This window comes from Magnolia sinica, chromosome 3 (assembly GCF_029962835.1).
Source record: "Magnolia sinica isolate HGM2019 chromosome 3, MsV1, whole genome shotgun sequence".
Classification (NCBI taxonomy): Eukaryota; Viridiplantae; Streptophyta; class Magnoliopsida; order Magnoliales; family Magnoliaceae; genus Magnolia; species Magnolia sinica.
In genome coordinates this window covers 107,838,802-107,910,890 of record NC_080575.1, presented here as the reverse complement: position 1 = coordinate 107,910,890, position 72,089 = coordinate 107,838,802, and the positions used below count along the sequence as shown (strand labels likewise).

At 39.6% G+C, this 72,089-nt stretch overlaps 3 protein-coding genes across 15 annotated transcripts; 1 reads left to right on the top strand and 2 right to left on the bottom strand.

Annotated features, from left to right (window-relative positions):
* Positions 1-12,778: 12,778 nt before the first annotated feature.
* LOC131240614 (uncharacterized) lies at positions 12,779-39,156 on the bottom strand. 12 transcript variants are annotated; one of them, XR_009168829.1, is made up of 18 exons: positions 38,793-39,154; positions 34,793-34,854; positions 34,261-34,316; positions 33,984-34,107; positions 32,995-33,150; positions 32,598-32,714; positions 32,423-32,507; positions 29,681-29,789; positions 29,483-29,550; positions 29,217-29,342; positions 27,943-29,132; positions 23,468-23,671; positions 23,289-23,349; positions 18,544-18,657; positions 16,052-16,165; positions 15,865-15,954; positions 14,731-14,821; positions 12,779-12,956 (listed from the first exon to the last, which is right to left on the bottom strand). XR_009168829.1 is itself a non-coding variant. In XM_058238930.1 (18 exons), exons 4-17 carry the CDS (start codon positions 34,079-34,081, stop codon positions 14,795-14,797), a joined length of 2,559 nt encoding a protein of 852 aa, XP_058094913.1. In that variant the 5' UTR covers positions 34,082-34,137; positions 34,261-34,316; positions 34,793-34,854; positions 38,793-39,154; the 3' UTR covers positions 12,779-12,956; positions 14,767-14,794. The 12 variants fall into 12 exon arrangements, 11 of the variants coding, with proteins under 11 accessions (XP_058094913.1, XP_058094914.1, XP_058094920.1 ...); XM_058238930.1 differs by having other exon boundaries at positions 14,767-14,821; positions 33,984-34,137; XM_058238931.1 differs by having other exon boundaries at positions 14,767-14,821; positions 33,984-34,130.
* Positions 39,157-51,239: 12,083 nt separating this feature from the next.
* On the top strand, positions 51,240-56,325 carry LOC131240613 (uncharacterized). The gene is made up of 2 exons (XM_058238928.1): positions 51,240-51,736; positions 55,436-56,325. Exons 1-2 carry the CDS (start codon positions 51,350-51,352, stop codon positions 55,970-55,972), a joined length of 924 nt encoding a protein of 307 aa, XP_058094911.1. The 5' UTR covers positions 51,240-51,349; the 3' UTR covers positions 55,973-56,325.
* A 1,203-nt stretch (positions 56,326-57,528) lies between these two features.
* LOC131240612 (carboxyl-terminal-processing peptidase 2, chloroplastic) lies at positions 57,529-71,016 on the bottom strand. 2 transcript variants are annotated; one of them, XM_058238927.1, is made up of 13 exons: positions 70,867-71,016; positions 68,942-69,308; positions 68,661-68,810; positions 67,688-67,770; positions 67,306-67,514; positions 65,704-65,772; positions 65,184-65,302; positions 64,731-64,806; positions 64,612-64,653; positions 60,066-60,174; positions 58,657-58,754; positions 58,480-58,573; positions 57,529-57,873 (listed from the first exon to the last, which is right to left on the bottom strand). In XM_058238927.1, the coding sequence occupies exons 1-13, from the start codon at positions 70,951-70,953 to the stop codon at positions 57,748-57,750; spliced, it is 1,629 nt and encodes a 542-aa protein (XP_058094910.1). In that variant the 5' UTR covers positions 70,954-71,016; the 3' UTR covers positions 57,529-57,747. The 2 variants fall into 2 exon arrangements, 1 of the variants encoding a protein (XP_058094910.1); XR_009168828.1 differs by lacking the exon at positions 58,657-58,754 and having other exon boundaries at positions 57,778-57,873.
* Positions 71,017-72,089: the final 1,073 nt, after the last annotated feature.

The following is a 72,089-nucleotide window of genomic DNA, read 5'->3' as shown; positions in this document are numbered from 1 at the left end:
CTTAATAGAATAAAAGGAGAGTATGATTTATTTAATTTTAGGAGATAACCAGTGCGACAAGCATAACCCTATGAGATAGATAATTGATGCTCACAGTTGAAAGTCTCATCATTTTAAGCATAAAATCATGTTAAACTTATGCAATTAATTTATGTGGCAATCAATTAGATTATCTAGGATGACGGACCTAAACACCAAACATGGAGGTGAAGCCTAATGCATTCTTACAATCATTTTACAAGGCCCGAGATCACAATTTGCAAGTGGGAACGAGGCTAGTTGAATGCCAATAACGCATGCTCAAATGGTTTAACACCTTTGTAGCAAGATTGATCCTTTGATCTCATGTCATTAATATCATCTACCTTATTCTGTTTTATTCCCACCCAACAATGAACTCATTTGGGTCCGAGATTGCCTGTTTGAAGACAAACACCACCTTACCTTACCTTACCTATCCTCAATCCACAACGCGTATATCATGCCATTCAATTCTTGGAACCAATGAGCCCTTTCCACAAATCCTTAAAAACTAGGATTCCACTCAATCCATTACTTCCAATGAATATTCTAACTACCCCTAGGCAAATATATGGGTAACATGCCATACAGATCACTAACCTGTAATAGTCTAGCTATTTTATTATACTCTAACCCTTAGAAATAGGCATGATACCAAACATTGTATACTATACCTTTGGGTGGCTGAGATGGACATTAATCACCATCCATGAGTGACACAACAATTAGGGCCCAAGGTATATATAACTGCCACATCATCAACTATTATCAGAGCTCATAAAAGTTGGAAGCCTAATGACTAAAGGCAGCACCAATTTTAAAAGCCTAGAAGTAGCCCTTCCTCCCTTAATTCAGATAATGCATGCATCCTCACCAGCCATGGCAAACAGCGATCATTTCATTTCTTATACATTTAAAAAGCTGTTATGCGTATCGACAATCAAAGCTTGACAACAAAGGGCACTTCTGAGTCCAAATAAAATGTAGGAATATCTATGAAGAACGGCCCTTTTTAGTGGGTATACTAAAAAAAAAAACATCAATTCTGAGATAATGGGCTATGGCCATTGCCACAACTATATATATTAAAAGAAGAGCTAGGGAGATCAGATAAGGGCTAAAAAAATCAATTTGACATCATTGAAAGCCTTGATATCAAACATTATCTTGAGGAATTTTGATTCGTCATGTTGAATAGCAGACACAGTCATACCTGTAGATTCTGACATTAATGCCACGACAAAGCTGTGGAAAAGAAATGCCGTGTCTGATCTTCCAATCCAATCTCACTCTTATGAGCTCGGTCAATAGGGCATCCTTTAACTCCGTTTTGAGTGGAGAGGGGATCAAACCTACTTCTATATATGATGAATCGACGGTCGAATCCCTCCCACCTCAGCATTGAACTACGTCAGATAAATGCCATTTACAACTCTAACATAAGAGTCGGTATGGTATTACTCCACACCTTTGTGGGCCCCACCTAATGCCCATTGAAGCAATCCAAACCATCCATTTCATTGCACTAAAGGTTGATGCCATGTGTAGCCCATAAAAAAAAAAATTCATCGGATGTTTTTCATCTGTTATGATTCCATATACAGATGATCAAATAAGCTTAATCTTTCGTTCATGATAGATCTAACTAGGGACCATAACATGGACAGTTTAGTTTGAATTGTATAATGCCACGCAAGAAATTTCTAATTATTTGCACTTTCTAAGTGCCTGCATATCAACCATCCCATTTTGCTGAGTATCAAAGTTTTTCTCATTTTCATCCATCACACCCTCCCATAGCTAGTATAAAAAAAAAATAGATTTAAAAAAATAAAAAAAATAAAAAAATCTCCTTTTCTAAAGCCACTAATTTTCTTGCTTACATGTGATCTCATTTACCATGTGGCCTTCCTGATGAAAAGTCCTGATCTCGCACGCATTCGTGTATAGATCCACGAGTCTCCTAGGAGCATTGTGGAAAATTCAGATGCCGTGATCATGCTCTCTGCCACATGGCTCTTTGGGGTTTGAAGGCTAGTATTGTCAGTTGAGATTGTCAATTTGCCATCATGTTTCTTACAAGAATGCGAATTCAGATCATGGATTGCCGGCACGTCCGAGTCGACTAAGACCAGTACATGGCTGAGTCACGACTCAGCTCAAAGACGAACGAGTTGGGACGAGTCACTGAGTGGGGGCAAAACACCTCAATGGTCATGCCACGTCAGTACTCTTGCTCTGTAGCCACAGTCAAAGTCCAAGTGATTCCTAACACATCCTGAGCTCAGCCGTGACGTCGCACCCTAATCTGTTTCATTGAAATAGACAAAACTATATGCACACGTCATCTTTGGAGAAAAGTTTTGATACTCGGGTAGGGTGTGATGGATGATACGCGGGTACTTAGAAAATACATACAAGGTCTGTAGTTAATTCAAAGTAAACGGTCCAAATAAGGGTTCTGATTTTAGATGAATCATTAGCCAAAAGTTTCTTGTTTGATTATCTACCTATCGTGTTATTGGATGTTTATTGGACGGCTAAAAATGGAAATTTTCAGATGGTCTTATTTAACAAAAAAAAAAACAAGTGTCAATGGATTAGAGGTTAGGTTTGTTCGATTAACCTGAATTTAGAACTCTGACTTAGTACATTGTATTACAATATTTGGTCAGTTTAGTTTGAGTTAGTCTGCATATATAATTTCAAAGTGCCTGCGTATCAAGCTTCCTGCTCTCCCAGAGTATCGGTTAACACCCTACCATTGATTAGGAAGAGAAAATGTCCTATGCTAGGGACCCTATTATTGAACAGGGAAAGGAAGTGTCCTATGCTAAGGGGCCAGTGTTCCTCCCTATGGGACGCGGGTTGCCTCCTGCCAGGAAGTTACTGCTGGGAAGCTAGCTGAGTGACACTGATGTTTGTGAGAATTCACATATATGATCTGTTTTGCTGGCTTATTTTAGGAAACGAGGCCAAAAACGAGAATCCCAAACTCAAGGAGGCGGATACGAAGGAAACACCTAGTGTTGAAACCTTTGGTCCACTTTCATGTTTATACGCCATCCAAACCATTTAAAGATCATTCACGTTGGGATGGGCCGAAAATACAAAAAGTTTAGCTTGGTACAAAACTTCTATTGCCGTACGAATGTTTCAACAGTAGTCACTGTTTCTCCATGTGTGGGCCACTTGAGTTTTGGATATGTGCCCACAAATGAGCTGGCAAAACAGATGAAAACCATGGATTTCTCACAAACAACATGGTGGGACCTACCTAACTTCCCAGTAGAGGTGTCTGCGTCACCGGGACGCAGGTTGCATGGTGACCCAACACAACGTGGCCAAGTCGTACCAGGATTCCTTAGGGCCCACCGTGATGCATGTGTTTATTCATGCCATCCATCCATTTTGCCACGTCAATTTAGATTTACCTGATTTTGGAGGGTCCAAATTTCATAATCCGAAAACCTTTGTACAAGTCAATTATCCCACAGGTAATTGTAGCAAACCCCAAGGACTTGGTAATTGTACAGGTGGTAAACATGTACAAGATGGGATTGTCCATCATCGTATTTATGTAACCAACTTTTATTAGTTGCGATAAGTTATTAGATGATGATGGTGATGGGTCCTCCAAACGGTGGACATATTTATTGCAACGTTGAAAATTGGGTCCAATGGATGATAGGTTTTGATCTTGTAAACGTTTATCGCGTGCACAAATATTGATTATTATTATTATTATTATTATTTTTAAATGGTAGAATTTTGTCTGCCCTCAATCCCAGTTAATTTCAGATGGACCCTTGGCATAGTGGAGCACACAGCACTGACATATGTAGTGTGTACTACCAGAAAAGTTCTGGGGGCCTCACCATGATGCATGTGTTTTATCCATGTTGTTCATCCATTTTGGAAGTTCATTTTTAAGGCATTAGACCAAAATTGAGGCAGATAAAAATCTCAAGTGGACCACACCACAAGAAACAGTGGTGATGGAATGCACACTGTTAATAACTTCTTGGGAGTTAAAAAAGTTTTGGATCAAGCTGATATCTGTGATTTCCCTTCATTCAGATCTGTCTGACCTAATCACCGGGTGAATGGCAAATAAACATTACAGTGGGTATTGGAAGTTTTTAACAGTAGTGTGTGTTCAATCAACATTGTTTCCAATAGTGTGGTCCACCTGTGATTTTGATCTACCTCATTATGGGCTCATGCCATAAGTTGAAAAAATGAATGGACAGTGTAGATAAAACAAAATACATCATGGTGGGCCCACAGCTTTTCCAGTAGCACATGGTATAAGTCGTTGCTGTGTGATACACTATACAATCCGAGTCCCTATTAGTCTACTGAGAAGTGAATATTCCTTTTTCTGTGTTGTTGAAGAAGAACTACTGGATAGCATACCTCTTTCAGCCTCTGGTATTGGTCATATAATGGCCTTAATTCCCTTTGCAACTTACCTAGGTTAGTGACCATGCATGCCTCTTACCTAAATGTCCGATTGTCTAACGTCTCCCAGGAGGAGGAGGGAGGGAGAGAGAGAGAGAGAGAGAGAGAGATTATTCATCCTTAGGAGTCATTTGGCAGCATGGATTCCAAATGAATTTGATCAATTCACACGTGGTTGACCATAATATTTAAGTGAAATCTACTCTGATCATCAAGTGGGTCTTTCGTTTTAGTTATAGGGCCCAAAAATAAGCTCAGTTTGTGATTCGGGTGGACCATATGATTGGAAACAATATACAACCATCCATCTCCCGATCGATTCCCTTCGTACGGCTCACCTGAATCAAGAAATGTGCTGATTTTTCTTATGATTAAAATAAGATAACGCACCTGACAATAGGGGTGGATTTCACTTAAAATCACAAATCCACCCAAATCACTAAATGTGTAACCCCATTTTAACTGTAGTTCCAAAAAATAAGTCTGGTATGTTATTCAAGTGGACCATACAAGGGTCCTTATTCTTACCCGGGTGGTAGAGTCCCAGGAGTATCAACACCGGGTCAAGGGTTTGAGTACCCACCAGTGGTGAAATCCCACGGCGTGCTTGTGGACCATACAAAGGGAAACTGTAATCCAAATTGTTTCCTTTCGTGTGGCCTGCCTGAATCAAGAATAGGCCTGATTTTTAGTCCAAAGGCTTTATATTTTAACTTTGAATCTAACAATTTGAGTGAATTTTATGTAATCATCAAAGTGAGCCTTGAAATGATCGAGGGTGGGTATCCTTCTCCCAATTGTTTTCTTTTGTATGACTCACATGAGTCATGGACATGGCTGATTTTTTTACCCTATAACTAAAATCAAATGGCCCACAAGGTGATTGGGTGTATTTCACTTAAATATCATGGTGGGGCCCACCAATTGTTAAAGTTGGACTGTAATTCATGCTGACGTAATACATAATAATTCACAATAATTGAAATCCATTTACCACCATCTACCATCTATCCAAACACACTTGCATTTTTCTTTTATCACCTATTACCACAGTTTTATGGCACCAAATTACCTCTTAGTATATATGGTACATGCAATGCACGTGGAGAAATAGAAAGAAGTCTAATAAAAGTGGGAGACAAGCTGTTGTAAAAGGGAAGTTATTCGATGATGTTGTCAACTGTGATGATTGAAACTCTGACACTCTTCAATTGTACATGCGGCATGCATCAATTCGATTAAGCTGTCCAAGATAGTGGGATTAGATAGGCTATTATTCAAAATTCAGATTGATCTAATGATCTAATTAGAATTCAGACCAATTTTGGGGTCTATTAACTGTCCACCAATCAGCCATGTTGGAAAACTATATCAATTTAATTTCAAAGAGCCATCTAAATTAGGGTCTACATTACAGTTTATGCCACATAAACAATTTCTTACTGCCACATATGAACCTTCTTGTATGTTTTCAGCCGGATCATTAAAATTTTCTCATGGTAAAAACTAGGTCTTGCTGATGGAGAGACTGCCCCACCAGACGACTCCATCCAGTAAATTACCTAAATGTTCTTTATTTTAGTTTAAAACCCTTCTCATGTCCTTTGATAATACGTAACTTTTAGCAATTGAATAAGTTTTCTTTATTTTAGTTTAAAACCCTTCTCATGTACTTTAATTATACATTTTTGCAATTCTGGCCCGGCCCAATACCATTTCCTACTCAAGATACTTCAATGCCACCTATAAAATACATTTCATGCGAGCATTCACTGTAGTGAAAAGCATGGGCTCTTAGATTTTATTTATTTATTTATTTATTTCAGAAAGCCCATTTTTGTGAAACAAGTGTGATCTTCCCTACAACATTTTTTTTAATCTTTTTTTTTTTTTTTCTGGACCAGAGCATGATCACAATGTGAACTACCTGATGAATGGTCTGGATCCCCGACATGTGTGCCATCTGCATGGTAACTGTGATGACGTGGCCCTGCATTCTATCAAAACCGGTGGAGAAGATAGACTACCACTTGAAGCATGTTAAACTTATTTTATTAGAAGATGTCATTAATTACAGATCTATGACAGAGGTTTACTAGAATACGTCTTGACCTATTGCAATAGTACACACCAGGAATTCAGCCATTGGATCAAAGTCACTTTCAATTACTCAAATCGTTTATACGATGGGCCTCACCATGGATGGGGAAATTTCAACCCTTTGATTGAAACATTATTCTAAGATTTAACTAGACCAGATATTTCAAAAAGAAAAAATGTCAAATGATCAAAGGGTTCTACTATTCCAATCTAAGACTTTTGATCTTTTGACCACTCCCAGACTGAGGTAAGGCCCATGATAACAACAATATCCATAGTTGAAAGATGACCCCAAATCCAAAGCCATAAAAAAGTCCCTGACATATGCATGTATTCTAGCAAACCTCTCCATGATAATACTATCATCATGATATCTACGTACAGTTTGAAATTATTGTTTGAGGAAAACATTGATACTGTTGGTGGGACAATTCTAGAAATTGTACACGTGGCATACAGTTAAATTAAACCGTTCAAATTGTGGCCCAAAATCTGGTTGTAAACAATGCTCAGATCTCAGGCCGTTTCATCTTTCAGATGGCCACCACGCATCAAATAAACTGAATGTTCGAACAAAAAATTTTGGCCATTGATTTGTTGTGTGTGATATGGCCCACTTCAGATAAAAAGGGCCCATGTTTTTGTTTGGAAGTCTATGAGTGTAGTCCACAAGAAAGTTGGGTCCTAGAATGAAGATCTCCTGGTGTGAAATTCAGGCTAACCAACTCGTTATGTGGGCCAAGCATGTATGATAGGTCTGATCATTGGCTGAATTACAGCATGAATGGAGCGAGGTTTCTCCTTTATGAGGCCAACGTTAGCAGTGGCTCAAATGTGTTATGTATGCAAGAGCCGCGATCCCTAACACGTGATGTAGGCATGCATGTCTGACATGCAACCTCCTATTAATGCTAATACATTTTTTGGTTATTGCTGATTTTAGAGAGGTTCTTTAGGAAGCCATTTGGATTGCATCAAGCGAAGCCGTGTGCGTATTAAGCATGGGACCAATAATGAAAAAGGTAAATTTGCCATTTGATATTAACAAAAATAAATAAATAAATTTTCACTATGAGTATTTTCATTGACATTGGATGAGATAATTCACCTATGCTAACAAGGCTCTCCCCTTCTACGCCACCATTTGATGATCCACTTCATCTACGACCTCTCACAGTATGGATGGTCAATATGAAAAGTGTTGTTACCAATTTAATCAAAGTGGGCCACTCGTGTGATCGAAGGCTTATATTCAATTTTCGTGTGTGGGTAAGATGCTCAGGTATACCAAAGTCTACTCGACTTGAGGTTTGACTGAATCGTTAGTGTTCCTCTACATTGAGACAAACAGATTGGAGATCAAACACAATATCCTGTTATCCTCTCAACTACCAATTGTGCTTAAGCAATTTGTAAAATGATAAGGGTTAGCCCTTCCAAATGGATTCTTTTTGCTTTGTGATAATAAACGTGAGTCTACATACTTGAGAATTTTTTCTTTCACCAATACTTCCAGCTCAATATTTTTCAAATGATCAATAATTTACAGATTAAAAAGAAGAAAAAGAAGAAGCTAACAACATCAGATTTATTAATATTAAAATGTATTGTCCTTTACAATCGATAAAATGTTATTCAACCAAATGAAATAAACAAAAGATAAGATAAATACATGAATTGTTTATCAGAATAGATGATCGAGTTGGGTGGTCAACAGGATGTGACTGAATGGGTATAATAAGCTAAATCAAAACTTAGTTGATTATAGTCCTACAACTAAAGATTGATTAGTGGTGCACATGGTTCGGTTTGGTCCAGTTTTGGGGTGAAACCGGAACCGAACCGTTACTAACGGTTCTAGGAAATTTGGAACCGGAACCGAACCGTTGGCACCCTAGAACCGAACCGGAACCGAACCGTTAAAACCAGTTCAGTTACGGATCGGTTCCACGGTTCTTGGCTTTTTATAATCCAGCCCAATTGCAAGCTCATGTCCATCCATGTTGTGGTCCATTTGATGAATGGTTTAGATATTTTATAAAGTATTCAAAAATACATTTATGACAATAATTATTCTAGAGAAAATAATTATAAGGTATGCAAAAATACATCGGTTCAGTTCAAGGTTCGGTTCCACGGTTCAGTTCTACGGATCGGATCCACAGTTTGGTTCTACGGATCGGTTCACAGTTTGGTTCGGTTCTACATACCCCCAAACCGAGAACCGAACCGATGTCACCGGTTCTTTGATTTTTGGAACCGGAAACGGAACCGGTGCACTCTAGAACCGGACCAAACCGGACCGTTTGGTCGGTTCCGGTCCGGTTCTACGGTTCTACCGGTTAAATGTGCACCCCTAAGATTGATGATAGATAAATTTACTCCTAAGATACTGTAGTGGAAGCTACTAGACAGTAGCAATATATGCTAGAAATATGTTAGGATATGCTAAGATAAATTGAAAAGATACATGTAAAGTAGATACATGTATTTGGTGTAAGACCCCGAGGTCTTCTTCGTGTGCTCTTTTTATACCTCGTCGATGTGGCAAAACTCTTGTTGGGTTTCCTTAGTAATTCTAGATCTTCCGCGCTTTCTAGATATAGAAATCTCCTAGATATATCCAGAACTACTGACTTCTCATATCTTCTTTTCATAGTTGGTCCTGCTCCGAAGATTTTCATGGCCCACTAAAAACTAGGCTTGGGAACATCAAGATCCCTTAAACAAAGATGACTAGGCCAAGATCAGGGATTCTCAAGGACTAATCCTAGACTCGAAATCAATCAAGGCCACTCATCTGGTGGCCCACTTCCTGCTCTTCCCCTTTGAAGTGTTGGATGGTTTTGTCAAACCACCTCTTGCATTTTCATCATTCACATCAAGATGGTTTGGAGTGTTGGGGAGGATAAATGAACAAGATCCATCACATCTTGATCCCCCAAACTCATGATCCTGATTGGACCATGGCTTGGGACCTAATTTGACTGATGTGTCTGTCTATCTTGACTTGGGCCCAGATCAAAACCGGATTCGCGAGGATATCGGTTTGATTTTTCAATATTTAGAACCTTCTCAAACGCTATATCGTCTCCGAACGTCTCTGGGAAGATCTCCCATTTTGAAAGGGTTGTGGGAGATAGCTTCGCTGAAAATGTCATTGCCAGAGACGTGATAAGATCCATTCTCTCAGTTGGTCTCTGATAGTAGTGATGGGCATGTTGTCTTATTAATTGACAAGATAAACATGGCCACATGGCATCTATTGTTTCGTTCTCCTAGCAATAGGCATAAGGGTCTTGTGCCTTCGCATTTATAACAGAATGCATAACACCGAAGGAAGATCAGACGAAGATACCATCGAGTGAGAGTAGAATTTTTGCCTGTATTAGCCTCATAATATCAACACGCAGCAGCCTTTCATTGACCCACTCGGGGCCATCAAATATGAGTGTAAACAAAAAGAATCTCACTAATTGAAGATCACTGCAGTTGGTGCGAAGATGGTCACAAAATGCTTTCGTGGATTTGTGCTTCCGAGTCACTTTCTGTGGATAATGAGATTCTGATTACTAAGATCTTTCCAGCTGAATCATCCGCGATGGATACTTCAACATAAACCAGCTGAATCATCATAGGTGGGGCAGACGGGCTGAGCCTTTAAGAGAAGCGGCTAAGCTCTGCCCTTGGAATACCACACTTTTTGTATGGCTCTAATGCCAAAAGATTTTAGATAAAATAAATAAATAAATAAAAAGATGAGCAAACGTAATTTAGTAGTGTGTGGCCATGGGCTGTTCGGTGCTTCTTTTCTCCTTTCAATAAGGAAAACTTTGATACACTGCAGAGTATGGTAGTTGATACGCAGGCACAATAAATTTGTAAATATGACAGATAATAAATGAAATGAAGATAAAACGTATAAATCATGACTTGGCTAAAGCAAAAATTGCATTGATTTAATTTCTAAACTGGCTGATCGATGGATTTTTAATGGATGGTCAAGGTAAAAATAATAAATGATATAAATTCAAGAGCAAATGCTTAAAATCAGAGCTTCAAGTACTTAAATCAAATTAAAAATTTTAATAAAGAGCTATCGAAAGTGAGCATGACTTCTGGCGGTTTAATTGAGTTTCCACGAGTACAATTTTGAAGTGCACATTCTGCTGAAGTATGTAACGACTACCTTCTAAAGAGGACTCACACTTCGTCTCCCACGCCTTTTTGGGAAAAATCACATTATATTCCAAGGTATGCTAATCATCAAAACCTTTCATCTGTTGAACCTCCTTGCATTTAAGGTTGTCAACGGGCACCAGGACAAGCAGTTACCCCATGGACCCGACTCGACCCATTTACTGAACGCATTAAGAAATCGGGTCGGGTTGGGGCCTCACCTTTCTGGACCCCATCAAAAACTGGGTCTAGTTGGGTTCGGTTGGGTGCATCTGATGGATCCAATTAAAGTCAGGTGGGGTCAGGTCTTCTCTGGTCCAGGTCGGTCCAGTTAGTTTTGATAATATATTTACACATGATTAATATATATTTAATTATTCTAGTAAAAATGAGGTTTCTCAAGCCACACGTGGGAGAACCTGTTTACACTATGCACATGTCAAAGTGGCACTTGTATGCAATCCAAGCTATCCTCTGGGTGGACCCAACCATCTTAATGCTCTTATGTCCTGAAACCAGCTTGAAACCCAGATCCAAATACCCGATCGGTTGATCAGATCCAGGTCCAGGTCTTCACACGTCTGGATCTTCAAGAAATAGACCCAGACCCGATCCAAACCGGACCCACTGACAACCCAACTCACGTTCACCACACATATCAAGGCTAGTTCTAATCCAAAACTCAGATGGGACACCACAGGAAGCAACTTACAATCAAGCCTAGAACCTATATAAATTCACATGGTTGGCAACATGAAGTGATTTTTGGGTTGTCCCTTCATCCTGATTAGGCTCTCCTGATGTAGGGGTTGGATGATATACACATAACACAGCGGACTCCACATTCCATCTAAAATTTTACTGTGGATTTCACCCACTGTTCCCTTTGGTTCGGCTCACTTGATTTGTGGATCAATCTGGGTTTTGGGCTATTAGCATGATAATGAGCATACACCCGAACTTACTTTGGCCATTCCCCCCTTTTGGGGATTCACTCCTCTCTTTCCCACGACAAGGCATTGCACGTGCCAGTTAGCATGCATAAAGAGCTTGGAGAATAAATATAATTTCATATCATGTTGTGGTGAATATTAAGTAAAATATCATCAGGCGACTGCGGAATCTAGAATAGAATGAATTGGCTGACTCTCATCTTTTACTAGTACTCTTTTTTAATTCAAGGCATCGATATTTGAAGTGGCTTTTTCAAGACTATTACAAGCTCATTTGGTGGGATTCCCTAAAAAGAGGTTCGCAAACCTCACCGGGCCCTCCAGCAGGCAAAAACACAAACAAATAAGAGTTTGAAATTCAACTACTTGTGTTTCACGCGAGACAATCCCGCAAGAGCAATGCTAATTTCATATGCCCCATCTTCATGTGCCAAACACAAATGCACCACACAACCCAGTGTTGTGCATGCATGAGCGATCTGGGACAACTAATAGGGTGGTTCCCCCTTTGACCAAAAATCCATTCGGTCCATTTAATCCATGAACCACATGCACGAGGAACTGGGTCGCTAGAAAAAATGACAATGAATCCAAATTCAACTTGTATGCATCATCTACGAGTCGAGTGGGCCAGCCTGATTTGGATGGGACATTCAACTAAAAGAATATGCGACGAACATCATGGATGCCGCACATGCCATGACAGCATGTGCAGTGCTATCGTCTTTGGCACTTGAATGGTGACCGTACGGAATTAGCACTCCCCATCCTACAAATGACAAGGGTTGGGGGAGCTGGTGACATGCTGGCCCTACAATGTTCTTGAACCTTATTTGTGGGATTCTCCATCAAAATCAGCCCTAAGTGAAAAGAAAATTTGTTGGTTGGATAATACCGTTTCTGCAACTAGGGTTTTTTGTTTAATCTCAGATAAAAAGAAAAATAAAGATTTCTTATCCTTAAGTCGGTGAAACCATGTGGGTGATCGCTTTCAAAGCTAACTCGAAGAAAACCCCATAATAGGAGCAGGTAGTCACTGATTTGATTTTGCACGACATCAATGGCATGTGAATAACTTATATTGAAACACGTAACTGAGTATACATTTCAAGGAACAAAAAGCAAAAAAGGGTTTTGGTTTTACAGGTGATGAAGATGAAAAACGAAGAACAACGCCTCTTAAAGTAGCGTCCCAGAATTGCTAGGCAAGCACTCTCTGCCACAAATGCAGGCCCATCCCTGAAGCATGACACGACAACAACTATTAGAATGCAGGTTCTAATAGCAGGTTGAGTATCATGAAATACATAAATCTCAATGTAACAGAGCATGCTGAGACAGAAGAAAAAAATCGAGAAATTAAACAGACATGATTCCTCTCCATGATATATTTAGCTGATCTAGGTAACCATAGTGAAATTGAGACACATTCAAGAGGGATCAATGGCATTTCAATGCGACTGAATTGTGTTTTCACAGGGAGAATTACGCTCATCTTAAAGAGGAATCATATAATGCTCTCAAATGTATGTAGAGTACTGTTCAGACTTTCAGTTTGTACAAGTGGGGATCATGATTCAGGGAACCAAACCATTGATATGATGGACACCATTGTAGATGGCCCATGCACCAAAAAATCTCATAGATGCAACAGAAACATAAAGTTATAAAAAAAAAAAAAAAAAAAAAAAAACCCAAACCCTTCAATAAGTGGGACCAACATATAGACGTCAAGAAAGAAATACAGCAACAGTTCACATTCATCCAAGAAAAGGCAAATATTCAGTACATAGAGTCTTCCAATATAGGAGATTTTGGGTGCATTGAAACTCATCATATCAATGGTTTGGATCATTTCACCATGGGCCCCACTTGTACAAACTGACAATATGAACATACCGTACAAACTCTCAATCCGAGCTGATAATACCTCTGTTGAAAGAACCCATTTATCAAGGAAAAATCTAAGCCAGGCACAGTGCAAAAATTTCCTTGTTTGATGTAGTGCACCCAAACTAAACTAGTGGGACAATGGATCATGAACCGAATTGTTCATTAGGTTAGCACCACCATTGTCCTCAAACCACACATAATTGATGATCCTACCCATTCAATGCATGGGCATTTGCTGGTTTAATACTGACCATTGCTAATATTTCTTTCTACCATAAATTTGTAGTCTAGTCACCGATTGGATGGCAAAGATTGTCAGTTAAGTATTTACTGCAGCCATGGTGGCACCCACCTTGTAGTCAGTGCAGATCATGGCTGGTTCTGCCAATGGCCAATTTGTGTGCAACCAGACGAGAAAATTGGTGTGATCTGCTCAGGTTAGCTTCCCTATATCAAGACCTAATAGTGAATGAGATCATAAAATATATTAAAATGGTGACAAAGCATGCTTTAGGAATCAACTTCTCATGATAACACTTTTTGGGTAGCACATAATAGGTGTGGTAAGGTGTGATGTTGGGCCTGACCGTGTTGGCGTGTGAGTTGTGTTGGTAATCATGTAGTAGTGGGTTCCCTGCTATTTTGTGCAGCCAACTGATCAAGCATGACCTTTCGTGTGGGCGGCTGCTTTGTGCTTTAACAGTTTTGCTTGGCAACTGCCCTCCATGATGCTACTTTGCCTGTTTGCCCTTTATGATCTGCATGTAATAGTTGGGCTGGGGCTAAATGCTGGGTGGGACAGTGTTGGCATATGACTAGTGTCAATGTGAGCCTCTGCAATGGCCAGCTCCAAGAACCCATGTAAAAGAGGATGGTTGATGTCTGGTGGGCAGCTGATTGTAGAATTTTTTTTGCCAATATACCATTTAAGCCCAACCCCAAATTGTTGGGAGAAAAGCTAAGATTATTATGACAATGACGATGTACATGATGCATCGTCAGGCAGCAAAACATGGGAGCATAATACCATTCAAGATGAGTAATACACCTCAACATGGGAGAAAAACTAAGATTATGATGACAATGACGATGTAAATGATGCATCGGAACGCAGCAAAACATGGGAGCATAATACCATTCAAGATCAGTAATACACCTCGTAGATGGATACTGAACACTCTTTTTTAGCATTCCAAAGCATATGTCTGGACCTATTACACAAGAAGAACATAATACAGTTAATCATCCTATCACTATGAAAATAAACAAACAAGTTTCAATCTGCAATAGCTTTATTGTTGAGGAAAGCCGCAAAGAATGGACAAAGTTGTGTACAAGGAATACCCATATCCATTAATGATAACACCCAAATCAAATTTATTTGAGCCAAAAGGTAAAATTCAACTTGAAAGCAGACTCAAGAATATGCCTTACCTTCAAAAAAGGGGATGGGCAATACAAGGACGGTGGAAATTTCAAATGACAGAAAGGTATGTTGCACCATACAGTGGTAATAATGGCCGTAACAGTAATGGTGGAACCCATTAAGCAATATAGGGTTGTAAAAGCCATTCTGGTATTTTTTATTTTGTTTTTTTAAAGGCCCATAATGGGCCTGTAACAGCCAATGCAGTTTCTGCCACTTTGACCATTACAGCCCAAATTGTAACAACAGTAAGGCTGGCCACTACGGCCATTACCATTATTGAATACCTTGACAGTCAGGTTGACTTTGTTAAGAGCTTTGAACACAAGTTATAGGCCTGATTTCTATCTCTAACTCCCGCTTCTAACCATTCATTACAAAGTGCTGCTGGACACCATAAGGTGGCAAATCCAAATCAAAGGTTCAATTTTAGTGAGGCACACCAACAGCATGGCAGTGTCTATACTATAAACCATTTCCCCATGTGGCCTTTTTTTTCAATAGAAGTGCATCTTGAAGGGAGTTAATTATAACAATAGATGGTGCAAATAGATGCCAAATGCATGATGATCATGGATTCAATATATCACCATGCAAGTAAATTATTAATCCACAACATGTGGAAAGCACCTATTAACAGTTTATTAAAATAAACAAAAGCATACAAATGACAACCATATATTTTAGGAAATCCTTGGAACTAAAAATCCACCGTTAAGAGAAATACCTGGAGAGAGAGAGAGAGAGCTTTGTAACAAAAATCAACTGTAATTCAAATAAGGTTGAGCTTTGTAACAAAAATCAACTGTAATTCAAATAAGGTTTTACCTCGAGCATATTTTCCTCCAAAAAGAAATTTGGTCCTGTGCAATTTGTGCCATGAGAACCATCGTACTGAAGGATTCTAAGCTTCCCCTCCTGCCATTTACAGACAAGAATAATTTTTATACACTAAAGTTGGTAGATGACACATGAAATTTTTTAAACAAATGCCTGTCCATTCTCCAATTCTCACCTTAGTTCCATAAACAAGCCCTCCTCCAACTAAAGGGTGAAAGCATGCAACATTAACCTCATCTTCCGCACTAGGAAGAACTCTCACAAGCTCCATATCTGAAACTCTATAAACCTGGAAATCATATAACACAAAACATGCTTTCATATGAGGCTATAACCAAAAAGTATTTAACAAGGCTGTTTGATTATCCAAGAAAGTAACTAAAAAATAAAAAAAAAACAATTGTGTCCTTCTCTTTCTTCTCTTTTTGGAATAGTTCATCTCAACCAAAATAAAGTAGAAAGCCAAAATTGAAGAAGTACTCAATAGATAAGAAAATATGTATGCCAAAGAGGACAAATAGAGAGACAGAAGCTTCAATTGTATCGTCCATTTTGGGATCCTCAAAAGTTACAAGTAATATAGGAGATCTTTCCCCTCTGCGTCAGGCAATCAAAGCTCTTTGAGATCTCCCACCTTAAGCAGTTATCCCCTTGAGGATTTTCTTTCCTCTTGGTTGCTCGCCCGTGCTGTGGGGCCTCTTTCATCTTTTTGTTTGCCCTGATGTGGTTTTACATGTAGGTTTGCTTCCTCCCTTTGGTTCCGAATAAATTATTTTCGCTTGCCTTCTCTTCATACACTGCATTCTCTTTGGATATCTGGAATAGAGTCTTTCAACGTGCTGGTTTAGCCTGGGTAATGCCGGAGTCCATTGATAGCCTCTTCTGCACTTGGCATGCTGATTCAGGAGGTCTGGTTGGAAAGAAGAAATGGAGAACTGTCCCTCTCGCAGTGTAGAATGAGAGAAACTATCACTGTTTCTGGAACAAGAGTGTTTCCTCGGCTGGGGTTTTCAATAGGGTGATCCTATTCTTCAGAGATTGGGCTCCTTACCTATCTGGGTTTTTGGTTTGTTGGGCTCTCGGTTGCTCCAGGCATGGGCCTGGTTTTGTTGTATTCTTTTTCTTGTTTTCTGTCTTTTATTTTCTGTTTCTTTTTTCTTTGTTTGTTTTTATGTGGTTTTTGTCTTGTTTCTGTTTCCCTTCGCTTTGTTTCTTTTGTTGTCTCTGCTTCTTTTTTAATAAATTATTCACCTTTCAACAAATAAATAAATAAATAAAAAGAAAAAAAGGAAAGAAAAAGAAAAGAAGCGGAAAGTGACATTTATGGACCTTTTTTCTGTTTCAAACAATGACACCAGATGTGTGAATCAAGTGACTTCAATTAAACTTGACTGGTTATGTACTTTGTTATGACTGTGATGTCATTTCCGTACTTCATAGTAGTTGCACATTTAACTGATGGATATAGATGGAAAATAAATCATTGATCGATATCTTACTCCCCTTATTATCCACTCCAAAAAAAAAAAAAAAATGCACTAAGCTTACAATTAACACACTATGATTCAAATCCTAACACAATTTATGACAACTCTATTTTTCAAAACACTGCAATTAATAATAAGTTTCACACATCTTGCTTCTCTGTTGCCATGAGCAATCTATGCCATATTGATTGCACATGAAAATTTTGCAAAAATATCGCCTGTTACACCAGGGATAACATTTAAATGAAACAGCATCCACTCTAGTTCATCACAGGGAATTTTTCTTGAACAACGAGGCATCAGATTGCATCAGTCTAAACCACAGAATTAACAGTTCGGCCTTCAAAGTTCATCTCTTTCCACCACAGGCTTCTAGTGCAGAAACAAAAAGGTTTCTTGAAACTAAATGGACCCTGATAAATACGAGCAGGCATAAATGAAGTAACTGTTTCATACAACTAGTTACACACAATCTCATGCATCCAACAAGTAAGAGCATCAATTTTTAGATTGTCCAAAAAACCATCACAAAAATGGAGCAAAATCAGAAGTCTCACACCATCATCCAACAGACAATGCATACCTCGACTGGCAAAGGATCGAGTCGACCCGCCAACCAACAAACCCGGCCTGCTTAAAAGTCGCGATCGAGCAGAATTGATCAGGATTAGGGTTGGGCTCAGGTCAGAAAACGTCACCCACTGCAGTACACAGATCACCTCAGGTTGACAGTGGCCTGACCCAACCAACCCATATATCATATTTATATAAACAAATAATTATTGTAGACTGCATGACTGCAGTAGTGCTAGAGTTGTGTTGATAAGCAAGAGAGGTCTTAGATTCGAGCTTTCCTCAATTCTTGTTTCTTTATACGAAGGTTGGATCAGGCCAGGCTTAAACTTAAGAATCAGCTCGCAGGTCAGGCCTGGTAATCTCATTCCAGGTTACTGGTTGGGTTGGGCTTGGATTCTAGGCCCATTTGGTAACAGGTTGGGTTTGGGCTGATCCTAGGCTCCCTCAGGTAAAAGAAAGAAATGGCTCAATTTATAATTTTTGTTACAGTAATATTTCAAATTATAACACTATTGTACATTTACATGAGAAAATTTTCATAATTCCAAGTCCTAAACAAGGTGGATAAAAAGCATGCCCATGATGGCCTGAGTGCAACATCTACCTCCAAAATTGTGTAAATAGGTATTGTTGTCTCCCCATCAACAACAATGCTTCTAAGAAGAGAACTATGGCGGCGACCATATGCCAATAATATGTGCTCAGATGTGGGTGAGAACTGCAAAATAAAAGCACAAGGTCAACAAAGGGCCCTTTGTGGATCTTCATATTGCATTGAGTTTCAGCAGTTAGCCAACAACCATCAATAATTCACATGAGAATCAACATGCAAACATAAAATATGCCAATAACCAGGCCAACATGAGCTCTGCCAATAGCTCTGCTATTGTTCCTTTTTTTTTTTTTTTTAAATCAAGCTTTGTCCAAGGAAGGCCCTGATTTTGCCACTTGAAATTAGTCAATGTCACACAGATTTTAATGTACAAAAAACCATAATCTTTTTCAAGGATAAATACCTAAAATCAGTAGCAAAACTCAGACAGAAGAAAATATATTAACGCATGGCCAAAGATGACAAATCAAGTGTTATAGCCAGAAAATATGAGTATGGAAGAAAATGTCGCTTTGCAAGGGGGCACCAAGATTGCTACAGTGAATGTGTTCAGTGTTGCATAGTGTTTGCTTTAATAGTGATCTATGATGGTTGCTTCCAGTCTCAGAATGGTACTTGATGGCAGTGTTCGAAATATCTCCGATATTATCTTTATCTCCAGCTCAGCGATATCGATAACACTAGTAGCGATATCGATAACGCTGGTAGTATCAGAAATTTCAAGTATTAGCAATGTATCGCTAAGTATCGCCAACGTACCAATATCGCTAATGTAATCGCCAATATTTTCAACTATATAAATTCTAGGTGTCGCTTGTATTGCCAATGCATCAATATCACCAATGTATCACCAATATTTTCAACTATGTAAATTCTAATTAATGCTTGTATCATATGTGTATCGACGATATTTCAACAATATCACCAACGTATTGATATCATCAAAATTTTGTTTATTAGAAAAAAAATTATTTCAAATTTTTTTCATAAGTACATGGTTGTATGTAGTGTTCAATTTGCCATTGATAATATTGATAATATCTCGATATTATCGATATCAAAACATCCGCGATATTGAGACAACAATCTTTCGTTTCCTTTACCATTGTTCACGATTTCTTGGTGAAACATCATGTGTTGTTGATATTTTACAATATCAATGGATGTTTGGACTGATTTCTTACAACAGCACATGCTTTCAAGGCCCCATTAAATGGAAACTTGTTATGTATGCATTCTTTTTGCAATTTTTTTTTTTTTTTTAATTTCTAAATATGCAAATATGTACATTTTAACATCTCCTAAAGTTTCACTAAAAATCCCACCATTTTCCCCGCATTTCCGGTTATTAGAGATATTAGCAGCAATATCGATATTGTTTTTGAATCCTTGGCCAGTGAAACTTGTACCGATACCGATACTTTGAACACTGCTTGATGGTAATGCAAAAACAGTGCTTTAATGGCATCATGAGGATGTTTTGTGATGATGTCTTGTAGCTATGCCAGTTAGAAGTGCTATGGACTATAGGTCCTGCAGAAAGGTATACAAACATCGAAAGAGAGCATGCCTTTTGTATATCCTCGTTTAAACCAGCACCAGCAGAGGTATTCCACAAGTCAAACTGGATGTGAGTGCTTGGACGCTACATGTCACAGCTCAAAAAAGAGGAACTCTAGGAGAAACTGTGGCTGAATGATCCAGATTCATTTCATCAGTGTGGATTCACAATGTTTATGTTGAAAATTAAGATCTCACTGCAGATGAAAGAGATGATAAAAGGAATATTTGATACATGCACCTTCACATGCAATAACCTGATCAGACGAGAAGGTTTAAGCATAGGATTCTGTAAGTTTTAGCAACATGGGTAAGCATAGGGGCCGTTTGGATAGGAGTAAATAGAGGTAAATGGGGGGGAATTAGGAGTAAATGGTATTTGAGGTGTGTTTGGATGGAAGTAAATGCATGTGGATGAAATGAAATGGGAGTAAATGGACATGTAAATGAAATCCTCTCTACAAGAGAGGATTTGGAAGTAAATGGGGTGAAATGCCTTTTTGAGCTCCCTTGGAGAGTCGCACAAGTAAACACAGGTGGTGCTATGCACATGTCCGCCATACACATGGCATGCTAATGATACTCCAAAACAATTCAATTATCGGCTACATCACTAATATCGCATCAATAGAATATCCAAACCGTCCAAAGGTTGGCCATCTAAATGGACAGTTAAAAAGAGTTGGCAAGTTGCTTGTTTGTCATCCTTACGTTGTGAACCACCCGAGGCTAAAAATTTTCTCATTCTTGGCTAAAGTATATATTTCAATGGGCTTTATAACAATCATTTTGTTAAATATCATATATGTACACTATTTTGAGATGTTAAAACTGTTTTGGTATACCACATGTTCCTGTGAATATATTGAAAAATTCCAATGCATTCTAATTCCTCCCATTTACTCCCATCCAAACAGAATATTTGGATTTCAAATGCATTTCATTTACTCCCATCCAAATACAACTGAGTAAGCCATTTACTCCCAATTCATTTACCTCCAATTCTAATTCTCATTTACCTCCATTTACAAGCTCCCAAACAGCCCGATAGTTTCCATGGATAGGAGTAGCATACATAACAAAGCTAGTTAAGTATTAGCAAAAACAAAATACAACTGATTAGGAAGAAGAAATCATTCAAATTTTACCTTTTAGCCTCAAAAGTTGACATATGGAGGTGGAAATTCAAAATTGAGGTATTTTTCTGTAAGGTCATTCTGTGGACTGTCAAATAATACTGGACAGGGGTACTCCCTTAAGGCAATTGTGGTGGATCCAAATATCCCTCACATGGTAGCATTTCAATTCATTTACCTCCAATTCTAATTCTCATTTACCTCCATTTACAAGCTCCCAAACAGCCCGATAGTTTCCATGGATAGGAGTAGCATACATAACAAAGCTAGTTAAGTATTAGCAAAAACAAAATACAACTGAATAGGAAGAAGAAATTATTCAAAATTTACCTTTTAGCCTCAAAATGTTAACAAATGGAGGTGGAAATTCAAAATTGAGTTATTTTTCTGTAAGGTCATTCTGTGGACTGTCAAATAATACTGGACAGGGGTACTCCCTTAAGGCAATTGTGGTGATATCCAAATATCCCTCGCATGGTAGCATCTCGATGTCTAGCAGCTAATGATAAAATCCAAACAATCAACCAGCTCTGATCAAGAAACATGATGATTGCAAATGGGTGTACTTTATGCCTAAAGGATGCCAAATCAGTAAATCACCTTCTTTTGCATTGCGAATTCACATTGGTGCCAGTTCGCATCAAGCTGCAGCATGCCATGCCAGGATCGGTAGAAGCTCTTATTCGAACTAGAAAACGACACTTTCAGACAAAAGGACCAGAATTTCACAGAGATCAGCAATTCTAGCAATCTTTTTGGTCCATCTGGAGGGAATAAAACAATAGGACATTCAATAACAATGGGGTTTCGATGAAAACAGTATTTCAGAGATATAGAGGGATGATCATCTATTAGGCTCTAGGGAACACACATTTCAAGGGATGAAATGTGCAAGACATTTTGGATTTTGGGCCAATAGGACCTTCAATAACAATGGGGTTTCTATGAAGACGATATTTCAGAGATCTAGAGGGATGATGATCATCTATTAGCCTCAGCTCTAGGGAACACACATTTCAAGGGATGAAATGTGCAAGACATTTTGGATTTTGGGCCTCAAGGAATCTCCATTTTTTGGTTTTTACCTATGTATAGAAGGATATGGGATAATCTCTCATCGTCCCTTTCCAAGAAGGAGAAGAAGAAGAACTGACAGGTCAGTGGTTAACTTCAGAGAATCGGTATTCTCTTTTTGTCAAGAAATTTTAAAATAAAATTAAAAAAAAAAAAAACCAGATTCGAAGAATACAGAAGGGTTAAGGGTGTTTTTAGACTGAAAGATAAAGGATCCCAGAAGCCAAGTGTTTCTATTTCATGTGCTTCAAACACCAGAAACAAGCCATAAGACCATCGAAATCTTCATGATTCAGAGTTTCAAGGCAGAAGAATAGAGATGGACCTTTTTAATATCCTCTAATAGAAGGGTTTTTGTAAACAGTGACAAGGGATGACAAGGTGAGGATTCTGGGTAAAACGACGAGGAATAAGAAGACTATTTGCACTGACTGGTAGCCTCAGCAAAGGATCAGAATGACAAGAAGACGATGAATTATGTTTCATTCTACCTGTCCAAACTCTCTCTTAGATGCTTCATTTTTATTTTGTAATTTTTGGTCTAGCCAATTGAGCTGAACATGACCCCACGAACCACAATGCCCTAGATGATGTTCAAAAAATTATGGCTTAATTGTCCGAATACATGAGCTTGTTGTCAATGCAGGCATCATTGAAGGAGGGTAACGTCTAGCTAAAAAGGATGATAAACTAACAGACATGGGTGACTGTGCAGTTTAGGTGTACATGTGTGTGTGCGCATGCACAATGTGTATTGAATACATGTGCAGTTACAGTACAATTTTTTTAGAGGTGTGCAGAAACAGAACAATGCACATAATAGAGATTAAGAGGTTCCACAACTGGTAAACAAGAGTGAGAAGTGATGGGAATATCTGTTCAAGATTGTGGGCTGCAAATAGAGGGAACTGATAGATATAATGGCACACAGCAACATTTCACAGCAATCTTCAAAAAGCATCTAACCTGAATGGAAGTCAAACAGTGAGCTGCTCTGATTGCCCTTGATGCAAGCACCGACCCGAAGCTATAGATCCAAAAAGAATAGAAAAATATTATGGAGAGAACATTGAGGTGATTTGAACATGTAAGTGATAATATTGAGATGATTTTAGTGTATAGGCAAGTGAGAGGTTTAGCCTTACGTTGCCTTCTCAAGAGAATAGATGCGCAGCTCATACATGACTTGGTGAGCTGAAATCGGGTGTCGTGTTGGGGATGTTGCAACCCCTGATACATCTTGGTGAGCATGCAATGGTAGCCCAGGATCAGCTTCCATGCGAGGAAGCACGCATGCAACACAGGCTGCTAAAAATCTCCCACAAGGTGAAAAGTGTGCACCCATTTCACTGCCATCATAAATAAATGTGCATTAACATTCAAATGGAATCACAAGCTTCAGTATAGCACAACATTGAAAATAATAGGCGGTTAGCATGGAATGTCTAATTATCATTACAAACCAGCACAGATTTTTCCCTAGCCCACAATGTTTCTCTCAAATTTTGATGATCTTAAAAGTTAAAAAACACAGTTCTCAAAATGAAAAGAACAGAATATCAATTGATGCTACATACACAAATTGGTTTTCATTTAAATAATATCTATCAAGCCCTAGAGATGTGCCAAAACATGGTCCATAGGATTGATTCCCTATACAACATGACAATCTCCAGAGGGATACAAGATGATGGTCAAAGATATGCTAATAAGTTTATGAGGTTAGCAAGTGAAACAGAGTTTTTCCCTCTTTCCAACCCCCTGGTCTATTTCCCTTCTCGCTTTAAGATCCCAAATGTGGTGGCTTCAAGAATCGAGTGCCTTAAGAGGAAATTCCTTTGGGAATTGAAGGAATGATGGCGACATCACGCGCACATGCATGCCGCCCCCCTACGCACCTACGCAAGGAGAAGGAGGGCCCCACCATCGATCTGACTCGATGACGACGTCCAGGGAGGGCTCCTAGTTAGAAGATTGAGTTTTGGTTCGTTGGAGTGGGCCCGATAGTCAAGTAAAGCCCATCATGGGTTCTCATGATTGTAGCCCACTAGTCTAATTAATCTCATATTTTAGGTTTTGCTTATTATTGTTATTTAGAATATCATGGACGGTTTAGATTATTTTGATTAGTTATTATTATTTATTACTTCATCGCCAAGTAATAGATTGTGCACATGGTGCGAGTTTTGGGGTATAGGGTTTTCTTATAAATAGGCACCTCTTGTAGTTCTTTTTTCTCATTGAAGATTCATAAAAATTCCTACGTTTTTCTACTCCTCTAAGTTCTTGAATTGTGGAAACGAATTGGGTGTGAAGCCCTCCCTTCATTGAAGGGCTAAGTACTGTGGTGCGAAGCCACATCTATCTCAAACCGCTCCTATCTTTTATCACCCATACTTCTCACCTTTTACAACCATCCTCGCTTTGAATCTATCAGTATTTGCAGCAGTTCTTCTCCCTACAGCTGATTTTCAAAATCTGTCCCTGCAAGAGGGCTGAAACTTAAGTGGAGGCACTACGCACAGACCGCGCATCCAATCGACACGAAACTTGGGAGTTTTGAAGCCCTCCCTTGGCCGACCAGAGCCAAGGAGGCGCTTTCCGCATTCAGGGGCCCCTCGCACGTGCGTCAGGCCTAGCCCACTGTCCGAGTGCGTGAACTGTCATCAGGTTCAGAATTTCCGCCTATTTTATCCCTCTCATACCTTTTTCCACAACCTTAACCCTAGATTGCATTAATTTTCAATTTGCTTGCCCATTTTCTAATCCTAGGGTTCTCTGAATTGAAACTGGTGAATCTCTTGGATTAGGGATTGATTACCGTGCATGTGTGGATGAGTTTTACTTCCCTTTGAGTATCGTTTGACTTATAATTTCTATTGATATAGCCCTAACATGTGTAGGCCTGGACCTGCACAGATTCCCCTTGCTTGAATGTTTGAACTTTTGTGTGGGATGTGGAAATTTTATGTGAATGTTTCTGAATTAGTTTGATCTAAAGCCTGAGATTGCATATCATAGTTAATTTTCATGTCCTGCATCAAAGAATAGGCGCATAAATTTCATTTTTATCAATTGGAAGGAGCTGCAAAAGCTAGCTAAAGAAGGGAGCCTTGGGAATGGATGAATTAGAGTGGGAACTATGGTCTCCTAAGTAAATGATGGTAGATGTTCATGGTAAAACCTTGCTCATTGTGGAGAAATGCGATACACAAGAATGCGGTGAATCCAAGGGAGGGTGGTTCCTGAGTATTCATCCAAGGTCAGGAGTGTTGAAGGTGTAGGAGCCAAGTTTTTCAAAATCGTAAAATTTAAAAGTCCAAATCATGTAATTCGAATCGCATCGTATAACTATAACAATGCAAATCGTAGCCCCAAATTGCAAAACCACATGAATCATATGAATATTGTATGAATCATATCATCATCATATCAAATCTGACAGATTGTACGATTATCATGGACTTCATAAATGGGGCCCATAATTACTTAAAAGAACATATTTCTCAAAATAAAATTTATATATACACGCGCGCGCGCGCTCTTCAAAGAATTTTTTTTTTTCTTTTTTTTTTTTAAATTTCACTTCTCCCTCCCTCCCTCCCTTTCATGCTTTTTTAGCTTTTAAAACGTGTAAAAGGCCCTCCCCTATGAGAGAGAGAGAGAGAGAGAGAGAGAGAGAGAGAGAGAGAGAAGCGATTTGATTTCAAAACCCAAAACAAAGAAATCGAGATATCTTTTGTGTCAGCCAAATGAATCAAATGCCTCTTTATTTGACATGATTATGCACTCAAGAAAGTTACAAAAGAATGTATATTACTAAAGCACCCTTTTACATTTTGTAAGGTGTGTGTGTGTGTGTTGAAATTTATTTAAGGAAATTTCTTGAAAGACCAAAAACAAAAGAAACAATAATCATTTAATATTGCCACAATACGTATACCATATACCAGATTCAAAGTTTTTTTTTTAAAAAATGATCTGTATGATTGTATCCCATATACAGATTCGCAATTAATAATATCATGATATGTATTACTTTTCTTGGTGCATACTGATGGGAAATGGATTATTGATGAGTTTTTCCCTGATTTGTTTATATTTTTCAGATTTTTTAAGAAAATCGGAAAAAAAATCTTATGTATAAAATATGATAGTTCGATACAATTTGACCCCTATTACTATTTGGGGTACAATAACAATTTTGATAACATTGGGGAAAGCAATTAGCAAATTCTGGTGGCAACGGATAGGGCTGGCAATGGGGCGAGCCTGCACAAGGCAAAATCAATATTTTGAATAGGCCCATCCAGGCTGGCATGACCTGACTAGTTCAAAACTGGACCTAAACCAACCGCAGGCCAACCCGTTGCCAGCCGTAGATGGAGATAATAGTAACATTTCGAGTAGAACTACTCATAGTCACAAGTCATAAGACTCATAACGTAGTAAGGTCGCCCGCTCATGGTTGGTAAGTGCTAAAAAAATCACTTTTGAAAGGACGGTTGGATTGACAAGGCCCTATTTGAAGAATCCATTCAAGCATTGTTTTTGCTCTCACTTGCAAATGAAGAAAAGGTTCAGTATTGACATGAGGTGGTTTGGAGGAGCAGTGCTTGGAATATTTGGCTGTGAAGGAACCCATCCGATGAGGAATCGATTCTCTTTGCATATCTACTCCATGACGTCCAAATTGACAGCTTGACCAAAGATTAAAAAAATATTGGAAGTGGTCTTCAAGTGGTAGATTTTCTTCCAAGTCTTCCACGCTCCAAACACCTTGTGAGAGGGGGCTTCCCACAATGGGCTAGGGGTATGGCCGCCTGGTACCTCCAAGGGTCAAAAATTTTGTGTGGCCTGCTATGCTGAATAAACTGTAACAGTGGACAATTTGAAGAAGCAGAAGATGGTATTCCACAATATGTGCATTATGTGTAGGAAAGAAGAGGTATCAATTGATAATCTCTCTCTCCATTGCAGCATGGCAAGGGATATTTGGATTTTTTTTCTTAGATCGGCTCAGGGTCTCATGGAACTTCAATGGATCCCCTGCTGAGCTGATTTTATGTGGTATTTCAGGCCTTTCAAGGGTTAATGGGAGGTTTTGTGAAGAATGGTGCTCTTTGGGATCTTATGGGACTTGCGAAGGAGAGAAATAGAAGAATCTTTGACCGCAAAGCTGCTTTGGAAGTTAAAAAGAAAAATTAATTGGGCATTGCCTAGGATCAGATGTTTGATGGTTTCAGATGTTATGCAGGATTGGCCAGGAGACTTAGATAACCAAAGCTAGTTGGTGTGCTCTAAACAATGGGTTGCATATCTTCCTGTCTCTTCAACAGAAGAGGTTCTTCAGTCTTCCCATTATCCGATCGGTCAAGAAAGGCACTTGGTGGTTCCTCCCACGTATTTATGGGCTTTCTTTATTTGTATTTCTGAAGGCCAATTGCCTCACTCCCGAGGGGATGATGATAGCACTTGTTTCTTGGCCATTCAAGATCTCTGTAATTTTTCTCTGGCTTAATAAATTGTCAGTTTTCAAACACAAAAGAAAAAAAAAAATCTCTTCTTTTGGCAATTTAATAACAAGACAACTAATTTTGTATGCCATAAAGGGCCATACCTGCAAAGGACAGCATGCGGTACAGTTAAGCGGCATTTTTCTGCATCAAGTGGTGCACAAGGATCTTGTATATTGTGTGGCCATATTCGTAGCTTCACAGTGCAAGGTAATTCTGCAGCTGCAGCAGCAGCCAGTGATGTAGCAAGTTCAGATTCGAGCCTACCAACACCGGATTGAGGATCAATATCATCATTTGCAATACCAACAAAAGTAGCACCCTCTCCAGATCCTGCCGGCACCAAACGGGACCGCGAACGATGCCGAGAACCAGATCGTCCTGTGCCCCTACATTGGCTAACACTGGCTGCCATTGCTGAAGAAGCCAATGGAGCCTCTGAACTGCGAGAAGCCAATAGACCAGATGCTGAAGTCTCAGACCCATTTCCTCGAATTGCAGATGAATTTTCTTGGGGAGTGTCATTAAGAGCTGGCACTGGATGCAAGCCAGCATGGGTCTGACCCATTAACCAACCTTGCAAAAAAGGCAGCTCCCAACATGCTGGATCAGCAGAAGGAAAGAACTGATGAAGTTGTCCAACCTCAACACTTCTTAATAGCATTTGAAGGTCTGAGTTGCCAGGAATGTTACCAGATGCAGCCTCAACCCCTAGCCTAGAATGCCTACTAGGTAACCGAGGAGCAACGCCATTGGGTTGGAGAATGAATGGTGAGGTATTGTTGGCATCATCTGATCTCTCCACTGTGCTGGGAGAGCTTCTTTGCTCACCTAGATCCATAGGCTGCACTTCGGTGGTATCCATAGGATCCATAGCAGAGTCAAGGGCTTCATTTTCCATTTCACTTGGCAGAAGACTAGCAGTTGTGTCTTCTGGTACAGGATTTGAGCTAGAAGGTATTACAGGAGACATATCCATCGGCGTCACCAAATAGTCATGCCGGTTTCCTCCATTTGAATCAGTCTGAATCTGTGGAGAAGCAGAAGGATCCGCACTTTGTTGCCCATTAGTACTAGTAGCCCTATTATCATTCTGAAAAGATGTCCTTCCACAATGTTTTACAAATGTAGGCAAGAACAAGCAAGGGAAAGGCATGAGAGGCACTTTAGCCTCTAAACTAGGAAGAACACCACTTCTAACATTCGCAAAGAATACAGCAGGGGGAGGATAGTGCAAGTAACCAGGAGATGTTGCAAGCGTCATTGGAGAATCTGGAGCATCCAGATCATTGACCTGCAAACTAGCCAACTAATTAGGTTCTGTAAGTAGAGGAAAGGACAATTAAACACTGAATGCAAACCCCAAAAACCATTTCACCTCAGCAGTCAGAAGAAATGGAGCAGCATGCGGGTGAAAATGCACTGCCCTCAGTGAACGACGTGTCTTCAATACAATGGTTGGAGAAGGTGACTCTCCTCTCTTGTTGTAGTGCCATATGTACAGCTAACACAGGATTGCCAATGTCAAAGCTAGGAAGACTACAAAACCAAGTCTAACGACCTCAACTATATTAGATGCAAGAGAAATAGAATTCTCACAAAGATGGAACTCTATATGAGATTACTAAATCCAGAATCTCTTACCTTGTGACCCGATGCTACAGCAAGAAGCTCCCCTTGGGCATGGAAGGCAATGGAAGCGATAGGGCGATCTGCTTGAGAACAAAAGGTGCAATTAAATTCATAACGAAATGGAAAACTAGCAAATAAAGATCAGAAGATACAAGCAAGATCCACATGGCCACATATGAAATATTACATAAGGTGTGCAAGAGAAATTACAAAAATCGCGTGATCCTATACACTCTGCAGTATTTGCATCCCACAAGCGAACTTCATGATCCAAGCTACCACTTGCAAGTATTTCTGAATGCACTGGGTGGAATCTAACCTGCAGAAAATCCAGTGTTGCATAAGACTGAGAAAGGGTGGTTTTGCAGGATAAATTCAGCTGAAGAATAATTTATTAGTCTATGCATTATTAACAAAGGAAAAAAGGAAAGATAAGGTGAGTCAGTTGAGGAAATGAAATACAAGTTTCTGGAAGAAGAAGAAGAAGAAGAGGGGAAAAAACAGACATTGATGAACAATCTCAACCAACAAAAAGGGAACCCTGATTGTTTCATCAGATCATTAAACAGGATTTTGAAATATAACAAGCCGACATGGAAGATGAATACTGATTTAGGAAGACCTTCAATCCATCATATGTACCACTCTGGGGCCAAATGTGGGCCCCAAAATGCACACGGATGAGAGTTTGGACTTTTCAGCCCATATGTGTGAATATAGGACAAATGTGGAGTGTCCAATAGGCCAATCAGGCCGCATGTGCGCTTGAGAGGGCACATTCAATTTAGAACATGTGAAAGAAACTAGACAAGATAAGCCAAGCCACATATGCATAATGAAAAAATGGTACAAAGATTCCAGTTCCTTCTTGCACATGATGCATCTGTTTGATAGTGGATGGCGGAACAGGATTTGTGTACCTGACCCCAGTTAGTCAGAATAGAGATTATGGATGATGGTGATGTGATGGGATGGGATGGGATGGGAAATGCCAAGTGACGCTTACGGAGGTTGCCTATCATGAAAATCCTGTTTACAACTGCTGCCCGATAAAAAGCTTTGACCCAAGGAGGATCACATAATCCCTGCACCTTTGCCCAAGGAGGTTTTATGGACGCTGTGGGGCATAGCTCCTTGAAGAAGTTTATATCTTCTCCCTTTATTTCCCTTGTTTTTGTCTCTTGTTTCATTCCTGTGATTGCTATCCTCGAGATCAACTCTGTTGGGCACAAATTTGGTTGCTGGAAATCTTTGGGACTCAAAAATGCAAGCCCTTCATTATCAGGCACACTGCCCTAAGACTCAATCCACAAAAAACTTTGGATTCAGTCCTAAGGCTGTTTTCTGTCAAATACTCCTTTTATTTTAGAATAATGAATAAATATCTTATCAGCTGAAGACAAGGCGACAAATCTTAGGTATCCCAAGACCATAGCTGAGATTCTGGGAAGTTACTAGTTTTTCCATCAATTTCCAATTGCAAATATACAAGGAGGGAGATCTTCCATGAACAAATCATTGAGAAACTGGAAGCATTGTAATGCAGGGGCATTTTCACACCAGGCTCGAGTGAGGTGGCCTTTGGGATGCAGGGATACACTCGGGGTGAGCGGCCCGTGTGAGGCAGGTGGCTCGTGTGAGGCAGTACCCATGTGATTTGGGGCCCACGAGGGGAGTTCGACCGAGGCCTAACCCATGCGATGTGCAGCCTAGGCTATGAGATAAAGGGATTAATTCGTCATGCTCTAACAGTTCAAGCTTTTAGAGCAAGTGGTTAATTGTCCTGTGTCAAATTGGTATCAGAGCGGGAGGCCTCGTGTTCAAGACTCCTCACCAAGGGTGATTAATGCGGGGACATTTTCACACCGGGCTCGAGTGGGGTAGCCTATGGGATGCAAGGACACACTCGGGGTGGGCGGCCCGTGTGAGGCAGGTGGCTCGTATGAGGCGGTACCCATGAGATTTGGGGCCCACAAGGGGGGTTCGACCGAGGTCCTAACCCATGCGGGAAGAAACAAAAGGACACTCAACCCTTGATGGTAAATAGAGAAGGAACACACATTAATTTTAATCTCTAAGCAAGGGACAGCCATAGCAATACTAATATATCAGAGAACTCGGAAAGGACTGCCAATTGAATTCTAGAAGGAAAAAAAAAAAGAGGGTGATTTAACGGTATAATATTATTGACAGTTACAGGTGGTGTGAGCCTACCTTTCTGGAAAATAAAAATAAAATAAAATAATAATAATATTATTATTATTATCAACAAGCAATACAGATTCAACAGCTGACTTCCTGAGGAGAAATCAAGCAATGGAGTAGAACAGAGACAAATAAACCAGTCTACAACAGAGTATGAGTGTAAAAGAAAGGCATCACTTTTTGGTCCCATTCCACTCAGCCTCCAAACTTCTTTCTTACATGAATAAAGCATGCCGGCTAAGCTAAAAGAGGAGCAAATAGTTTCAAATGTTGTCCGTAACCAAGTCAGCTCAGCCAACTCTACTCATCAGTTGAGAACAAAACAATTCATTGGGCAAGAAAATCCAACCTAGTCCAACCCAGTCGGAGCTAGTGATGACTCTAAAACCGCTATTCAAAACCATTGGCCAAAACTTTGTTTCCGTTTTTCAAGGCTGGGAGGTAGGGACAAAGGATTCCAACCTGCAATAATCTGAAATATTATTTTATTTTGAGCATGCACAATTTGTCCAACCCTAGTTTCATTGAAGCAACTTTCTTGCTTGATGTACAAGGCAACAAACCAAGTAGGAGAAAATTACGCAAACAGAAATTTTGCCAATATATTCCCTCATATAAGTAAAGAAGGTTGACCAAAATGAAACTTCTCAGGAACAGAAACCCAGACTGACATTTCATTAATGTGTGCACACATATACAAACAAATCAAATGAATGCTCTGATATGTAGTTGCAAGCATGGACATACCACCCATGGTGTACGTCGATGCCCACTCAACACCTTTAAGCAGCTTCCAGTTTGGCAATCAATTATCTTAACGGTGTGGTCACCACTGTAAGCACAGTAACAGTAAATAGTATCATTAACAAAAGCACGTCTCGCAAACAACAGAATGAGAGAAAGACCGGAGACACCAACTTACTGTGTAGATGCAAGAGTTTTTCCATCTGGACTAAAGGCCGCAGCAATAGTCGACCTTGGAGGAGGCAACAGAGGACAATACTGGGCAGACAAATGCCGGAGTGACTCTGCTTCTACCCTGAAGTACAAATATTATATAAAAGTAATGATAAAAATTCCAGAAAAGCAAACTGAATTCTTCACCACGAATATCAACCAAAAAGTGTAGCCCTTATTGTAAAATCAATGTGGTTCTCAGAATTTGCTAGCATGCACAACAAACATGCCAGCAAGAAACAACGTGCCATTTGAGCTTTAGCTCTTCTGGGGACAGAAAATGTTGAATCACAATCATGCAAAACTATGAAATTGCAAAAGTAATCATTAGGAATCTTATGCAGTATAGAAAGCCACTTTACCATGAAATGAGACCATGTCTTGTCTCTGTTACTTCAAATTTTGGCCCAAAGCAATCAACTGTCTGCTTAGAAGCACCTCCCCACAGCCTTCTCGACAAGCGCTTTGCCCCATGAGAGATCTCCCTCCATGCCAACAATCGAAATACATTACTGCCACTGGGAAAAAATGAAATAAATCTGAATATAGATAAGTATTCAAAATAATTTAAAATATTTGTGAATAAGGTAAAAGCTTTCCAGTATTGACTCAGCTCGATGGGCCAACAAGTCAAGACAGCAAGGTGTAAAAATTCAGTATGCCACGAATTAATAAAAACGACATATGGCTAGATCAGCATGCCAGCAGAATTTACTCAACGTGAGGAGCCAAGTCAGATACTGCTTGGACACCAGCCGAGGTGGATCCCAAGATTAAGTCATTAAACAGCACCCCATGAAGATGCATCTATGATTTCTAAGCAGTGTATATGTGAATTTTGAGCAGGTCCTAAAATATAATGGCAGAGCAGCACGCACAACTTTGTGTAAATATCCATATTTAAATTTCCTGACTTGATGCAGGTAAACTCTGTGCTTGCAGCGTCTTAATGGCAAGGATGTGCAGAAAGACAGGTGACGGTAGCAGTATCTTTAGTGTTAAAAGTCTCACGTAGGAAGAAAACTGTAGCTTTACATAAAGACTATCAAAATATTTCCTTCCAAACCAGACTTCAACATTACTTTGGTACCGAGAAAATAAGTAACTTGGTATTTTATCAACATTACAACATGAAAAAGTACAGATATATTACAACATGATGAAGTACAAATATAAATTGCTGAAACATTCTAATGCAAAAAGAACCCATCCTTCAAATAAGGGAGTCGCCTATAGCAGCAAGGTTAGGCAAAAACAAAAAACAAACAAAAAAAAAGAAAAAAGAAAAAAGAAGAAGAAGAAGAAGAAGAAGAAGAAGAGATGACCATCAGAAAGGGATGGGATTCCTCACCCATGCCTTGAGGTAGAAGGGGATGGAAAGTGAGGAAGTCCAGCTTGAGAATTCGACGTTGAGGGCACGTTTGCATCATCTACCAAGGATTGATTCATTTCTTATTTTGAAGAACCTCATGCTCCTACAAATATCACCATGATGACCCTAAATGCTATGATTCATCCAGACACTTTCAAAATGATGGGTGATGAAAAAAAAGCAACTGATAACCATCGCAAAATTGAAAGGAAGTAAGCACAAACGAAGGAGATCCAGTCACATAACAGAAACGTACCTCAAACCCAAAAGTTCTTTGGTTCAAATAAACAGCTGATGAGATTCAAAATCCATCTGCTCAAGTGATTAATAAAGCATCAATAACTGTTTTGTGGCACTTCTTTTTTTGAAGGATATAAGCTCATTTTATTAAAAAGCTGCTCAGCAACAGAAAAAGAAGCAAAGAATACAAAAAATACAGCAAAAGGGATCAAGCCTTACAGCCCCAATACAGAACAAAGCACTATGAACTTTAACATGATTGAATGAACATCAAATCTAAAAGTTCCCACCTCAGATGCAACCCCAATAACAGATGATTATAGTCAAAACAATGAAGCATGGTAAAAAAACAGCTCCCAACCGACATAAATAAAGGACCCCAACTAACTGACTAAATTTCCATCCATTCCAGCAAAAAATGCTGCCGCTACCCAAAGAATTTGATACACCGACCGGCATGTAACTAGAGACTCTAGAGTTGTTCTATGTAATGGTGAATTTATAAAGAAATAAATTCTGTAGTCATCGATAGTAAAAATAATACTAACCATGTGGCACTGCAACTGCGTGTATCTCTCAAAGCTAGAAATGAAATTCAAGTTAAACAAACCTGCATGAGGCAGAAGATGTGAGAATGCTTGCCATTCACAAAAACAAATTGAGGAAAAAACAAAGAATAGTCATTGAAAAAGTAGTCAATATAATTAGTCGCGAGTAGAGCTGGGCAGTCCTGACCCGATCCGGTGGATCCGACCCGATCTGACCAGATCCGGTCCGTTCCGAACCGATCTGACGGGCTGGATCAGTGCGGATCGAGTAGGACAGTCTAGATCCGAAAGCATTTTGGGTCGAGCTCGGATCCATATCTACCCGGACCGACCCGATCCGGAATCCGATCCGATTGGGTCCGAACCGGCCCGATCCGGAGTGAATAAACCACGTGCATTTGCTGGCACCGTTTGTGGGACGTAGCTACTATACGTATTGTGAGAGAAAATGAGAGAAGGATTTGCTGAACATGATGATTATCCCATTACTGCTGGTGTGGAGGTGGCTTCACAACCAGATATAGATTAACTTGGCTCGCTGACAAACGGTTGCAGGATACAGCAGTGGAGTATCGAATTTTATCAGGTGGATAGAGAAAGCGAGAAAGCCAATTGGTTACTGGTTAGTTCTCTCTCTCAGGATCATCTCTACAACGCCTGCTCCCCGTGGGAAACATATTGGGTACTCCCCTGCCACCATCTCCGTAAGTGGCGGTCGGTGCTCTGTGGGACCCACCATGATGTATGTGTTTCGTCCATTCCATTCATCCATTTTTAAAGGTCATGTTATGGCTTGATACCAAAAATGAGAGGAATATAAATATCAGGTGCACCACACCACATGAAAACAATAGCGGTTGGATATCCACCATTAAAATCCTCCTAAAGCCTACTATACTGTTTATTTGACATCCAATCTGTTGATTAGGTCATACGGTCCCAAATGAATAGAAAAAACAAAGATCAGCTTGATCCAAAACTTTTATGGCCCTCAGAATGTTTTTAATAGTCGACTCTCATTCAACACTGTTTCCTATAATGTGGTCCACTTGAGATTTGGATATACCTCATTTTTTTACTCATACTGTAAAATGATCTGTAAAAATAGATGGACGGCATCGATGAAACAAATACGTCATGGTGGGGCCCAAATAGCACCGACCATGTCAGGGAAGTAGCCAATCCATTTCCTCTCTGTGCGCCCATCATGACGTGACAACTCTCTGACTAGGCTCCAGCTGCTGTAGGTATGTGTCGTGCGAAGACGAGCACTGACGCTCCTCGAGCTCCGAGTTGTACAAACGGTTCAAAGGATATCAAAGTTACATGGCCCCACAGTAATGTATTTATTATATCTACACCGTTCATATATTTTAAGAGATCATTATAGAGCATCATCCAAAAATCATTTGGACCGCACCACAAATAGTAGTAGAGAATGATTTTCACAATTAAATAATTCGTGTGGTCCACATGATAGTTAGATCTGTCTTATTTTTCGTCTCAAGCCTTAAGATGAGCTCGCTAAATGAATGGACGGTTTGGATATAACACATACCCTATGATGAGACCCACAAAACTTGCTAATGTCAATAAAGCAAGTCACATACTTTGCGTGAAAAGAACGTCAACACTACAGTATGTTTCGGTGAAAACGCGGATACAATTTTTTGAGAGTCATGTGGGGCCCACCTTGATGTATATGTTTCAGCTAAGCTGTTCATCCATTTGGACATATCATTTTAAGCCTTGACCACAAAAATGTAGTATATTGAAGGCTAAAGTGGACCACACCACATGAAACAGTTAGATTAAATTTAAACGATCCGAATCATACCCAACCGGATCTGACTCGGTTTCCCTGACTGAGTCGGACTCGGTTCGGGTCAGGCCAACCCTGCATCGGATCTGTCCGAGTCAGTTGACCCGGACTCGGTCCTAGATCGGATCGAGTTTGGGTCAGACCACGGAGATTTCGGATCAGCTCGAGTTAGGCGCAATCCGTTCCGATCCGGACTGATGCCCAGCTCTAGTCACGAGGGAGTGTGTGTGGGGTAGATCAAAACAGTTTCAAAAGAGATATGCATGGCGAGCCCCACACATCCGGATGAATGACAGGGTAATAGGGGTAGGGATTATAGGAAACTGGTGCATTTATCTGGCTTGCGATCCTCAAAAAAAGTTGAAGAGAAAACATGAAGATAGCCAGTGTTAAGCTCAGAAGTGATGTAGAGTGGAAATTATGCTGTCTAGGAACGTTTGTAGCTTCCGTTAAGTAATCATTAAGTTTATCAAAAATAAATTAAATAACAACCTCCAAGCCATCAGTCACTGTAAGGGCCATGATGCGGCCCAATGTGGTCGTAATGAACTGAAATGGACAGCTTAAATACGTTGAATTCAAAATAGTGTATCTTCTTGTATACAACTGTAATTGAGGTGATTCAAAAGCCAAAATGAACCTTGATGAGTCTAGTATCAGGATAAATAAATAAAGAGGAAATAAAACCCGAACTCAAATGGGTCTCAATGCATGTTTCAGTGGTAGACGCACTGCGTTTCAACACTGAAATCATAGGTTCAAGTACCCACATGAGATGCGTGCGTGCGTGCGTGTGTGTAAATCGAATGAGACTGATCTTAGGACGTTTTGAAACTGTTCAGAAAATCATCAATTTCAAGCAGCTGGTACTTCAAAAAATTTAATAATTTTTCTAGAACTCATAATGGAACGAAATTTTATAGGATGAAAATAGACTTCATGATGAATTACCAGAAAGATTATAAAAATCATATATTAACTAGAAGTACCAAAACAGTTGCAAGCAACAGACCTGTCAAAACTAAAAATTTCTGCAATCACAAAGTGGTGCCCATGAACTGGAAATCACTCAACCAGTATGGGTTGGACTCAATCACAACCAACGAGGAATCACTAACTCTTTCCTCTATTGGAAATTTGCAAGAAATAATATTTTTTTAGAACTCAAAAGATGGATTTCTTTTCTCATTGCAAATGGGTCCATTATATAGACCAATTACAACAACCTCTCATAAAGACATTAATAACAACCATGGCCCATGGGTTCCCAATGCATGGAACATTTTTCTAAGGCAAAGGCACAAGTTTCAAAATCAAAAGAAAAACCTTTACACGACATACTTCAATTTCAAATTCTTCCTTTTTAAATGCATGCAACATGGTCCCAAAGCCATGTATCATGAATGCAGTTGTAATGGGCTAGATTTCCGGGCTTGGGCCTTATTTATGGGCTGGGCTTTTCTCTTGAATTGGGCTAGTGGAAGGTGCATCCGGCCATGCAAGTAAAATGGGAAAATTCTAATGCTAAAACATCAAGGGCCCATTTGGGTGTTCCAGATTTATTGAGGCGGATGGAATGCAGCCCAAGCTGCAAGTGAGACAAAAATAGATCAAAGTTGTTTCTATCTCACTCGCGATTCAGTGCATTTTCTCAACTTTCTCATTATCCAATTCATAAACAACTGAACACAGAATCCATATTTTATTCAAATCAGACAGAAAATCCACCTCCGCACAGATTTAGTTGTTGATGGAAATTCTCAATTGGACAAAAGGCGTAACAATTCATGTTCATTGAGGGAAAAAGAAAAAAGAAAAAGAAGGATAATATCGCAACTACACCCAAATGGATGTTCCACCTCGCTCAAACAATGAATGTTGCGAAAACATTCATGGTGATCATCAGTGGCCTCAAATAAAAGCTCCAGTGCTTCTGATTCAAAAATTACAACAGTATGAAAATCATCCGTTGAGTCATCTCGCAACATGTCTGATTATAAAAGACACAAGGGCAGCGGCATGGGACAGTCTACCTCCACGATCATTTAAAAAAACGAGTAAAAGAGGCAACTTTTGAAACCAGATCATATTGAAACCCCTACAAGAAAAGGAAAAAAAAAAAAAAAGCAAATCAAAAGCAGAATTGAATAAAAATACGAATCGGAATGAAGAATTCACCTCGATCGGATCTATTTCCAGCACGATCTCAAGATCCAGTAAACAAGGAAGTGGATTCCGATAGCAATGACGGGTGGAAGATTGGGGGAGAGGAAGAGACGAATCTGGATGAGGTTTCTAGTGAGAATTCGAAAGCTAGGGTTATTTTTTCCGTTGTGAAGGATGAGGTTTGTTAGGAGAGTAGGAGATGAAGAATCGAGTATTTATAGAGAAGGGAGAGACAGAGAGGGGGTGAAGTGCGCACGGTAGAGGGCGAGGGGGGGTGAAATGCGCGCAGTGGGAGGGAGAAAAACGAGACAGCTCCGCTCCATCTAGCCTTCACCATGTCCACGATAATTGCATTTCAATGGCAATAAGGGAAACCTTGGACAAAAAACAAACCTAATAATCGGACAGTCTAGATCACCTGCACGGATGGCACACGTCATTTGACGGAACTACCCCCGATATATTTTAGAAAATAACAAACGAGGCTGCTGCGTGCTCAGGGCTGTAAGCAGGGGTGCAATGAGCCGGGCGAGCCTGGCCGGGTCGAAGGGGGTTACGACCTGACCCGTTTAAGAATGGGGTCAGAATTTTGGACCCTGACGAACCCATTAAAATTCGGGTCCAATTGAGTCTGGGTCCAAGCCAAAATGATCTGAGGCGATCATTTTAATGGGTCAAGTGAACTTCAGGTAGGTATAGAAATTATTACAATTGAGCTTTCTGGCGGCGACAGCCCAGGTTTGCGCTAGGCCAAACTGGACTCGATCTCAGCCTGACGGTTATGGGAAAGGTCCAAGCCCGGCATGGGCCCCTGATATCATGCCCGAGCTCAGAAAAATAATTGTTGGGCCCAGGCCTGAACCAACTCAAAAATTGATAAAATCCTTATTTTTGGCTTATATATATTCATTGATCAGCTGGGCCACATGTGCACAAAGAAATAAATGTTTTGGATGAATGAAACATGTTGTGTACATTCAGGATGGATAGGTTGCCTAGCTGGTGATTGGAATAGCACAATTGTGAGATATAATAAATGTATATATGATGTAGGATCGGTTGAGTCAGGTTGGATTGAAATGACTTGAGTCTGAGCTTAACCCAAAATTTTATGATGCCATTTATGTGAAGTCCATTTTAGCATGATCCTATTGGATCCATTTATGAAAAAGGCAGGTTAACTCAGATTAGGATGGTTTGGAGAGGATCCATTACCTGACCCACCCATTTAGTAATTCATGCCAAACTTTTGAACCCAAACCAACCTAAAATGGTCAAATTTAGACCTAGACCTAGACCTACTGGTTGTAGGATCTAGTCCCATAACCCATGAGGTCAATCTAACCCATTCACACCCCCTAGCTGTAAGGATATAAAATAGGCCAAGCCTTTTGAATTAACCTCGTAGTCATAGGACTTGTTTTGTGGTAGTCACATTAATTATTTAGGTTAGACACATTCTTATCTTGTCTAGGCTAACCATACTATCCTAACTATTTATGATTGTGTTGTTTGTTAATGACTTAGAACACTGAATGTTTATTCAATGCACGTGGTGTATGTTTATATTAAAAACTTTGCATGTGATGCAATGTTTGGATTGAAAAGCGTTACACATTGTGTTGGACCTTTTCAAAAGATAATAGGATTTAAAATTTTCCAAGCTCTTCATATCGGTTTTAAACCTAGTTCCACAGATCCCAATATAGTGTCATCAAGAATCTACTATAAATTGTGTGCACAAGAGGTTGAATGGTGCATATTTATAATATTAGAAGATGAACGATGAAACTGCGTGTGGCATATGTATCCGACAAGAGAGTGATCAATTTGTGATGTCATAGGAATAAGTTAATCTCAAGATTTTCATAAACAATATTAAAAAAAAACATCAGTTCAAATATTTTAACAATTTATCTTTTGATTTTGAGTTGATATTTCAATTAGCAAACAAGCTATGAATTAAATACTCCCTAATAAATTAGAACAAGCCCAAACCAAAGATCATAATTAGCAATCTAGATGAAGCATGGATCTGAGTTCTTAGCCAGCTGGCCAAGAAAAAGAAACTCTTAGGCCCACCTGCTAGAAAAACTTTACAGCATCAAATGGATTTGAGCCCATAGTCTCAACAGATCCCAAATAGATTCTAAAGCTCAATGGAGCATGTCAGAACCCAAATAGATTCTAAAGCTCAATGGAGCATGTCTTATTTTGTTTTCCTTATCATCTCACATCTCACAGTGGAGGTAGTGACTCTGGCCTCAACTAACCTCATCAGCTATAAATGAGACCGTCCACAAGGTGAAAGCTTGCACTCTCACCTTTTTCACTTTGAATGCAACTTATAAGATGAGGAAAGTTGAGCTTGCTCAAACTCGAATGCACTTTATAAATGTACTCACCTCAAACATAGAAATGAAGCATGCGTGTGCGAGGCAAGGATTGAGCCGCCCAACAGGTGATCCCCACTCCATTGATGACATATCGGGTCAATAGGTTAGTACACTAACAAAGTGCATTTATTAACTAAGATAGATCTAGACGTATGTAAACTAAAGTGGGTCAGTGGAATGACTTAACCCGAAAGCTAGGAATTAAGATTAATATTTACGCCTGCTTTCGCCTTGTTGGTCAAGATTGTACAGACATATCCCAGAATGACCCAAGTTTGAGCTCTCTTGAAGCCCACTTAGGTGAGTTATCTATTGATCCTCTTTAAAGGTAGGGGTCGCAACCTTGAAGGGACAGTGCTTCGGTAAACTTGACACAAGAGCAGGTCGTGAGCTTGAGTGGCCTGATTTTTGGACCATGCTTAGCTAGGGCCAATGATGAATATCATATCCCATTTGTCTTATAGAACATGGATATTAATAACGTAGGTTATATAGGTAACCAAGATGTTTTGGTAGAATATGGTGGATGATCCACAACACTGATAAATTATCCAAATTACATACCTCAATTTAAGTTAATAAACTCTACATTAATGTACTTCTTTAAATCTATGCATGCTGAATAATTGAGTAGAACATATGCTTAACCATTGAATAATTTTATTTAACATAGTAGAAAAATCATAATACTTTGAAAAAACATAATGATTAATGAGCAAACACTTTTCAATTATAAACTTAACATGAGATACCTGATCTGGCCCTATCTGTTGCCTAGTCTTTTAGGGTGAGAGCCTGGGCTTAGGGCTCCAGGGTTAGGCTAGGGGCAGCCTTAGCCTAACCGTAGCTTTGGCTGGTGTGTACGTGTCGAGCGTTGACACTCCTTGGGGCTATGCTAATAGTTCAAAAGATATCAAAGTTACATGTGCCTTACAATGATGTATTTATTATATCCACATGTTCACCCAGTTGGCCAGATCATTTTAGAGTATGAGCCCAAAATGAGTCATGTCTAAAGCTCATGTGGGCCACACCACAAATAGCAATGGGATAATGATTCTCACCGCTAAAGCATTTGTAAGGCTCACCATAGCATTTATTTCCCATCCAATCTATTCATAAGGTTGGATGAAGACAAAAAAATAAATATCTTATTGATCTAAAACTTCTGTGACTCTATAAAGGTTTCAATGGTAGACATCCAATCTCTCACTCCGTTTTTGCAGTGTTGATCTTTGGATCTCTCTTATTTTTTTGCCCAAGCCTTACAATGAGCTCACCAAAAGGACAAACAATTAGAATATAATACATACCTTATGGTGGGACCCACATAATTGGTGACGTCAACACACCAACCAAGTCCATCGCGTGTGGTACACCAGCTAATCCGCTTCCAAAAAAGAGTCCGGAAATGATGAGAACATGCTTAGATGGCGAGAGTGAGATCTAGAAGATCAACCTTATCGGATGACTTAAGACAACAAGAGCACTAATCGACCAAGTTATAATGCTCTTAGTTGCATGTGAATACTTAGTACAATCCATAGATCTAGACTGTTCATTATATCCAATTCAAATTAAATGGTATAACATGCAAACATCACGCCAATCTATCAAATGTTAACCATTTGATTACTGACCTTTAATATGGACAGACAGAATTGTTTGCACAAAACTAAGTCCAGTCAACAATCTGATCCATCTATTTATTAGGACCCACCATGGTTTGGTTAGAGTTTAAAGAATCACTTTTGTTAGGCAATTATAGACAACTCATCCATGGCTTGGAAAATGGATGGCTATAAAAACAACTCTAAATGAACTGTAGATTGGATCTTAATATCAATTTGATTTACCCATGGTGGTACATGAAATGTATTGCGAACTAAATAAACAGTTCAGATCAATCGATTTAACCATCCAAGTAAAAATATACAACTAGGAGCACTGTAATTTATTGTGCTCCAAGAGCATCAGATCATTTCCAAAAGAAAAAAAGTAGAAAATAAGTGCTTCAATACGACAAAAGTGCACGTTCTAGTTCGCCTGACCGCACGAAATTGTGGTTTCCGTCATGCCTCGGGGAACCCTTGGAGATTGTTACCATTCATTTGTGGGGCCCATCGCCTACGAAGTACGGTCAAAAGATCTGCATTGACCAGATGCTATTGCCCCATTCAGCTTAAAAGACTTTCCACCCGGAAAATGTTAATTTGTTAGCTGATTTTAGAATGTCGGTCCGACCCATTTTTTATCAGGCCATGTCCGAACACCGAATCATCACCCAACCAGTGAAACTCCTGTAACGTGGACTGTTCATGATGGATCCCGTGGGATGAATGGTTCTGATCACGGATGGTCGGCCACTTGTATAGTGAAGGGTTGCAAACTTAGGTTTCCGAGTGGTCCTGTGGAGACTGTTAGTCTATTTCTCGTGAGACCATGCAGCAATGTACGTGGTATGCCTTTCCCACCTGCGTGTCACGTGTAGAACATCTGACTCGTGCGAAAGATGCCCACCGCATGAAGCTTACCTGAGGTGAAAGACAGGCTAATCCACTCACGAACAATCCACTCATGGGCCCATGGGCAACTCGAGGTGTTGTCCAGAAACTAGACAATCTAGATCAATCAAGAAAGGCACATGTCGCGCGCCACCTCTGAAAATGGCATTAGATGGTTTTTGCAAATCCGCGGCTCCATCTACGATGCGGATTGCGTCCTACCCCACCCACTCTAGCTGGGAACGGGCATGAGCTTTCAGTGGCCACTTTGATGTATGGGTCTTATCCACACAGTACATTCATTTTTCGTATCATTTTAAGTTACAAACATGAAAATGAAGCAGATCCAAGGCTCAAGTGGACCACACCACAGGAAGCAAAGTTGATATTGATTCTCACCGCTGAAACTTTTCTATGGCCTGCTATAATGTTTATTTGCCATCCAATCTATTCATAAAGTTACATAGACCTTGAGGAAGAGAAAACACAAATATAAGCTCCATCCAAAACTTTCGTGTAAGAGTTTAATCCCCATTGTGTAGTCTACTAAAGCCTTGGATCCGTCTAATTTTTTGAATTATACCCTATAATGATACTAAAAAATGAATGGACTATATGTGGACAACACCCACACATCAGGGTGGCCACTCAAAGCTCCTCCCCGTCCGGGATGGAGATGGGCGGGGATAGGACACAATCCGCGTCCTTAAGAAGCGGATTGGCAGGGACGCGTATTGCGTCCTACCCCACCGGGACGATAATCCATTCGGGCAGGGCTCTCTAGGCCTACTGTAATGTAAGTGTTTTATCCACGCCGTTATTCGTTTTTCTTATATCATTTTATGGTATGAGCCAAAAAATGAGCCAGGTCTAGGGATTAACTGGACCACAAGGTGGGTATTAAACGTCCACCATTAAAAACTTCCTAGGAGCTAGAGAAGTTTAGAATCAAGCTGATATTTGCATTTTCACTTCATCCACGTTTACATGACCTTATGAATAGGTTGGATGGTAAAAAAAACATCCCGGTGGCCACTAGAAAGGTTTCAACGGTGGGTGTCATTATCACTTCAACTTCCTTTGGTGTGGTCCACTGGAGGTGTGGACCTACTTCATTTTTAGGATCATACCTTAAAATGATATGAGAAAAATGAATAACAGCTTGGATAAAACACTTACATCACGATGAGCCCCAGAGAGCCTTGCTCGGACGGATTATTGTTCGGGCGGGGTAGGATGCAATCCGTGTCCGGTTGGCAGGTGTACGACACACCAGCTATATAGTTGGTGTAGATACATGTCATGCGAAGACGAGCATCGACGTTCCTTGAGCTTCGAGTTATACGAACGGTTCAAAGGAGATCAAAGTTACATGGCCCCACAATGATGTATTTATTATATCCACACCATTCATCCATTTTTCGAGATCATTTTAGAGCATTAGGCAAAAAATGAATCATATCCAAAGCTCAAATGGGCCACACCAAAAATAGCAGCGAGGATAATGATTTTCATCATTAAAAAATTCGTAGGGCTCACCATAACGATTATTTTCCATCCACAAATACATGGACCGATGAAGAGGAAAAACAAATTTTATATTGATCCGAAACTTCTATGACCCCCAAAAGGGTTTCAATGGTAGACGTTCAATCCCCCGTAGCTTTTTGCAGTGTGGTCCAATTGATCTACGGTTTGGATATAACGTATACCTCATGATGGGACCCACAAAACTTTCTGACGTCAATACATACAGCTGATGTGTGGTACACCAGCCAATTCGCTTCCCTCCATCTGGGATTCTGTCCTAAAATGCCGTATTAGAAAATAATCGTGTATAGCCGGGAGTACCATAATTTGTCATCCAGCAGAGTATTTACTGCAACTGCACTGCATGTCCAGGAAATCAGGACCATGAAATCAGTAGATCCCACCGTGAAGATCAATGGCACAAAAACTCTGGCCATTCTGATAATCATTTTGTCCACATTTTCACTTTCAAAGGACATCAAATCGTCTAACTCAACATATAGATATGGTGCACCTGATCAATAGACCGTTCAATTTTCATGCCAGGTGATATTCTATGTGGGGCCTAACATATGGATTTCCTCCAAAGCTGGCGCTTTAGCGGTAAACACCGTATTTGATTTGTTTTGAACTGATCCATTGTAAGCAGTTGATGTTGTGGGCCTTCAAGGTGGTTGCTTATATCCATGTGTAGTGAATCTGAGGAGATGTAGAAGTCGTGGTTGGATGTCATTAGAGGTTTGACTGTATGGCTAGGTAATGTAGTCATTTATATCCAGGAAAGCCATATGACAACAATTACAAAGTTCTGTCTTAAAAGAACTTCTTCAATTAAAAACTTCAAGCATGCCAGTTGCAAAGATTGTGAGGAATATAACCGCCGAATTGATTATCCTTCAATCATCTTCAAATTAGGATTTTACTTTTGTGTTAAATGATGCATGTCCATAAGCAAATCCTGTTTTAATTTATTTTTCTTTCATCATGTATAAACTCTTTCAACACCTGCAATAGCGAGTTGCTCATTGGCATCCCCCTCCGCATGAACGTTGTACTTGAGTTACTATATGTGGGGCAACAGATCAGTATTCCATATTTAGAAGACCCTGGACATGCAGGACTGTTTGGTTGGTGGGAATTCATTACTAAGTTTTTATGTTTCTTGAAAAATGTTAGGGGTTGAATGCATGTAAAATCGGTAAGTGTTAAGTACTGGTACATGGATTACAGATAATTGAATTACAACTGATTTTGTTTGGCTTTAAACTGTAATCGTTGTACAGGTAAATAATTATCTATATATGTAAATAACTTATGAAATATTTATATCATGTAATTGGATATTAATGTCTAACAGAGCTTGGAGAGATAAATCCCTATAAATCTTCAAATGATATACAATGGCTTCATTTAAGATAGATTATTGAGTACTTAATTTATAGCCAGGTCATTACACAATGATGCATTTACATAACATTTGAAGTTATCTCTCAACTGCTTCATAGCTAAGTGATCACACGATGATGTGCTTACATATTATGTGAAACTTAAAATAACAAAAACTATGCAAAACATAATAAGAGGACTTGAATTTGAAACACCAGTCATCCCAACTGCCATTTGCCACACCACCATATTGAGGCTTTTTATTTTTCAAGTTCTTGTGAAGTTATCTAATAATTTCACCCCAACGTATGGACCCAAGTGTAATGAAAAAGACCGATTCAAGGATGATATTAAGAAGGAATAGAATGAATACCCTTATATCTTCCTAATATCCTTTTCCTTGAAAAAAAAACCTCACATCTACACTTATGAAAGCCATTTGGTTTAAAAGCATTCCTCACATCTTGATGGTCAAAGATGACGTTTGCTTTTCCAGACATGTATGGAAATTTGAGCCGTCCATCAATTTCATAAGATTGCCTGTTGGGCCTATCAATAAAAGAGTTGCATACATTTGAATTAAAGGTGGCGTGAGGGGGCTTTTGAAAGGAGCGAGAGAAGGTTGTGTCAAACAACCATTTACTCTAAAAGCTTAAGCTGTCGAGTGTGGTGTATCAATTAATGTATATCAAGGGACTTTTTCACTCCAACAGGTTGTGTCAGTTGGAGAATGAATCCAACGCTGGTCGGAGATGATGAGTTGTGTTGATAATGGTGCTGCTCACCTGCCATAAGTACGACAGAGGCAGACGTTGTCGAAATCAATGGCGTGTTTGACCCCTTTCTAAGAAGGCGGAGAGAGAGAGAGAGAGAGAGAGAGAGAGAGAGAGAGAGAGAGAGAGAGAGAGAAGCGGGTTGGTTTTTTCCTCTTTCAGGGTCCTTTTCAGGTCAATCGTCGTTGATCGATGGCGGAGTCGACTCGCTGGAAGCCGAAACGGGGAAGGTGTAGAGGGCTGTGAGAGAGAGAGAGAGCGAGACGTTGGGGCAGGGGAAATGGTGGAGAAGGGAGCTGCAATGCTCCCATTTATAGAGGGATTTTAAAAACTAGCCATGGTAGAAAATTCAATTGTAAATGAAAATTGAAAACGTAGTTTAAAGGCAAGTTTTTAATTGCCGGTAAAAGTTGTAATTACTTTACAGCCTATGAAGTTTTTACAAGCAATTTCAGGCATTTAAAGGGGTCTTTCAGTCCATTTACTTGTAAACCATTTACCACGTAATACTTTTACATTCTCCCGTACGACTCTTTAGAGTTCATCTTTTTTTTTTTTTTTTTTTTGGAGAATATTAAATTTTGTTCGGTTTTAATACACCGTTTTCCGAAAAAAAAATGTAGAAAATGTTTCAAATTTTATTTAAAGTTCCTGAAGGGATGTTTGACATCTTTACTAATAACAACTTATTTGCTTATTCCAAAAAAAAAGTTTTTATTTAAAAACTAGAGTGTTTAGTAAATTTGTAGTTTTATTACTTATTTTATTTAGAAGTGGGGCTCATGCTTCGGTGATTCCAACAATCAATATGGGTAGATCACACGCCCAATTATCCTAGAAAGGAAAAAAGATGGGTAAGGGTGTACATGAACCGAGCTAGCTTGGTTAGCTCACTTGACTCGACTCGAAAAAGCCTTATTCGACTCGTTTTGAAGTTGAGTTCGAGCCGAGTCAAGCTAATTTTTTGAGCTCGAAAATGAGTTCGAGCTGGCCCAGCTCGACTCAACTCGGATCAAACCAGTTCGGTAACTCAATTACTTTGATATTGATGTTGCTCACCAAGTATTTTGATGAAATGCCTCAAAGAAGTGTGGCCGGTGGCAAGAAAGATATGTATATAAAACTAATAGCATTTTTTTTTCTTGATTTTTACGTTGCTTAGAAGGTGTTCGATAAAATACCTATACAACCATTGCTACTATCTTAAATACGGTGAGATTTTGAATGTGCAGTCAAGGTGTTTTTGAAAATGCCTCAATGGCAAACTTAGCTTGATCTTGGCTCGAGCTGGCTTGAGCTACTGACCGAATCGAGCTGAACTGGCTAGTCAGGCTTGAGAACTGAGTTGAACTGAGTTCAAGCTAAGGTTAGTTAGTGACCGAGCCAAGTCAAGCTAAGGCCCACTCGACTCGGTTCAACTCGATGTACACCCCTAGTCACGGGGGCAGTTTGGTTAGTGATGCTAGCACTAGCCATGTGGCTGGTGGTATGTGATATATGGCCCCAACACGATGTATGTGTTTTATCCACGCCTTACATTCATTTTTGAAGATCTTTTCAGGGCTTGATAAAAAAAAAAAATGAGTACTAAAACATAAATAGACCACACCACAAGGAAAAAAAGTAGTAATTGCATGTTCACCGTTAAAAACCTCCTAAGGTCACTATACTATTTATGTAACATCCAACCTGTTGACTAGATCACGAAGACCTGCATGAAGGGGAAAACAAATATCAGCTTGATCCAAAACGCATGTGGCCCCCGAAGAAATTTTTAACGGTGGGAGATCAATCAAAACTGTTTCCGGTTATGTGGTCCACTTGAGATTTGAATGTATCTCACTTTTGGTTTTATACTATAAAATGATCCGAAAAAATGGATGGACAGCATGGATGAAGCACATATATCATAGTAGGTCCCACATAGCACCGACCACTAGCTTTGGCTAGTGGCAGTGTCACTAGCCAATCTGCATCCTAGCCGTTGAGTCCTGGCAACTCAATGGTCTGGATCACCGAATCACGGCTCCTGCTTGCTTGTGCAAGTAGGGTTGTCAACGGCCGGGCCGGCGTACATGCTGCCTAATCCTAGTCCACAATCCGCTGAGGCTTATCAAATCTCGACCCACGTTCAAAAGAAAATTCACATAATTGCCACGTACAACCCATAAAATAGTGTTTGTGTGTGACGGGCTTGGGCCATGACTGGGCTGTCACGGGCCGGGCTTGAGGTAGGTCTTGCCCAGATTTTGAACTGGCTGACCCAGTCTATTCAAAATTCTACTTTTTGAGGCCCAAGCCCAGCCCATTGACACCCCATAGCCAGGGCTACTTGCACATGGCAAACGTAAATATAAAATGAAAGATTTTTTTATTTTTTATTTTTCACACTCGCGCGCACACACCCAAACCCTTTGCATGGTGTTGAAACTCTTATAAGTCTACCACAAGGCAAGGGTAAGAACCAAAAAAATAAAAATTTTAAATTATTTTCAATTTAAATGAAAATTTTGTAATTAAATTTAAGTAAATTATTAAACCATGCATCTCATATCACCCATGTCTATCTAAGCCTAAGCCTATCCCATATGCCCAAGCTCGGTCTAAACAACTATCTAGCCCAAAAGCACGGGGCTGGCCTGGCCATCGAACAGCCATACAGCCATACATGCAAGCGAGCGTGGATTAGGTGGTGTTGCTCACACCATCACCAGTAGGGGTGTACATCGAGTCGAAACAAGTAGTGCCAGCCTCAACTTGACTCGGCTCGGCCACTAGTTGACCCCAACTCGAACTCGGCTCGGATCGGTCCTCGAGCCTGATTGGCCAGCTCGATACGGCTTGGTTTGGTAGCTCGGGCCAATTTGAGTCGAGTTCGAGCCAAAATCAAATCTCTATGGCATTTTCACAAACACATGCAGTGCATTTTTAATTTCTCACTATATATAAAACAACAATACCTGTTTATAAGTATTTCATCAAATATCTTATAGGCAACATCAAAATCAAGGAAAAATGATATTCGTTTCATATACAAACTTTTCTTGCCGCTAGCCAATACTTTGTTAAGTCATTTCATTAACACTTGGTCAGCAACATCAATATCAGAGTAACCGAGTCATCAAACTAGATCGATCCAAGTTCGATTTGAGTTGGGATTCGATCCAAGTCGATTCGAGTTCGGGCAAGCTTGGACGCATTTCGAAATTTGTTCCAGCTCAAAAAATCAGCTCAACTTAGCTCGAACTCAGCTTTGAACCAAGTTGAATCGAGCTTTTTCAGGTCGAGTCCAGCGAGCTAACCCAGCTAACTCGGTTCACGTACACTCCTATTCACCAACCGTGTTGTGCGATGTGTCGGGCACTGTGAGGCCACCCTAATTGATTTATTTTATATCAACGCCATCCATCCGTTTTCTCGTCTCATTTTAAGTCATTAAACCAAAACTGAAGCACATCTGAAGCTCAATCGAACCACACATCAGGAAACAATGGATAATGACACCCACCGTTGAAACCTTCCTAGCACCCACCGTAATGTTTATTTGCCATCGTGTTGATAAGGTCACATATATAGACCTAGATGAAGGGAAATACAAATAGCAGCTTGATCAAAAATTTCGTGACCCCCAAGAATTTTTAGTGGTGGGCGTTCAATCACCACCATTTCCATTGGTGTGGTCCACTTGAACTTCCTACACACTTAACCTTTTTATTCGCATAATTTAAAATGATCTAGAAAAACGGATGGACGGCATGGATATAAAAAAATACATCAGGGTAGGCCCCACATCACCCAACACATCCCACAGTCCGAGGACGCTAACGATAACATCGGGTCGAGATCCAATATTCCCTATCCATTTTCTCTCTCCTACGCACAATACACGTGCCCACTAACCAGCAGCCCGCGTAAAAGCGGGTTTTCTCGCCCTGTTCTTCCAGCATCCCTCTCGGCAGAGTCAGAGCCGTAGAAATGCTATGATTCCATCCAACGGAGGAGGAGCTTCGAGGGTCCTCGACCTCGGACACCATCTCCTCATCTCTTCCGTCCCCTTCTCCCTCGCTATCCCTTCCACATCACCACCCCCATGGAAGTACGGACCTGCTCTTCCGTTCCAAAACCCTAACCTGCTGCGGAACCACTTCATTCGGTGCTCCTCCAGCAAACGCACCGGTCCGTTCTGGGACTCTAATGCTGAGAGCGTTCGAGCAGGAAGATTCAGATTCCGAGATGAATCATTTGACAACGATGAAGGCGGGCGGAGAGAGAAACGGAAGTGGTGGTCCGATGATGATTCGTCGGAATTCGATGAAGATAACGAGCTTTTCGACGAACAGCCATGGGACAGTATCTGGATTTTCAAGGTATTTTCTTGTGTCTGAATTTTTGTTGAAAGCGATCTGGCGAGTTATAGAATTCACAGCTTATTGAAATTGACAGAATTCTGAATTATGCTTGTCTAAAGAATGCATGTTGAGATGATAAGACATTGCTTTAGATGTGCATGTTTTCAGTTTCTTTCCCGCTTTCTAGTATGAATTTTCAGGAAACCAAAGCGGCAATTTATCAAGCGTGTCGTAGTTTTCCTAGTTTTCATCATTGTTACTGAGATTCCTCAGGGATTTTCCATCTAAAGATACATAAGAATGTTTGTGGCTTGGGATATTCTCGGCAAATGCATGTTAGAAGTCAGCATCCCTTTTGTTCTTCTAACAAAGGGTGTTGATTGCATTTGAGAGAGATTATTAACTGATTAAAAGTGCTGAAGTTCAAGATTTTAACCGAGAGATGATGATGTATGGTCAGTGCAAAGTGGTCATAACGAAGTCACAGCAACCGATCGAAATGGATTAATTGAGTTTGAATTCGATATCAGCAGTGGATCATGTATGGAGAAACATTGTTTACTGGCCGGAGGTGTCATGAATTTTCCCCAAATTTGTGTAATATCCACAATTGTATTATGTAACTTGGATCGAAAGTTTAATCAATTACCATTGTTATCTAAGCATTATCCCAACTAATTAGGGTCCTGTACATGAATCTTGTTCCATGTCCATTCTATCAAGGGCTATATTCTCAATTAAACCTGGTGTCATCAAATCTTTTCTTACTACCTCCACTGACACTCTTTTGGCCTTCTCTTTGCCCTTTTATAGCCATCAACATGAACCAACTCACTCCTAACTGGTGCGGTTTGTGGTCTCCAGTACACATGGACAAACCATCTAAGGCTACTTTCCCTCATCTTATTATGTATTGGGGCTACTCCTAAGTTACCCATAAATGCATTCATTTCCAATTCTACCCTTGTCTTGCTGCTCATCCATCTCAACATACTCATTTCAGCTCACTCATTTTATGAATGTATTGTTCCTTGATTGCCCCACCTTATGTCCCATAAAGTATTGGCCTTATAGCTGCCCTATCAAAACTCCCCGGTAGTTTGATTGTTATGTGGCTATCAGATAGAACACCAGAAGCACATCTCCAATTCATCCACCCTGCTCCAATTCTCATGAATTATTGACCCATAATATCAAAAGTGGTCATTTTGGGGTACTTCTTGGCTGTCAATCTTAACTACTTTTGAACGTTCACTCCCATTGTTACTAGGGTTTCATTCCATGCACTCTGTTTTTGTCTGGCTAATTTTAAAACCTATATATTCTAAAGCACCCTCCATAGTTACAGCTTTGCATTTACCCCTTCCCCATCTCATCCATCAAAACTCTTATTTGCAAACAACATAGACCATGGGACCTCTTCTTGTAAATGTCTAGTCAACTTGTCCATAGCCAATGCAAAAAGATACTTCTCCAAAAACCGCTGTCCACTGGTGAATGGGAACACTTCTCTCCACTAGTGTCTTCATTCATGCACATGAAAACTCTATTGTTCTAAATTAAGAAAAGAACCCCAAAATACCACATGTATGGACCCTAGTCTCTCCCATACGTACTTTTAATTTCATATGCATTGCTCTTTCTTATTTAATAATTTCCATGAAAGATGCCCAAGACACGAAAATATCTTATTAAAGATCCCTCAAGACACAATTCTCCCAAAATGGAAGAATCATAATTACTTAATGACACATAGGATTCCTTATATAAGGAAGTTATTGCTAAAGACTTAATGACACATAAGATTCCTTGAACCGGGAAGTTATTGCGAAAGACTTAATGACACATAAGAAGCCTCATACCGGGAAGTTATTGCTAACGAGTACCAAAGTGATCGTTTATGGAAGAGGTTGTTTATGAGTGAACGTTGTTTGATCACTCAAGGAGTTGATAAGAGGTCGTGCGATGCATTGAAACAGGTAGTAATAGCGGTTATTTTGTGTGTGTGCGCACGCGCACGCGTGTGCGTGTGTGTTTATATATATATATAAGATGAGGCAATTTATCAAGGCCAAAGGCTGAAAACCAGAACAGCGACGACACGGGAAAGAAAAAAGAGAAAAAAAAAAACCCAAAGAAGTCCACACTCCTAGAAAACGGACTCAAGGATCCCACTCTCTGGTTACACACACACCCGATTACAGACCCATACAGCTGAACCTCTCAGATTATGGAAGCAATGCTTATTTCTTTCAGTCAAAACAAACCATACGATAGCTAGCATAGCAATCCTCCATCTGGAAGTACCAAGGAGATCCCCTCCCACATGATGCCATGACCGGAACAAGCTCTCAATCGAACCAGGCATCACCCAGCACACATTCAAGGATATGAGGATACTGAACCACACCACTCTGGAAAAAGAGCAGTGGATGAACAGATGGTCGACAGACTCCTTGGTGGTCAGGCAGAGAGTACACGGAATAGGCAACGTGCAAGATCTCTTAGGCAGATTATTGATTCTCAAAATTCTATTTTTTCCCAGCGAGCCATGCGAAGGCAGCTATTTTTGGAGGAGCACCATAGGCCCATAGAAAAGCCGTAGCGGTGGTTTTGTTTTGATTTTTTCCCGGAAAGATGGTGAATATTATTAAGCCAACGGCCGAGAAAAAAGAGCAGAAACAAAAAATAAACAAGAAAGCACAAAACAGAACCAAATCCATTTGAATTGGGGTTTCTCAAGTTGAGTACCTCAATCCAATCCACAAGATGCCACAGGAAGCTACCCTACGCCCAGGCAATACGCCTTTGAATCGCCTTAAATGATGGCTGTGCAGAAGTTAACATCTGCAACAACCTTAGTCACCTGTAATGGAGCCACTGCCTCCATGGATTTTGGAGTCCATTGAACCAATGGGGTCTGAAAAACCAGCAAGCATTGCACTGCTACTGTTCCAAAATACCAATGGACGTTTTTCATGCTTCCACTGGGACTTCTTCTTCTTCTTTTTGAACAGTATAGTGTGAGCTCTTCTAAACTTTTGTTCCCTAATTCAAATAAAGTAATAAGTAACTCAAAACTCTATATGGTTGTCAACCACTTCATGCTATGCAGCGACATTCATTTGTGGATTCAATGAAAAGGAAGGTTGTGGTTCCAGCAACTGAAACATAAACTTGCTAGAGTAAAGAAAGTAAGGTTTTTCTTAAAAAAATAAATAAAGTAAAAATAAAAATAAAGTAAGGTTCAACTCATGAATGTGTTAACAATGTTTTGTTAATGTTCATTAGTTTATTAGGCTTATTTTTTCAAGTTCAGTGATTAGTCTTACATAGTTTAGGATGACACAGCCCAAGTCCTTGAAATAAGCCTTTGGAATCTTTAAACTTGCTTCTGCCATATCAGGGGTCACTTGATAGGCACTTGACAAACTTGATCAAGTACTCAAAAAATCAGCCAAAAAGCTTGTTACAGTTGATAAACTCAAAAGAATACTTGACTGAATTTCAAGTCGATTAAGAGTCTGAGTTCGACTGGAGCTTTAAAAACCTGGATAACTATTTACCTTGCACATATATTTTGCCAAAATTTACATAATTCCCTCATCCTTCTTTGATCCATGGGTTTCTCAAAGTAATCTTTGGTTTGGGTTATTGTGAGGAGTTATTCTGTTCAATATAAAGATTTATTGATTCCATGTGTTACTGTTAGTGCAGGTATTTAGATCCTTTGGTTGGTTGCTTCCAGCAATCATCATATCAACGCTTCTCACAACAGGCCCCAAAGCTTTCCTCATGGCCCTAGCACTTCCTCTTGGACAATCAGCACTTTCACTGGCCATTGACAAGGTGTGGGGAAAGACACAAGATGGCCCAAAACGGAAGTCCAAGACCAAGAATAAGCCATTTGCTAGTGCTACCAGCAATACCAAGTGGAGAGATGACAAAGAAAGCAGTGACAATGGTCAGGCACGGGGGTATCAGTCTTGGGTGGCAACAAATGATGGTGTGGTCGAGAAGGGCAGCAGCCAACGCCAGCCCAGTTTTGGTGGATGGGATGAACTGGACAGGCGTGGGGAGTCTGATAAGGGGCCAAGAAGGCAGCCTGGTAGAACAACAAGCAGGCCGCCCCGGCCCCAGCCAGAGACAAAGGGAAAGCTGACTAGGAGAGGGAAAAATTCAGACGTGCCCTTGCTTCTAAGGCTGTTGATTGCTGTTTTCCCGTTCTTGGGATCATGGACTAAGTTCTTATAGATATTTTCTTGTTCTTGCAAGTGCCCAGCCTGAAGTCGATTTGCACACCTTGTGCTTCTGGGATCTTCAAGTTCAGTGTGCCGGGCTGTCTATACTTCCAAAGTTGAAACTTCTATACATGAGAGAAGAATGAAAGACACTCTTCCATCAATCAGGAGAAGATGTAATTATGCCGAAGGGACCACCGCTCCACTTTGTGGATGTATCTGAGTAGGATCCAATGCATGGAGGATTTACCTGACATTGTTCACCGTGGATCAGCAACAGGGAGAACCTATTTTAGGTAGTAGTTGCCTTCGTATTCCATGTGAAATGTTGATAGATTTGGTGGAAAATAACTAAAGCTTCAATTCCATGGATTGGATTATAGCACCAGTAAAATTTTTTTTTAAGGGTTGTTATTGGTGTACAGCTGATTGTCATTTATGGCCCACAAGAAGTGCAGATCTTACCTTTTATGTATGATGACAGAGCCCAGATGCAGCCCAGTCCACCTGGTAACTCATAAGGCCCGGGCCTCAACCAAGCATCCAGACCAATAATCTGATGGCAGCTTGGAGTGGCCCGGTTGGGTCAATATGCATGACGGTGTGTGGGCCCAATTGAAATGGTCATCAAGCCTCAAGGATCATGCATCGGCCTGACCCATCTGCCTGTAGCCTCAGCTGAGAGTATGTACCAGGCTAGTTCGCGTGCTGAGTCAGCCCTGAAGCTCAAGCCCATGCATGATTGATTGTTAATTTTCCACGAGCCTTCAGCTCAGGCCCTAGGCAAGCCCAGAAAGAGAGTAGGCCTCGCCCTTTTGGGACTTAATTGCGTGATTATCCTAAATAAAGAATTAAAAAAGTGAAAACTGCTTATCTGGACAATGAGGAAGACAAGTGGGCCCACCGTCAGTAATCCATAACATTTTGTTGCGCCTTCTGAGAGGCTAGGTGGCATTGTAACCTCCTAGACCGGAAGGTCCTGCCATCCTCGTAGTCTTTGGACCTTCTTTCCCCCCTTCAGCTGACTGTGGATCTTTGCAATATTTCTCTTAGAAATCAACTTCAAGGTCACTATCAAAGTTACAATTGCTCTAGCCAGTATATTTTTTGGGCATAGGACAATAGTATCCGTATAGGTCACACTTGCCAGAATTAAAAACCTGCTTATTGTGCAAGCATCCAGTGATCTGGCTCACCAAAGCTTGCCCCTCCTGCCAAGAACTTGAAAAACTGCTTATACCGTAAAGTTCCAGGTCACACATCCTATTATCCATAACATCCTGGGCCGAAATAAGGAAAATTTAGAAACCTCCCTGCAGTCTCTCAAAAGCCTGTTAGGGTTTTAGGAAACAAACAAACAAGAAATAAAAACTTCTCCACGGCTTCTGACTAGGGAATTTCTGGGGTTGCTCTACTAGCGAGTGTATTGGGTGCTTGCCAAGTTCTTTCATTTCATTGTCGGTAACTGTATGTAGTCCATCCATGATATTCATTGGAAGACATCAGCAGTAACATATAATCTAAAGAAATCCAAAAATAAAGCAACCTTTTTATTAAAAAAAAATTAAATTAAATTTTAAATATAGTTATTCCATTACCATGAATAAATAATATAATACAAACAAAAGAATCGTCCTAAATTGTTGATGCCCCAGACAAATTCCATGATCCGAACCTTCCACCCGGAACTACATAAATCACACAAATAAGAATGCCAAATGGCAATCGCATCAATCAAAGCTTTGCATGTTAAAGAATGCCAATTACACTTCTGAAGCCACCGACAAGTCATCTTGAAAATAGCTTGACACTGCCGAGGTTACAGGATGAAGCAGGATCCTTGAGGCATCTGCAGAGCTCGTCTTCATCAAATGGAAATGATGTTGGTAGAGGATGGTCTGGGATCACACCAACCTTGAATAGAGAAGTCCAATGGATAGAAAATGGGTTAATTGTAGTTTAAAATATGTGTAGCATAAGAACAACACACATACATTCCACATTCTGTGTTCAGTTGTTGCATAACAATGACGCATGTTACCTTATTTTTGAACTTGCTAAAATTCAAGGAAACAAAAGAAAAGGCAAAAAAACAAAGAAATTAAAAAATGGAAAGAAATATTAGGGATGAATTGGAAAATAAATGAATGTAACAGAAGACGAGAGTTGCATCCAATAGACAAGTGAGGAAATGAGAGGGATTTGAGAAGCAAAAAGTAGTTTGAAAATAGCAAAAGCAAGTCTTGACAGCAGAGAGAATCTGAGAAACCCATTTTTGGTGATACAAGTTCTTATTTAAATGCAATCATGGGGAGAGGAAAATGGCCGGCTTGATAGTGAAAGAGGAAATGGGCTTCAGTTTTGCCAGATTTTGTGAAAATATCCACCTATTGGTCTGACAAATTTCATAACAAGGCTACTCCAAAATCCTCTACATCTGGTTGGCATTATACACATTCAATGTTTTCCACCCTAACTAGCCACTGTAAAGGAAATAGAAATGATAAAGAAGAAACAAACCTTGTCAATGTCAGTGTGAGCAGGGGTTTCATACCGGGCCACAGTAACAGCCAAGCCGGATCCATCAGATAGCTCAAAAACTGACTGGATCTTCCTGTGCATAGGACATTGAATAAACTATTAAAGCCAGAAAAGAATTCAAATTGATGGATGCTGCACAGAAGTAACAGTTGTTACCCTTTTCCAAATGTGGGCTCCCCAAATAGCACTGCACGCTTGTTATCTTTCAGGGCTCCAGCTAATATCTCGCTCGCACTTGCAGTTCCTTTATTTACCTAAAGGAAACTCTAAGAGTAAACACAGCAGTTTTTTTTTTTTGTTTTTTTTAAATCTATAAAAAATCCATTCCCTTTTAAGTACTGCTTCTTTAAGAAAGGGACTTGATAAAAGATAAGGACCTAAGCCCCAGCAAAGTAGGAAACATAATCAAATCCCTCAACAGCATCAACCTCCCTATGAACATGGGTGATAGAAGACGCTGATGCTAACTAGTTGTTAAGTCTCCAGTCCATTTCAGAACTGATTGGAATCACGCAATGCAACCGTATAAGAAATGCAACGTAAGAAGCACCCAATAACCCTGTTTCAATATTTTCGACACGGGGTGGATCCCTGCAATTGGAGTTCTATGGGGATGGTTTTGCAAGGAATCTGGCCTAATCCGATCTAGTCCTAGTCCATATTCAATACACCACTCATGAAATAAAATATCCGACAGCTTGTAATCTGGGCAGGATCATGATACATTTGAGCCTATTAAGGAGAGGAAAGAGCACTGGGTCCAGAATAAATGGGCAGATGAACCACTAGAAGAAGCATGGGTGAATGGATATCTCCGGCACTCCCAAGAATGAAGGTGTTTTCCTGGCAAGCCATAGTCAATAAGATCTCGAGGGTTTGTGTTTTTTAGGGATTGGGCCCCGTAGTTTTGTTTTCTGGGGTTTTCTAGCCAGCCTCAGGTCTGGTTCTGTAATTTTATTTATTTATTTTTGTCGTTCCTTCTATTTCTCTTCCTTTTTCTTTTTTCCTTTTCGGTTCTGCCCTGCTCTCTTCTTTTTGTATTTTTCTCTTTGTTTGTTTAATAAAATTCTCACCTATCCAAAAAAAGAAAAAACTTGACAGTGGACAACTCGAAGAATAAGAGGAATTTCATGCTTCTGAATAGGTGCATAACATGCATGGCTAATGAAGAATCTGTCAATTATCTTTTTATTCATTACCCGGTGGCAAAGGAAATGGGGACTTTCTTCATAGCGAGATTTGGACTGCAGTCGGTATTCAATGATCTGTTCACAATACACTCCTAGGTGGGCCAGTGGGCCATTCAAAGGTCAAAAGAAGATATTGTGGACCTTCTCTTTCTTCAGCACTTACATTGGAAAACCAGAAACAATGAATATCACTGACTAACAGGTCATGCAAACAGTATTGGAAAAGCTGCTAATGGATGAGTTGTTCCAACTTCCAAGTGTATATTGTATTCCCGTCAACCATAGTTTATCACTCTTGATATTTCTTCCAATTCAAGGTGATGTCATGGGAGAATTAAAAAAGAGTTCATAAAAGTTGAAAAGAAGAGAGCATACCAACACAGCCAGAGGTTCTGATGCTGCTATTGCATTACTTCCATCAGTCTCGTATATATCTCGAACACCACGACTATCGCAAATATAGACAATTACACCTTTATCCAACCTAAATGACAGACCGATGGTAATGAGCACTAGTTCCGAATATTAAACAATTACACCAACTTGATAAAACTACGGAAGCATTCCCTGTAGAACAGTATCTAATTGCAGGTGGTAAGGGAGCAACTGAAAGAGCCACAGACATTCAGATAAAAATAACTCTCAAGTGCCATTATCCTCAACAAAAGTATGAATCTACAATTTTAATGCAATTAAGTTTCTAAATCTCTGACCGCTACTTGCAAGCAGTACATATTCAGCACAGGTATGCAAGTATGATTGAAGTACTGGGGCAACATAGGTTGTGCTAGCAGTCAAGTAATGATGCCCTTCATGTTATTAATTCCTGAAGTGACTGGCTATATAAGTTCTTGATCTTGAGTGGCACTCCTTTAGTTTGATTGGAGATGCAGCAAATCCAGTCATTGGTTAGAGGCATATAAGCATATGCACATCTGAATGTGTATAGATGTTTGTGCCTGTCCTGTGTGCATGAGTGTTGGAACATATAGGTTACATACAATTATCTGAACATGTTGGCAGACCGTATGGATTGTGATGATTGCGCGTATGGCCCACTTAATGTGGAGATTATGATTTTTATTGTTTCATTTTGTTATTCCTTCATGATATTAACTCCCGAAGTGGCTGGCTATTTAAGTTCTTGATCTTGAGCTGCACTCCTTTAGTTTGATTGGAGATGCAGCAAATCCAGTCATTGGTTAAAGGCATATATGTATATGCACATCTGAATGCGTGTAGATGTTTGTGCCTTTCTCGTGTGCATGAGCGTTTGAGCATATAGGTTACATACAATTGTCTGAACATGTTGACAGATGGTGATGGATGGTGATGATTGCATGTGTGGCCCACTTCATGTGGAGATTATGATTTCTATTGTTTCATTTTATTGTTCCTTTTGTTTAGTCCTTAAGGTTATGGGTTAGCATAGAGTTTAAGCGTGCGAGCTTTTGGTTATGGAATAACTTAAGCATAGGGAGTATTTATGTACTTTCACATATATAATGGAAGCCCTAATGTCAAAATGTTCCGTGTCGGTAACGTGGCCGTAACAATCACCACCATTACCGATATAGAGAATCAACTTAACGGCTGATACGCCTTCATATCGGTTGTTGGTTTTTTTTTTTTTTTTGGGCTCGAAAAATTCTGAAAATAATAATAATAATAATCAGAAAATATAAATATTCCGAATATGCATGCATTTTTTGGTTTTGAACATGTCTATGATAGTGTAACAGTCCACTCTTTAGTGAGAATGATGTATTGGGTTGTCTAATGAATTTATGAACCTAGCAACCTGGGATTGACTGCAAACCTTCTATATTTAATTTTCTAACTAAATAATATCAATGATAAATTTATTAGAATGAATGTAATACCAAAAATATCATATTTGCAGGTTTTACTATTAGTCACAGTATTGGTGTATTACATTCCTCACAACTCACGTACATTTCAACATACAAACTCAAAAGACTTTTGTAGTTTTGTGTCCTATTCCTATCATGTAATTTCTATATCTAACAATTTGATATCATTTCTCCCAATAAATCTTAAGAAACATTGAAATTAAATTCAGATGTATAGTGTTGCTGATGTAGAGTGGGTCACGGACTCTTTCATGGCCAAGATGGACCAAAGAAGGCTCGATCAGAGGTGGAGGTGATCAAGACCGTCCGAACCTTAAAACAGTCGTATCTCGCAAACCGGAATGGGTTTTCGACATATCATATATGATTTTGGGGTAGGAGAAACTACTTTAGCCAACCAACCCGGCTGAGCCGAGTTGCCCATGCCAGATTTGCGAGATTCCATCAAATCGACGGTCGAAAATCCTTTTTATTCTCAGTTTTACTAAAAATAGTAAGTTTTAATTTGATCATAACTTTTGATCTTTTGAGTTTTAGGAGTCGTGCCCAATATGAAAAAGGCTTAGAAAAATTAGGAGAATAACGCGGTTGCGGTTAGGCCAAATTGTACACTTACTATTTTTGGCTAAAAACCATGAAGTCCAGTAGGAATCATGAGTCATGACCGTCTATAAATAGTAAGTTTACTATTTATAGTAAGTCACGTTTTTAGGGAGTTAGAGTCTAAAACTGTCCTAGGTTTGAGTTCACTATTTAAAGGGTTGTAATTTCATTTTTTTGTCATCAATCAATTTATTTTGAATTATTAGAAATTATTTCTATTTTCATCCCTCGTGGATTCTAGGAATCTCTGTGAGTAGTCCAGAGAAGCTCCGTGGATTAGAAGTAGTTATCCCTGAAGAAGACGGTGATTGACCTCATCATGTCCTTCCTTGCATCAGTTGCTGATTTGGCGGAATAGCACAGACCGACCTCGGTAGTGTGTTGACGTGGCAAAGTTTTGTGGGCCCCACCATGATGTATGTGTTATATCCACAGTCCGTCCATTTTGCCAGATAATTTTAGGGAGTGAGCCCTAAAATGAGGCACATCCAAAGCTCAAGTGGACTATACCACAAAAAGTAGTGGGGACAATGACACAAACCATTGTAACCTTCCTAGGCTCACCATGATGTTTATTTGCCATCCAACTTGTTCATAAGGTATTAAGGTCACATGGATTGTCAGAGATGTTAGTAGCCCTAGAAGAAGAAAACAACAAACAATTAAGTTTTTTTTTTTTTTTTCCTTCTCCGTCACAGGCCGTAACCGCTATTATACCTTGCAACAGCTGACATGGGGACCATAATGGCCATTAAGGCTACAATTATCTCACCCACCCTGCCGTTATGCCCTATAACGACCGATACAGATGAGGACCATAACGGCTGTTATGACTCCAATTCTCTCCCACCCCGCTTCGAACCCGTATTGCGTAACAGCCTTGGCCATTACTAGTATGAATCGGTCATTACGGCCAAAACATAACCGTTTTGGTACACCTTGCCTAATGTTAGTAAAAGGAGAGGCTAGGGGCGTCACCACATTCTAAACCTTTTCTCTATTTTCACTCGCTTCTTCTCATAATCTCTCCCTTTGTCCTTCTCAATCCAACTCAAGGAACATAATGTAAGTATGAATGCATAAAAATGCATGAGTATGCATGTGAGTGTAGAAGTCTCAAATCAATTATTAGTAAACGATTGCAGTCATATTTCAAAAAACTTCAAATGTTGAAATTGAAACTAAAATGCTAGCATCATGAGGTCTTTGATGCTAGGGAAAAGGAGATGGAGTCTATTCTAGTGTGCTTCAAAGCTTGGACAACAAGGAAGAATTAGGGCCTTTGTCGGAGGAAGAGCAAGCTATCAGAGCTAAGTTCTCGCTCGACTATAATTCTAGAATTAAAGAGATAAAGTGGAGTCAAAGATCCTGAGCAATTTGTCTAAAAGAAGGGGAAAAATACGAAATTCTTTCATGAGATAGCAAACGCTTGGGCTCGGGTCATCTCTCTCTCTCTCTCTCTCCCCCCCCCTTTAGTGGTTGAGGGTAAAATCTTTGAATGACAAACCTGAAATTTCTGAGGCAATTGTTAACTATTATTCTTCTCTCCTCTTAGCTGACGATTTTGTAAGACCTTGGCCAGACAATGTCTTTCTGCGCTCTTTCGAGAGATCAGGCAGATGGTCTTGAAGCCTTCATTTCTTTGGAGGAAATCAAGGAGGCTGTCTTTTCTCTTGAGAAGGATAAATCTCCGGGGTTGGATGGCTTTCCTTCAATCTTTTTCAAAGATTCTGGAATCTGATTAGTAGGGACCTATTTCTTTTCATTGAGGATTTCTTCAGATCTAGGTACATTCCTGCAGAAATGGGATGTGCATTTTTGGAAGGAAGAAAGTGCCAACGATTGACAATTTATGCAAGCACGGAATGATCCTCCCCAGTGTTTGTTTTCTGTGCTATCGCCAGGCAGAGTCAATTGGCCATATCTTCCATCATTGCTCTTATATGTCTGAAGTTTGGGCTGGAATCTTCAGAATGGCAACAGTTTATTGGGTTATTCCTGGTTTGATAGAAGATCTCTTTGTTGCTTGGCACGCAGCGGACGGAGGCAAACTAGGAATGAAAAGGCGGAGGATGGCATTGTTGGCATTATTGTGGGCAATTTGGGGAGAAAGGATTGACCAATGTTTTCATAATAAATGCAAGGGGAATTCGGGGGGTCCTTAGTAAGGTTGTTTCAGGATTGGGCCCCCTGAGGGAGGTTTAGGGGTGCAGCAGGGGGCTGCTTTGTTGTTGTAAATTAGCTTAGGGCTGATGTAGCTTTTTCCTAGGTTTTTTAGTTCTTTTTTCTTTTTCTTTTTTTAATAAAGTATCATCTTTCAAAAAAAATATTTCATTGACCATGGTATAAAAGACCACGGTATATAACAGAATACAGAAAAAAAAAATGTAAATGCATACAACAGATGCATTCTGCTGTTCTGTTGATTCTGTGAAGAAGCCTACCAGATCTTGGCGATCTCGATTCCTTCTGGGAAAGATCCACCACTGCACCAAATTTCAGTGTATCAGAAGCACACTTAAGGGTGAATGCAAACATGGATACACATTAAAAAGTGAATTACCTGTTATTTCGAAGGTCCAACACAAAGGCATTGACATTGTCACTTCTTAAAGTTTCGATGGCTTCCTTGACAGCTCCTATAAGAAAAGCCTCTTTCAGAACATATTACATGGAAATTGGCCCATCTAAATCCCATTCAAATCCACCCTATCCTGAGTATGCAGGCGGTAATACAAATTTTAGTAGGTAAATCAAAAACTAAAATGCAGTTACTTGACAATGGACTTTGTTACAAACTAGAAATTAGAAATGAATGAAGTTAGCTTCAACATTTTCCCTTTGCCATGCCTCTACTTGTAACAGACACACAAATCTATAAACAAAGCAAATCAAATTTTCACTACGAAAATATTTACTTATGAACCAAATGATACTCAAAGGACAGCTTGGATTCTCCGAGTAGATATCTTGCTCTGAAAGAAGCTACTGAAGGACGATAGCTAGCACTACCCACCGGAAGCATTTTGGTTGAATGACGTCAGTTTGATATATCCAATTCTGGATCTGTCCTTCCCCGAACTCTGAACCTCACATAGCCTTGACTTCACTGGGTTCAGAGAAACTCTCTCTCGCCTGCAAAACAAAAGGAAATGGTTAACTGAATAATAATAGTAATACTAATAAAGAAAATTCCACCTGGCAGTGATGTGATAGCTTGCCCAGCGTCCACGTAAAGGAGGTTCCTGTCAGGTAGGCAGCCAGACTTTTTTTTTTCAAGTAATCATGCAAACAGAAGCCAACCTCAAGTAGCGGGGTTTCTAGGTCAATGCTATGATGATGAATTGTATGGTAAAGAGAATTAAGATGGAAAGCCCCTCTTGGTGATTTAGATGAAAGCATTCTAAACCATGAGGTGCCCATTAAAGGGTAGTAAAAAAAATCTTAGCATAAAGCAGGCCAGTAACACAGAATGAACTTTAGTCTAAACGATATTGGATTTTTAAACATGAACACAAAAATCATAGAAAACTTACTTTAAAGAAACCTGCTTTATTTCAGGTCCATTGCGAATGGCCAGTTCTACTAAGCTTCCCTCTGGACCCCTGCAAAATGTTTCTTTCTTTAGTTACACAATAGATGAATGAATAAGTACGTGATTTTTATTTTAATTTTATTTATTTTTTAATTTTTTTAATTGTTTTTTTTTTTTTTTTGACATACTGAGATTGGAAATAGTCTTAAACGATCAACTGTGACAAAATAAATAAATAAATAAATAATCTTCAATTAGGAAGTTTCCAAGGGATATAGGAAGAAAAACATGGCTTGAAGGTGACAAGAAGTTGGAAGTTCTTGCTATTGATACCTTTTGCCTTATTATTATTATTATTATATTTTTCTTTGGTGTTGTTGCAAAAAAAAAAAAAAAAAAGGTATGGACAATAATGACATTTTCAAACATAAGAAAACAGAAACATTGCAATAAATTGTTCCCTAGGGAGAATCTCCTTAGGTCAAGCATTGATAATTCCATTTTAATGATGCATACTGGTATAATAAATAGAATTTCTGAAGGGTGCATCAGAACAAAAAGCCCCAAAGCAAGGTCTCCAAATGGGATAGGAATCTAAAAAGGAATTGTGCAACATTAGTAATGAGTTACAGAATTAATAGCAGTAAAAGAATACAATCCAAAGCTCAGACTGGAATATAAAGGGGATGCAACAAGAAAAATAAAGTAAAATGCAAAAAATGCAAAAAAATCAGAAGAAAAAAAAAGAAGAAGTGATTTAGAGAGCATGGCATGAGACGCTTTTGTTAAACTTCCAAAAAGTGATATAAGCTTGGAATTAGATCTCCCAACAACATTCAACTAAGCTGTAGAAAGAAATGCATTTACTTGTACAAGGATCAATATATATATATGACAGAAAAGATCAGAACAAAAAATGTGGCAAGACTATGATGATGACTAGTACCATTGAGCATTGGGATTCACAATAATTGCCACCAATGCATCATTGACTAAGGAATGATTGGAAGCTACAAAGATTCATGTCATAAGAAATAAATGAAAGGCTTTTCCAAGAAACATACTATGTACAACAAATGAGTTTTGGGCAAGTAGGAACCAACTGACCAGCACTAGGATGTCGAGATGGATGAATGGAAAGACAAGGATAGAGTCAAGAGATCATTAGCCACCATAGGAGATAAAACAATGGAGAGCATGTTGAGATGGCTCCATCATGCACTACAAAAATTGGAGACAAATGTGGCAATAGGTGGAAATTTGATAAGGGTTGAAGGACCTTCAAGGAGGACGACAGGAAGAAGTAAAAGGGCTTGGATTAATGTGGTGAGAAGGCATACGAAGGCATGTAGCTAACTGAGGAAAGGGCCTTACATAAGAATGATTGGGGAAATAGCATTAGTAAAGCAGATGCAAATAGCTGGGACAAGGCTATGAAGATGATGAGGACAGTGGTATTAAACAAAACAAATAAATCAAATTGACAGCACATAAGTGCTCCAATGGCTGCAAATTTTTCTGGGACAATCTGTTAGCAATCTATTTTAGGCAGCATAAAGAAATACATGGAAAACTACAATTGTCATTATGGTAGAAAACTTACTGTAGGCGTTCAGCTGCATCATATAACCCCATGGTCTCTGTACTTGTATTATCAATTGATAAGATAACATCACCAGGCATAATGCCAGCCCTCTCTGCAGGCCCCCCAGGAGAAGATGAAATCACAATAAGTCCTGAAGGTGAACCATCAATTCCTGTTGGATAGCCAATTGATAATCCCACACCTGTAAGAGATCCCTGAGTTCCAGACTGCCTTCAAAGAAGAAAATGACAGATTTTAAGAAGAAGATTCAATACAATTAATTTCTTTCAAAGATGACATTAATACATGCTGAATCAGACTCTACTTGGTTGCCAATTCAAGTTCTAACCAGAATCGAATATGAAATAATTTGAGATCACAAGAAGAGACAGCCTTATACCCGCAAGCTCTTGAATTTATCTGGTTCCAGAAAGCGAGTGAAAGGATCATCAAGCGTTGCAAGCATTTTCTTTATTGCCATATCTGAATAAAAGGATGATCTCATAAGATTTAGAGGAAGAATTAAATATAAAAAAGTGCACCTAACTTTTAACTAAGGATTAATGAACATCACATATTTACTTAAAATAAAACAAACTTCTGCAGTCGTAATCCCTAAATAAGTAAATCTAACAACAATTCAATGTTCATAAGTTCCTCAATATGAACTGCATAAAACTTGACTGTGTCTGGTGGCATGGAAGATTTTTTTTTTTTTGTACCTGGCCTCTTCATGTATTGCAAAATTAGAACTTAGGTAACTCGTACAGGTCTCTTACTTGGAATCCCTAGCATATCTTAAGGTTGGCAACCAATCAAGGTACTCGGTTCACTTTGCAGCCTAGTGCAACACGGGCAAAATTACTTACTTTTACACCAAACAGTTTGGATCTCAGGCCACAACGGATCGAAAGGTTCTGCAACAATCATACAAGGTCACTCTCTGTCATAGAAATTAAGCAGGGATACCACTGGGAGAGAGCATGGGCTTACATGGAATTCATATTGTTAATGCTGTCTTCTTTAACATCATGCAAATGGATCAATGGTCCAAAAGCTAGTTCCATCACCATATAGAAAAGAACATATACACATGCTTTGGTAAATGTAGTTTATTGACAAAGAATGTAGACATGGTCCCATGAGAAAGTTTTCAAATACTAATTTTTTCAGTATCAGAAACACGCATGTTGTAATTGATTTATTTGATCGGCTCTTCAAACAAATGGTAGTTTAAGAAATGCTTACTCGATTTACTGACCAAAAATAACAATAATTTGTGCATGTAAATGAAAATTCTGTTTCAACATAAATTTAGACAGTAATTCATGCAGGTAGCTTCAGCATAAAAGACCAAGGAAAGAAAACCATACATGTCTCTTCTCGTGTGTTCATTGGTTCGTTGCGAAGTGCATTCTCTCGATACCGAAACCAACTTTGCCCATTAAAAGTCTTGTCAAAATATGCACGGTCAATTGTCCTCCATGCCTCCAAGAAAATAAGATTCTCTTCCGTGAGTGCCCCTACATTTGAATCACATACAAGAATTTTCTTGTGCTTACAAATTAAAAATCCAATCTAAGATAGCATGCATTTTAGTTTGTCGCTAAATCAAAAAATTCAGAGGCACCCAAATAAAGAGATGCTTGCTTACAGGATGGCGTCTTGCTAACTGCCACAGAAAGTGACATTATAAGCACCATGCCAATGGCCAACTGAAAGAAAAGCACAAAGAAGTGCCTTTTGAACCTCTCTTTCCAATTTAGTACTTTGTGACTTGTAGCGCACTCCCTGAACTTTGTAGCGCCGGTACAAAGAAGTAGCGACCATGACCGAGATGTGAAGCTTTGAAGCTTCCAAAATGGTTGAAAGAAGGAACTGCATGACATAAAAGCTCCATCACCAATCTTGAGGGACTTGCAACCTTTTCTTCCACCATTGACATCATACTCTAAAGATAATAAACGATTTTGGAAACCATCTCCTACAATCCTAGAGACCCGAAATTTCCATAGCAGAACCTGAGAAGGGGTTAATCAGAGGAATTAGTGAAATACACCCACCAATTAAATAAATATTACATGCAATAAAGAACCCTAGAATTCTATTAATTATTTATTTACTCGCATAAACAGCTCATTAACTTATCAACCATGCTGACTTGTACATACTTTGAAGTGAAAATTTTAGAGTGCACCATCGAGTCGTGGCCTTTTTAAGTTACAACTTGCTTTATTGAATCCACTGTTTACAGAATAAAGAATAAGAATACTAAATTGATCCTACTCCTATATACATATAGAGGAGGCCTCAAATGCAACTAGTTGAACGGTAAGGTTACCATTCAACTAGGACATAATTGTCAACGTGTCATCTGTGTATGACATCTAACCTGTCCAAACAGCTGGTCCCTGAGAAAATCACCTAGTGCAAAAATTAGGCTGATCCACTCATCATTTGGGCGCCACATACTTTGAATCAACCACTGTCCATTGTTGTACATACTTGACAAGTTGACACCAATGTACTGCACTACTTGGACTTAAGGTTATTGTCTAACTATTACTGTGTGCCTGTGTTATAGAAGAAATGATAACACAGATTGGGAAAAACAAAATTGATTTGGGGTTGTTACGCAGCCTGGAAAAGTAAAGCCTGGAATTGTTAACCAATTCAAGAGGCAGATTCTCGTGTTTGGCAGGTTGAAGTAGTTGAGAGCAAAAGACAATTTTTGAATTCTTGTTGGGAGGTTCATTTGGAAATTCTAGGAATTGAAAACCCTCCCAACAGTCATTTTTCAGAACTCTTTTAAGAAAGAGCTCCACACTTCCCCAACCCGAAGTACCTAATTTTACAGCAAAGGCTATCTAACTATGAGCCCAATGCCACACGTTATACTAGTGTGTCCTGTTGGCATAGTTGATATGATTTACCTCTTCAAGATCCTTCTCCTGTGAATACATATAGCACGATTCCTGGCAATTCTTTCCTAAAATCCAAACAAAGTTTCTGGGTTTCACATAATCAAATTCCAGTTTTCCAAACATAATTGAAAGATTCAAATTCTCAGGAAATTGTACCCTGGAATTGAATTCGTAAGTATTTACGATTTCCAGGTTGCCAAAAGACACTTCTACTTCACTATTGGATAGCTTTCGAATTTCCTTCACTATGGGATGATTTTCCCTAAAACTTCAATCCTAGCATATCTGAACTCTTCATCTTACGACAAGACATGTGGGAGAAATGCTATTTGGCGCACTGCCTAAAATTTCGCAAATGCATGGTGATCAGGACCGTTGATCTGGTGGGACATCGCATAGATGAGCTATAGCAACAATAAAATAAAATAAAAACCGCAGTTAGTGGACAACTTCGACGGTCCGGAAATTGTGAATACTTATGCCGCTGAACGCAGACCGTTGCTCATTCTCTGAGTTAACAGTCCCTCTTTCAGGCTACTGATCGGATCGCTACCACCGTCCGATCACCTTGATTTTCACGAAAAGGCCCATCCACGTCGGTGGCTCGACAAATCAGTGTCCTGAAAACCATGTGAGAGAGAGAGAGAGAGAGTACCTGCGAATTGATGAATTTTGGGGTGTGGAGATGGGGTTTGAGGTTCCTGTTGAAGATAAAAGGAGGAGAGCTTGCGAGGAGCTCCATCACTCCCAACCTTTTCGGCTTCTCTATCCTCGCTTTTGCGCTTTTTATGTTATATAAAGCCTAGAAGCATTGAATACTCTGGCAGAGCTTGATAGTTCATACGCATGCATACTCAGAAACTGTATGTATGGATGTCATGCGTATAACTTAAATCGGACCGTACAAGACGTGGGACTTACTTTGGATTAGTTTAAAAGAAAAGGTAAAATGGGAATGACTGATAGCGGACCTGTAATGGAGGATTAGATTGAAAAACAAGTAACGGCCTAAAATTAACTAACAGATTCTGATCCGTCCACATAGCAAAACGTAAAGTTGGAATGAGAAGATAATACTAGCCATCTGATTTCCCCATTCCAATATGGGCATCTCACTAATCCACTTTTAACCATATATTTGATAGCCATTAATTGGATGGCTAGGATTTTTTTTAATATATTCTTCAACTACAATGGACCCACATTATGTATGGTCAAGTTGAGACACAACCATTAATGAATGGGTACAAAACTAAGAAGCTGACTGCGTCCAATCCTTGCCTTGAGGGAAATCGGCCCACGTAGAGCTCTATGGGCCCACCCTGTTGTATGTGTTTTATCTACACCATCCATCCATTTTTCAAGTCATTTTAGGGTATGAGTCCAAAATTGAGGCAGACTGAGGGCTCAAGTGAACCATACCATTGAAATCTTTCTGGGCCCACCTTGATTTCATTTGCCATCCAACCTGTTCTTAAGGTCACACAAACCTTGAAAACTCAAATGTCAGCTTGATCCAAATCTTAGGTGGCTTTTAAAAAGTTTTTAATGGTGGGTGTTCAATCCTCATTGTGTGGTCCACTTGAGCCTACGATCTACTTATTTTTTAGCTCATGTCCTGAAATGATGTGGAAAAATAAATAAATGGAACGTAAGTTTTACATTATGTGGCTCCATAGAGCTCCTATTTGAACTGATTTAGTTCAGGTAGGGGTAGGATGCATCTGCTTCCCTAGAACTAAGGGCTCATTGGGGAGCTTGTTTTTGGAACGCATTAGATTTCAAATCATAACTCAAAGTGATTCTATACTCTTATCTGTGTTTAGCAGCTTTGTACTTGGAATGCATCGGAATCAAAATATCAAAGCATTGAAATTC

Coding starts and splice junctions, on each gene's coding strand:
- LOC131240614 (XM_058238930.1), bottom strand. CDS start 34,081: ATGAATCAATCCTTGGTAGATGATGCAAACGTGCCCTCAACGTCGAAT. Junction 32,508..32,597: donor AAAACTCTTGCATCTACACA/GTAAGTTGGTGT, acceptor CTGTGCTTACAG/TGGTGACCACACCGTTAAGA. Junction 15,955..16,051: donor GGCTTGTTTATGGAACTAAG/GTGAGAATTGGA, acceptor TGTAAATGGCAG/GAGGGGAAGCTTAGAATCCT.
- LOC131240613 (XM_058238928.1), top strand. CDS start 51,350: ATGATTCCATCCAACGGAGGAGGAGCTTCGAGGGTCCTCGACCTCGGA. Junction 51,737..55,435: donor ACAGTATCTGGATTTTCAAG/GTATTTTCTTGT, acceptor CTGTTAGTGCAG/GTATTTAGATCCTTTGGTTG.
- LOC131240612 (XM_058238927.1), bottom strand. CDS start 70,953: ATGGAGCTCCTCGCAAGCTCTCCTCCTTTTATCTTCAACAGGAACCTC. Junction 69,309..70,866: donor CAAAATTCATCAATTCGCAG/GTACTCTCTCTC, acceptor ACCCCTTCTCAG/GTTCTGCTATGGAAATTTCG. Junction 65,773..67,305: donor GATGCAGCTGAACGCCTACA/GTAAGTTTTCTA, acceptor AACATTTTGCAG/GGGTCCAGAGGGAAGCTTAG.